Consider the following 59525-nt stretch of genomic DNA (forward strand, 5'->3'; position numbering starts at 1 on the left):
TGATGAAAATAAATCACTCACAGTTTTTGAATGGAAAATGTTCAGATAATCTTAAATACTGAAAGCACTCTTCTGTTTCTTTGTCATTTGTTTCTATGCTTCTCTTTATTATTTGCTATTTATATGGTTTGAAGTTATATTAGTTTAAAATTCTTAAAATAAAACTGTTTTAATGTTTTATTTATTTTATTTGTAATTATAAAACAAATAGACTACTTAATTACTTATGTAAACTAATGAATTAATGGGGGGGGGGGGGGGGGGTAGATAAAGAATCGTTCTGGAATCGGATCGTGACTCCCAGAATCGGAATCGGATCGGATCGTGAGGTGACTGAAGATTCCCACCTCTAATACAGAGCTGTGCTATTTCTGCAAAACAATCCAACAGTTTCGCATTTTCTCACACAAAAAATACAATTTCCACTGGTGTATGAATGCTGTAACCTACGGGCTCTCGGCTGAGCTTTCATGCAGTGACGGACACTACTGCTGGAATGGACTCCGCGTCCATTTTGTCACACATTATTTTTAAGTATAGATGAGGGATAGGCTATATGTGACATAATATACATGAGGTAGAATAAATTGCATGTGGTGTCTCCAAATAGGCCTACATCTTTTTGAATAGAAACACATTGGGTATTCATGCATGAATATGGCCACACACAGTAACGTTTCAGGAGTGACAACTGCATTTAAATACAGGAATCCTCTTAACCAGCTATCGTTCCGTGTGTACGGAACACGACTCACTCCTGAAATTGTGATGGATGACAGCATGGTAACCATAGTAAAGTTCTGGCATCTTGTATCCCAATTTTTTTACAAAAGTAACATTACAAAGACACGTAATGTTCCGCAATTTTAACTAAACAACCATTTAAGAGACGTCATGTTATGCTTGTAAAAAGGCTGCTTCACGGAGTGTGCTCTAAATGTGTTGCCATGTCCACTTATTATAAGTGTTTATGGGATTGTTGTTTGGGTTTGGTTCATAAAGCGATCAAGTTTATGGGGATATTAAAGTGGGTAGGTGTGGGGTGTGTTATTTTGGTCTTGTTTTCAATATAAAGCATTTGTATTCTCATCTCGGTTTATCATGAGCTTGTTCTTGTTCACTGTTCGCTAGCAAGATCTGGCAACAGGAATGAGTCAACCCAGACAGCAACAAAGTGTCGGCCCAGATCCGGCCCACATCTACACATGGATTCACACAGCCCAGATGTGGGCCGGATCTGGGCCGACACTATGTTGCTGTCTGGGAAGGCTCGTACCTCTTGCAGAGGTGGTCTTATTATTGGAAGATATGAAGGTCCTTGGCTCTACCATTGGAGTAGTAACATTTTAAGAGTAAGATATTTTTAAGTTAGGTTTACACAACAACAACAAAATATTATTTTATCAAATCTTCCCCGTTGAAAGTGCCTAAGTTAGCCTAGTGGGCACAATTTGATGACCAAGTATCCATCAACAAAAGTTTGTTTTGTGTATCTAATTACATCTTTGACCTTGTCTAGTTCAAGAAATGACAGGGGGAATATATCTATCCTAAAAAGACCAGATCACATCCTCGAAGCCCGTCCGGCCAATATAGCATAAACCAATCATTACAAATTTGTGAAAGCAACAGGGGGCAAAAAAAACCACCTCAGTTTTGGGCTAATATCAAAGATGGCACCTCAACCAAATCTTTCAGTATTCCCCTATCACATTTTTGGAAGGAGGGATATGAACATTTTATGTCACATTTTGATAGCATTAAAAAGTTAAAAGAGTTACAATGGTTTTGCAAAATGTTCTCAATTAATATTTGTGCATATGTATATGAACAAAATAGCAAGTGATCCACATGAATTATAATGATGCTGGAATCAAATGGCCACATTACAAGATACATTCTTGTCATTCTAATGTTGTAGGAGTATGGAGGTGCTTGAGAGGGAGTCTCATATAAATCTGTAATTGAATTCACATGAGATGGGTAGGGACTCTGTTGTCTAATGAGCTGATTGAATTAAGCACTAGAACCAGTAGTTCTACTGATCTCTAATTGAATAAGAGCACCAAAAGAGACAAAAATGGGTACTATTCTTCCATGTTCTAAATGCTGACACTCTCTCCAAACATTCCACCACAAACCCTTGAAGGTATTACATTGGTTTCTTTGCTTTGAAAGGTTTTAGCCTATAGTACTACAGGAGTAATTATGAATCTGCTATAATGCATAACAGTGTTGAACACATCTATTTACTATAGAACACTAAAATAAAAACTAGAATCTAGTACTTTTCTTAAATTCATGTTAAACTGAATAAAATCTTTATGTATGTATGTATGGATTGATGTATGTATGTACGGATAGAAATTGTAATTTATCATTTAGACATTTGTGGTTGGGTAATTTCCTCACAGACCAAGAACCATGACACAACTGAACCAAAATAGCGGATCAAAAAAGTATATGATGTAATTACATTGCATGATGCATGGAGATCTCAATTACTAGGACACAGACAAGACAAATGGATTCAAACATAGTGCTGACTGGGTCTGTCAGCAAGAATCGGTTAGTTAACTTTATCTTCAGACTGAAACAGGAGTGATGACATCATGATGTGTTTCAAGAGCCCCTGATTGCTCTCTTTAGATTGATCTTAGTCCGTTTCAAGAGTTTCCTCAATAAAATATCTATTCACATGAGCTGTGTATTAGGTTTCAGCTGGGTTAAAAGTGGAACATTTTGAAAATGAATAAGATTGACTATGGAATTAAGGATGAGTTTGACAGAGGCTTGCCTGATATTCCTCCCCAGCAACAAATAAGTGCCTCAACCTCAATTTTCTGCTTCCTAAAATAGATTTTTGAATCCACCTTTATCAAAAACACTTTTCCTTTATTGTTTTATTAAAATCACTTCATATTGTATCCTGTGTACCTTCGTCTTCATCATCTTCATCTTCATGACAGATCAACCAACCCAAAATGGAATCTGCAGCCAGGTTTTCTGCTGTGGCTCAGGAGAGCCACGATTTTTTTATGTTCACTGAGAACTTCTGCCGTCTTGCCGCCACCAGTTGACGACGAGACCCTGAAGTCACTGTTCTGGATTAGGGAATTACCATCACCGGCCCGTAGACCTCCCAGACACCTCTGAACTGAACTGGAGGGGCGCTATCATCCGGTGTCTGGAGAGTGTTTACCCCCAGTCCAGAACACAGCCGGATCCAGAGTCCATTCCACCACCATCGACGCGGAGGAAACGTGTGAGCTCCCCGCAGATGGAGAGCTACGCCGCACCGCGTCAACCAGTGCCCGAAGATGAGAGGTCAGCGCGGACTGGAAGAGGAGCTCCCCAGTGAGTCTGACCAGGGGTGTGAGCCCACGACAGCAGTGGCCGATGGTATACTGCTGGAAATTGAGACTGAGGACTGGTTGATGGACTTCAGCGCAGAGGTATCATCTCCCACCCCATTTCTGTTTTTTCATCACTGTTTCTGGACAGCACAATGATCTCTTTATCCGTTTCATCTGAACCTTCATCGCTGTTTCTAGACAGCACAGACACCTGCATGAACAATGTATTGTTACCGTCGACCCTGTCAAATCTCATCTGCCTCCGTCACCGCCCTGCTCAGCCAGTCCTCCAGCCCCACCTCTTCTGGAGTTTTGCAGCCCTTCGCCATCTCCTGTAATGTCAAGCAGTCACGTCGAGCCTCAGGATGTTTTGGCCCCGCCTCCAGCCTCAGATCACCTTGCTCCATCTCTGCTCGTCGACCTGTTGGCTTCACCTTGGCTCCTCCCACCTTCGACTCCACCATACACTCTCGGCCTTATGGCTCCACCGGGTTCCCCTCGTCCCACCGGATCCCTCTTGGTCAGTCGTCACTCCACCTTCACCATCCGCTACGCTCCGTTCCTCATCCCTACGGTTGCAGCGGGCTCCTCTTTCCCTTCGGGTACGCCTCGGTCCTCCATCACACCGGCATCGCCTCAGTCCTCGGGCAGTCTGGTTCCACCTCAGATGATCGTCGCCACGGCATCACCCAGGCCTCCTGTGCCAGCGATGTCGATTGGCTCTCCGTCTGCGCCCAAGGATCCATCGGCTCCACCTCTGTCGGTCGTCCCCCAGTTGACGTCAGCCTCCACGCCACCTTCGGTAGGGGGCGTTATGTCACACGCACTCAGTTTCGTTCATCTTAAGTTTCACTTTCATGGACTTTCAGTTTGTTTTCAGCAGTCACATGTTCCTTTGTCTTTGTTTGTCGCCACTCATCTGTTCCCATGGACACTAATCTTCCACCACAGCTGCACATCATTTAGTTTGGTATCTCTGTGTATTTAGTTCCTTTGTGTTCAGTCTTCAGTTGTCGGTCGATTGTTGTGTGTGTCTACCCCTGTTTCACACATGTGCTGTTAAACCTTCTGTCTGTTCCTGTATTTATTGTTTTATTAAAATCACTTCTGGATCCTGTATTGGATCCTGTGTACCTTTGTCTTCATCATCTTCATGACAACCCTAGCTTTAATTTAATGTAAAGATTTTAATTCTCAAACTCCTGAGAATGAATCTTTGCACTAAATTATCTATCCGGTCCATATCAAATAGCCAATATAGGCATCAGTATTATAGAGTGCAACAGCGAACACTCAACTTTACAAGTGGATTTCCCATTAATGTCCTTAATAAATATTTCACAAATTCGGCAATAAAGAAGTCTAAAGTTTAAACACCGAACCAAACCAAATCAGTTCCAAAACTAATCAAATTGAAACATCATATTTGAAGCAAAATGTATTTAAAAATACAATGTGTACTTGTGTGAGGATAGATTAAAAAACATTTGCATAATGAGAAAAAAACATTATTATATATTGACTATAAGTATAAACTAAAATATATTATTATACTTTATATTTTATAATAAAAAAATAGGGTTATAATTTAAGGAATAGGGTTCCTTCAAATCTAAAATGCTCAGTTTTACGAGTACAACCAGTGCAGTTTTTCCGGGTTGTTCTTCTAGACGTGGTTTGACTCTAAGCATATATTTGATAGAGTGTATATTTTGAGCACAGTGTTTCTCACAGCACTTCTACAGGTGGTTCAGCAGCACTGACCGCTGGGTCTGAGGTCACACTGGAGCAGGAACAGAGGACCTTCTCAGCCAGTAATTATCTGGAATGTCCTGACAGAGACAAGACTGAGGCTCTTTCATACTCTAATGAAAGTCATGCTCAGGTCTTAGAATGTAAAGGACACTAGTGTCATGTCTCCATTCGACTATTCGAGGATGTAGAGAGTAAGATAGTGAGGGTGACACATAGGGTCCAACCCATCTCTCGCTGTTAATAAGCACTTATGAAACATTCTCGCTTTATTAATATCCAAAAATGTCCAATTTATTTATACATTTAATGACTTATTTATTTATTAACTTTTCAATATATACATTTTTATATTAATATCTTCACGTTTATGCAGATTTCTATTCTATTTTTATTGTGTGCGTGTGCGTGTATATATATATATTTTAAGTTAACCATGAAAAAAATATTGGATTGTAAGAATTGTATGTATACTGCCGATATGTTTAGATGCACCGATACTAAATCTCTCAGCCGATACCGATAAAAGATTATTCAGTATGATATCTGCCAATACAGAGTTTGATTTTCTTACAGGGATAATTCACCCAAAAAATGAAGCTTTTGTCATAATTTACTCATACTCAACTTGCTCCAAACCTGTATGAATTTCTTTCTTCATTTGAACACAAAAGAATGTCAATGGTCCCAATTGACTTCCATCGTATTTTCCAAATGAAAGTTTGTTGTAGGGAAAACTCTGGCAACCCTGGCTTGAACTACAGGTGATATAGAGCCTGATTTAACGTCGCTATTTTTTAACTGTTAATGTGTTATTTTCGCATTGACTTCAACGGTACTAAAATCAACACAAGACATTTTCTTCACACACAGTTGAAGTTTCTTCTACCCCCTTTTGATTTTTGTGAAAAATCAGCTGATGGCCTATAGTGAAAATAAATGCTTTTTTATGTCTAGTTTATATTTTGTATTATTAAAACGAAAAAATGTTTTTGGTCAATGACTCGTAAATCCACATACGTCAGGTTTTTAGGTACTGGTTAAAGCTAAGTGTTGCAGACAAAAGACCCACTCATTCACTTTTTAACTTTACGCCTTAGACTCACGCGCCCTTCCCACTGATAGCTTATTGAATTACAGCTAATATTTCAATTGATATCACATGGATATCAGACGTTTTTTAGTCGCCCCTCAGGCTCTCAAATGCCTTCAGTTCAGTTTAGATGATAAGAATTAACTTTAGTCTTGATTCCCAGCTGTTCTGCTAAGTCTCAGGCCTTGACTGTACAGGGCCGTGACTGGCTTATAGTATATGGGAGAAGTTCAATAATGTAATTATCATATGAGCTGTAATTGAGCTATAGACTTTTATTGTAGAGTCTAAAGAAGGTTTACCAAAGAAAAAAAGTTTTCACGGTGGCACAACTAAACAGAGATACTTGTACAAGCAAAACTTGTTACCATGAACACATAAGACCAAGGATATATAGCAGTTCATTGGTCTAAAATATTATGTGCATCCCTTCCTTTGTATTTATAAAAGCTAACAAAGCTATATGGGTTTGTATTATGTGGAGGAAGGAATTTGAACGCTTATTGTTCAAATCAGGCTTCAAAACCACAGTATTGTTTCAGGAGCTTGTATTATGAATACTAACAGGTCTAAATTAATCTCTGCCTTATTTGAAGGAATGACAGAAATGGAATCTATCATGTTAGAATAGGATTTTCAGAGTTATACACTTTTATATTATACACTTTACACCCAGTTTGCAATTGAAAAACAAACTTTTTGCAAAACTCTAAACACAGTTTTGTGTGTAGAGTTTCAAGAAATGTTTCAGAAATTGTCTGTAAGCGATTTGAAAAAACTGTAACTAATTAGCAACCAGATTACTTACTTTTTTAAGTTAAACCAACAATTATTTTTTACAGCTTAACATTAACAAAGGCTAATAAATACTGTAAAGAAGGGTTTAGGTTAATCCATTAAGTGATGTCAACAAATGAGACCTTATTGTAAAGTGTTACCGTAAAATATATACGGTATAAAATATATATATATATATATAAAATTTATTTTTTATGGTAACACTTTACAATAAGGTCTCATTTGTTAACATTACTATATATATATACATATATAATGAAATGTTTAACCTTTGAAGCATCAAATAAATAATATTTGAAATATACTGCAAAATTGAGCACTTATATCATCTCACTCTTCCACTGCAATGTAGAAACCACAAAAAAAAAAAAAAAGACATCCTTCTCAACGCTTGGTTTAGATTTATGTTATGGGCTAGTCTGTTGACTGTAACTCATCATAGATGAGAGGGTGAAAGCTGCTGTAAAGTTTTGTTTCTGTAAACAATTACATATTATAGAAGACAACACAGAAGAACACAATCCATGCAGATTCTGCTATCACACAGAAATGAACTATATGGAGATAAAATGGAGTCAGAAAGTTAGAGAGAAAGATGCAGATGGAATAAATAATAGATCGAAGAAAATTCACTAGATAATGAAAAACATTTCTTCCCTGTTTTGGACTTGGCCTTTTGTTTAGTTATGTTTTATCACCCGTCTGTTTATTTCATTTTTTTTTTTTTTCTATTGTCCTGAGCCAGTTTTCTCACAGAACATTTACCCTGTCATTACAGGCTTTGTCAAATTGTTTCATAGTCACGTAAAATTATTTTGTTTCCTAATCCACATGTAAAAAATGATACCCGAGAGGTTGCCAGCCCAAAATAATGGCTGCAAATAACAAATCTATGGAGCACGATGTGCACATCAATATGGAGTTTCAAAAGACTATATGACAGCACCTTTGAACAAAGCATCAGATCATAATGAACTGCAGATGTACATGTGGATGTTCTATATTTCCAGATTTGTGGGTTTTTAAAGAGAGTACCAGAGCAACCTTATGCTATCTTATAGATCCTTTAGGTTTGATCTCAGTTTTGAAATTTCAAAAGAACATTCATGCTTTGTAATATGTTATGGCTATGCACTGAAATCCACATCACACTCACGTGCATGAGATCAGATATGCTTTTAGGTTGGGTTCCTCGTTTCAGTCTTTACTTGTATTGTTTTTTTGTTTTTTTTTTGATCTGCCATCACACAAATTGTAAACCTTTTAGATGATGCACCCAAGATTCAAATTCTTAGGTTAAGTCCAACAGGAATTCTGTGGCTCAAATGTTCCTGTGGGCCTTTAAAACCTCTAATCTTCCCCATCAGGCGCAGGGCCTTACAGAAGAAGCTCCAGTTGTTGGGTCAGTCCAGAAACACTTACAGATGTGAAGCATTTCGGGAAAACGTACAACTCCAGAAACACGTGTAAAAGCCACTGATGGAATGGAAGAAGATTTATGCTCCACAGTAGAGCTGCATCAGCATCTCAGCTAATCATTTCTCATACAGTAGAGACTCTGTGGATGTGTGGATGAGGTTTAAAGTAATGAAGACTATATTCTGTTGTGTTATTGTCAAAGAAAATAATATAAGTTTGATGGTTTACATCTTACAACAGTGAAGATATAAGAGACCGGGGCTAGTTTTCACACAGGAAAGTTCCTTATATCAATGTCTGAAACTATTGGGGCACGTTGTCACAATATGGGTCAACGTATTGAATAGATTTTTTTTTTTTTTTTAGCTATAATGTTGGAAATATATTGACTTTTCATACTTTTATTTGGATAAAATGTATCCACCCTGATAAATATCGACTAAACTAAATGTGTGGCAGAAAGCACATTAAAAATAATAATTAAATAAAAAATATTAACTGTAGAAAGTGTTTATATACATATTTTAAATGTAAATAGGGCTAGGCTATATCCATATACTGTATATTTCTTTAAAATAGTGCAGGATACACAAAGATGTTGAAATCATTAATTAAAGTAGACTATATTTTAAAATATAAATGTAGGCTACATATATAATAAATTACACAAATAATAATAACAAATATGTGACATGTTTTATTGCTGAAAACAGAATTAAAATATGACAATACAAGAAGAAAGGGGACTAAAGAAAATAGCACAACTACACAAAAATAAAATTAAGATTAAATTAAAGGGGCTATATGTAGCCTAATAATTTTCTGTATGAATTGCTTTTTGTATTGCTACTGTGTGAACAGCTTGAAACGAAAATTAAAAAACAAGACCCTCTCTGACTTCCTATGAAAGCCTGTATAGACTGATTTTTGTGTGAAATATCGCGCCGGGAAAATCAAAATGTGATGTTAAGCGCGCTCCCAAGAGCCTCTCTTTCGTTCAATGACACATGAAATTAATTGTTTATAGGCTACAGCGTTCATGATGATGACGAAAGAGCCATTCTGTGCTGCAATGTCAATGCAAAAATAAGGGATTTAGTTTAATTCAAACTATTGTCCCACATACAGCCAGATATCTAGTCTCAAATAGGCCTATAGGCAACTTCTTGTTATGTTCTATATTATAACTATAATTACCTCATCTGTCGAAATGCCAGTGAATTGTAGAGCTGGTGCAAACAGATCCACATTGCAATGATCAGCTGCTGTTTTCTCACCGCTGTCATTTTTGTTGTGTAGGCTATTTATGTTATTGAGGAAAACATGCAGCACATATTTACATATTCATCTAAACATTGCTCTCAGCAGCGCGGACGGCGTCCGGGTGTTCGTTAAAAAAAAATATATATATATATTGCTGCAAAGGTATTTCCAACATTTTTAACTATTAAGTAACTACTACTTTGCATGAGGATATGAATCGGGGCCTTGAATCACAGTCTCTTGTGTGTTATGCGAGCATGAGCAATAAGTCGTTGCGTAGAGTTAAATGTTTTCTGAATATAGCCCCTTTAAAGGGATAGTTCACCCAAAAATGAAAATTCTGTCAAAACTAATCCAAAAGAATTGAGCGGTAGCCTATAGTCCAAATGTTCTGAAGAGACTCGAACACGCTATGAACAGATTTAATTTAGGCTTTTATTCACATTTGAGCAGCGAACATAAACAGAAGCTCAACCGAACTTGATACACGAGAACAAAACTCATTGGTTCTTGATTTACAGTAGATTTATAGTAACAATGTTTTGTACAAAAAAAACAAAACAAAAAAACATTTACTTTGTCTTGAGGCACAAGCATTTAAGAATATTTAAAAAAAAAATCTGTAAAAATGTGTAGGCCTACATCTTCAATCATTATACCAAAGGTTATGTCATTTCTAGTAAACTCAGATACAAAACTAATGGAAACTTAATGTTAATCATAGCCTACATGTCATTCACGTTGTCAATACGCTTTCTTTTTTGTGTTAATTCCCATTTGTTTGGATATTTGTCGCCCCCCTCTGTTTATAGCGAGAACACCAATGCCAAGGATCAAGAGCTTCACGAACAACACAACTTCCAATACATTGATTCTCTCACAATTTCCATCAGTGGCATGGTGGCCTGTTTAACACTTATTTGTGAATGAGTGGACATATTAGCAGACATAGCAGAGGAGGTACAACTAACAAAAAATGTCTGTTACATGTGGAGTGGATGTGGTCCGTTCACCCAAGCCAGGTTCACTGATGCTCTGTTAAGACTGGCTCAACACTGGCTTCTGGTAAAGCTCAGCATCGGAACTCTTTTAAAGCTGAAAACACATCATTTAAAACCTCTGTTTAGAACCTTTGGCTTTCAGATGTGGTTCATTTGCCGAGAAGTCTGGTTGTTTCCCCCCTCATGCAGGTCTCCTGAACCCTGTGACCTCCAGAAAGGTATGAATAGAATAATCAATGTATAGAATACATAGATTATATGAGATTTCTCAGTTGCTTGTTTTGTTGTTGTTTTTTGGTGGTGGATTAGTCACTGCTTCAAGTCTTTTGAACTGTTACATGACTGGATGTAAATGAGAACCTTCTCTTTATAGCATCAGACCTAAAGTTGGCTGATGTGATTAGTATCTGACCAGTTGTTCTCATTTCTCACTTTGAACTGGTGGTGTTTACTTAAGTGAAGTGCATATAGTCTGAGCATTTTCCTAAACTGGATTGATATAAAAAAAAAAAATATTATCTAACATGACTGAATTGGCCTGAGTAGCCAACATTAAATTACTCAAATGTTGTTGTTTTTTCAGGGGGACAGATTATGTATAAATAGCTTTTTAGGGTAATAACTGTCATGTTTGCACTGCTTCTGAATTAGTCTGCCTGCCGACATGTATGAGTGAATGTTTTTATGAACTGTTTACAAAAAAAGTTTTATAAAACGGATAGTTCCGTTCCTTGATTCTGATTGGTTGAGCCGCGTTCGAAGCCATTGTAAATTACTCAACAAACATACACCTGTGACCGCATTACATTAGTATTACTGCGCAACTGCCGTTTGTGATTCTTTGTTGCTGCAGAGAATGGGCTTCTATACTCTTTGCTAATAAGGTGAGAAGTTTCACTCTCAGTACACTTCCGGCTTCTGAAATGGTTGCAGTTCCACTTTGATTCCATATGAGGGCGCTCACAGGACGAGTGCAGAATGAATGGAGGTCTATGGCATTATACCCATCAAAATCCACTTTTCTCAGGATATAATTTGTCTAGTAATTTGAATATTGTTTTCGAAAGGAGATGCAAAGAAAGTACACATTGCTGGGTGTTAGATTTTTTAGAGTCACTTATTTGCTTTAAAAAGTCTTTTTAAGTGTCAATGACGTCATACACATCGTACGACCAGAGATACTGCTTTACGGCAATCCTTCAGTCACTTTGGTGCTTTCGCGCTCTGCACTTTCTTTTCTCTCGAGGCATCGACAACACAGCTGACACAGGTAAACACACGTGCTAGAAGAGGTTTTGTTTTGTTTGTTTCTGATCCCGCTTCGGATGCCACGATGCCATCAAGCGATATCTCTGGTCGTAATCAGTCCTTCACTGACCAATCAGCGTTCATTAGCAGAATGCTAGCGTGTTATGGGCAACAACAACTCAACCTGTAAGAAATCGAAAGGACATAAGTACTCGTTCATTCAACTTTCGATCTATAACCCATGTTGAACTTGCAAAACCTACTATCGAATCTGAGATTTCTCAACGGCAATCAGGTGAAAGAGACAAATTTAGCCGTCTAGCCCCATAGACTCCCATTCATTCTGCACTCATGGGCGATCGCCCCCAGTGGAAGTCTGGTGGAACTACAACCAAAATTCGGTACAATAGGACTTAATAGGGAGTGGGCAGGCTCTCCGTAGACGGGCTCTGGTTGCTGCATGTGTTGCTTGGCAACCTCTTTGGAACTACATTGCTTGGCGGAGGAATAAATGTGTTATAACGTTATATTTTTTGTTGCTGGTGTTTATTTTATGAATAAAATGAATATTTTTATGGAGTAACCGTTTTATAAAAGCAATAAGCCCCTTGAAGCCATGTTTTACCGTGAATTTAGAACAGCTAAGGGGGTTTTAGGCACTCCGCGCCCCTTAGCTGTTCTAAATTCACTGTAAATCACGGCTTTGCAGGGTTTATTTCTTTCATATATATATATATATATATATATATATATTTTATCCTTTGGCTGTGCAAATACATCTACTAATGCTACTGGACACATCTTCAGTGATGTTCCTGGAATCATTGGGTGTTTAGGGTCATTCAACATCATATACCCTCATCCAGGCGACCCAGCTGTGGCTGATCAGACCCCAGCTTGTGTCCAGATGGCAAATCTAGCTACCCTGCCACCATGGATCTCCTCTCTTGAGCCATAGCCATCTTGAGGCTTTCTCTGCCGCTTCAGTGGCATTGCAGATGGCTCCTCTACTCCTCACTCCATCAATGCCTAACAGACTGAAGGCTCTAGACAGGGATCGGGCTACAAAGCACCTGCATCCTACCTCTATCGGGAGACACCTTGCTCTCCATCCGGCTTGTCGACACTCGCTGACCAGTCCCTCGTACTTGGCGAGCTTCCTCTCAAAGGCCTCTTCCAGGCGGTCTTCCCAAGGGACTGTAAGCTCCAACAGAACCACTTGTTTGGTGAACTCAGACAAGAGAACGACATCTGGTCTTAAGGTGGTGGTCACAACGTGGTTGGGGAACTTGAGTTGCCGCTCCAAGTCCACCAACAGCTGCCAGTCCCACGCAGTGGCCAGGATGCCTGCAGATGTTTTTGCAGCTGGTCTTGGCTGCTCTCCAGCTCTGACGAAGGCGATGGCTTGCTTGGAGAGTTTTCTTTAAAAACTCTTTAAAAGAGTTTTGGACCATGAAAATGTGTTCTGGAGATCATTTTTTTCCATCGATTTACCACTTTATAGAATTAAGCAGGGATAAATGCATTTCTTAAATGCATAATTTAAAGTACAGAGAGTTAGTAAAAAAACAAAACAAGTAAACATGTCAAATAACTGGTTCAAAAGTTTGGGGTCTGCAAGATTTATTTGGAAGGAAATTAATATTTTTATTTAGCAATGATGCATTAAATTGATCAAATGTTACAGTAAAAGATTTTACATTAAAATTCTATTTCAAATAAATACTTTTCTTTTGACTAAATAATCCCGAAACAAGTATCATGGTTTCTACAAAAATATGAACTGTTTTCAACATTGATAATAATAATAATAATGTTTCTCTAGCACCAAATCAGCATATTTGAATGATTATGGATAAAGGATCATGTGACACTGAAGACTGGAGTAATGATGCTGAAAATTCTGCTTTGCATTACAGGAATAAATGACATTTTAAAATATATTCAAATAGAGAACCATTATATGAAATTGTAATAATATTGGACAATATTACTGTTTTTACTGTATTTTTGATTAAATAAATGCAGACTTGGTGAGCGTTAATTCTTTCAAAAACATTTTTTTTTTTAAATCTACGGACACCAAACTAGTGTACATGCAGCAATTCATTAAAATATTAATAATTTATTGCATGTAGTCTGTATTTTATAATTTATTACTTATTGCGGTCTTTTAATGTGTTGTTATTGGTAAGTGAGTCTCTCTCCTGTGTACACAGAGTCAGTCGTTCCATTCTGCTTCACATCCGTTTGGTTGAAGGGAAAAAATCCAGAGTATGAGTAATTTTGTTTATTCAGGCTCTACGAAAGATGTCTTCACATTTTATGGCAGTTGTGTTACAAATAACACTATAATTCATATCTTAACTCTCTGTGAAAGTAGCAAAGGGAATCAGCTTTTATTGCAATTAACATTAGAAACTGTATTTATGCTGTTTTTAAAAAATACACTAATAGAAAAACAAGTTTATGTTGCTGGTGGTTATTTATCTCAAGTTTAAATAAAAAATACAGAGATGATATACATGGCGGGTGCCGGCTTCTGGAGCCAGAAAGATAAGTCACCTTTTGTTTTCTCCTAGTTTTTAAGTAAAGGGTTTGTTGCAAATGTTGACAAGATGTTACATTTTGTTAATGATTTGAGCAGAACACTATACCATGCTGCCATTAAGTTTGGTCCACTCAAAAATGTCCTGCTCACACACAATGTCCGAATTGATGAGCAAGTAGCGATCTCCCACGCAGAAGTGTTTCTGACAGGCAGCGCATTTGAAGCATTCCAGGTGATAGACTTTATCACGGACACGCATGGTCATTTCAAAGGCCCGGATCCTCTTTTCACAGGAAGCACAGAGCCCGTCCTGACCAAACAGTCTGCAGAGAAGAAAACATAATTGTTCACACACTTGAAAGGTAGTAGGTAGTCACGTACATGTATTACAGGGCCTGAATAGGGCGAGGGATTGTTTTACACACATTTTTCAACATTCACGAAAGTTCCGCCATCACCGTGATTTTGCCAAGACATGTTTCTGGAACAACATCTTTTGTTCATCCTGAAACAACATTCCTGTCCAAAAGCACAGTCCTATCCCTATCCCTACCCCTAAACCTAACCCAAGTTGGGAAATTATAGGTGAATATGAATGGTGATGCAGCCCCTAACTCTTGTTGTAAGCCAAAACTTGACATTAAAGGGATAGTTCACTCAAAATAAAAAATTCTGTCATTAATTACTCGCCCCATGTCGTACCAAACCATGTTCGTTCATCTTCGGAACACAAATGAATATCTTTTTGATGAAATTTGAGAGCTTTCTGTCGTTGACAGCTACACAACTACCGCTTTGACGCACGCTTCATGCATTCATAAAGAGATCATAAAACGTATGTTTCCCTACTATGGAAGTCAGTGGGGTCCATCAACTGTTTGGTTACCCATATTCTTCAAAATATCTTCTTTTGTGTTCAGCAGAAGAAAGAAACTCATACGGGTTTGTAACATCTTGAGGGTGAGTATAAATGATGACAGAATTTTCATTTTTTGGGTGAACTATCCCTTTAAGAACTAATGCTTCACAAGAATATTCATTTTATCACCAGGGAATACAGACATATGCGTGCAATTCATGTTTATTTATTTACTTATTACATTTAAATTATGATTTGCTGATAATGATGTCTTTCAATCACCATGGAATTTAACTGGACAATGTGTTTTTATAGAATACTGCTGTATTTGTTGTAAAGTGCACATCACTATTATTTTAAAATGAATGTGATAAACTTCTCCTCCTTACAACAACATCTCTTCTCTGATGACGTGTTTACTGGCGTGAGGGCGGGGCAGCCTGTCACACATATGAAATCAACCAACAGCAAACCACAACCATGCAATCGATTGTTTCTTGTTTGAGAAGCCTGATACATGTCACAATAGTAAAGAAAATATCGCAACTTCCGTTTCATGATGATTTCAAATGTTCATTGCACGTCTTACCTGAGGTAGTCTCTCCTACACAGCTTCCTGCCAAGTTTGTAGTAAAGCCTGCGGCCCACCTCCCCTAAGCGGCAGCCGCAGAGGTCACAGCTCAGGCAGTCTTCGTGCCAGTACTGCTCGATGGCCTTGAGGAAGAACCGGTCCCCGATGCTCTGCTGACAGCCGCCACAGGTCAGCAGAGACGGCGGCATCTGAAGCACCTCATCCACGGGTTCCCTGTGGATCAAACATGCGATGCACCATTATGAACACCAGATGTCACTAGTGTGTAGACTACTTTTTTTAAAACACTATAAAAACATACCGGTTAGTTATGGGTGTTCTATACAGATAAAAATGGCAAGCATATACTCTGCTTCTTTTTTCTTTTTTTCAATTTTAGATGTACCTACATTTGTTTTATAAATAAGCGTTTACCTAAGGTGTAACCACTGACACGTGATCCCAAGGGAGAAGAGTGTTTAGTGCAGCAGGCAAATGTGGCGCTTTGGGTCACTGCACACTTAAATTAGCCCATATTACCACTGGTTAACATTTGTGACTAAAAGTTTCAAATGAATTCCTGATGTATTTTATACAGAATTATCATGCATAAGCAAAAGTGCAGACTTTTTACAGAAAAATGTGCAAACATTTTTGCTAGTCAGCTGACAGAGGCGTTTGATGATGACGTCTGTGTCAAAGCTTTACTAAAGGAAGCAAGTAAAACACTTTATGATACAGATATGAGTGCCATATTTGGTAGCCTATGATATTTAAAGGATATAAATGTAGGCCTATTATTAAGATTTAAATCATTAAAATATGTAAACACACACACGGTTTCATGTTTTATGGGGACTTTCCATTGACAATGATTTTTATACTGTACAAACTGAATATGCTGTATATCACAGAAAACTGTTTTCCTAATGGGGACCAAAACATTTCCCCACAAGGACAAGGATTTTTGAATATTGCCATCTTTTTTGGGACATTCTGTCCCCATAATGTAGGGTTTACTAGGCCTCACACACAAAATTTTTTAAAAATTTTTTAATTAATTTAAATTTTATTAATTTATTTTGACCAAAGATTACACAAGATCTCATCTCAGCACTTTTGAAGAATGACACCATTTTAATTTTGTCACTTCATCTGAATATTTGTGAGATTTAGTAGGCTGAATCAGTTGAAGTTAATTGATCTAATTTTGTATATCTGGAAAATAGTGATCTATGACACTATTATGTTGAATATCAAAGTTTTTGTATCTGTTTGTTAATGAGGGATTTGTGGACACATTGATGTTTTTAGATTTGTGGAGTAAAAGTTTATTTTTATTTTTATTTTGAAGTAAAAAATATAAAATTTGACCCTTGGGGTAAGACGAGCCACCCAGATCTGTCACTGAAGGTCCCAAGTGGCGTGTTGTTAGTGTCATTATTTTTAAATGTAATAATCATTGTAATTATGATGAACTATGTACATTTCAGACATCTATGCTTTCATTAAAATATATTAGGTTAGTTGAGGGAAATCATTCAATTAGCATTTAAAAAGTGTTGCTTTTATGACACATTTATAGTGTTGATTTTATGACATATCTTCAATTAAAAGTGTACATATTCACATGACTAAGTCACAGAATAATTTGACCTTACAGATGAATATATTATACTGAGATTCTGCTTTGACACTGGTTATTAACTAAATTGCCAAAATTAAATCGTTAGTTATAGTTTATTTATTTTATTTTAATTAGAATAGTTAAATGTATATCAGAAGTAATTTATACATTCTGTTAAAGTTAGCCAGGGGGCTTCTTCTCTTACCCCAGGGCCTCTTTGAATAATTTTACATTTTACTAGCAAATGTGTCAATTTATTTCCAATAATAACACATTGGCTGATGCATCATCATCCTGCACATGTTAAACTTATATCTAAATGTTACAGGTTAAAAACATTGTTCTTAAGGGGGGCATCTTCCCCCATGTTACCCTAATGTAGTGCGCTTATTTTAGTTGTCTAATTGTTGTTTTATATATATATCATACAATCAAACTAATTAATGATATATGGAAACCTAAATAATAAGATTAATTTCGTACTTACTCATTCGCATCCAGTGTTTTCCGTTCAATTGTAGATGCCATATTAAATATGGTTCAGGAATAACTCAGTTCATTTAATATATGCGCGCTTTCCACTCAAATATGTCCCATGCACACTCGCAGTCTGCGGTGCTGAATGAACGCTTCAGAGATGCACCTGCTTGCTGCCTTCTGAGTGCACTAAAGATCGACAGCTACAGCATACATTATGTAGGCTACGTGCACCCCAATCTAGCTTCTTCTGCTGTACATCAGATTCCTGTCTCCAAGCATTCAATCCTCATGCTGTACGTTGTTTCAGAATAATCCGTGGTCACAAGCAGATGTCCCTCAAACGCGTTAATTCCTCCAGTGCAACTGCGTGATAAATATCGCGTTCACGTCAAGCGTGTCTCCTCTGCGCGGCAAGTCCTCAGCACTGTCCCATAAGACTGCTGTCTGTCTGTGGTCCCGTTATTGTAGTGGAGCAGGTATTTTTAAATGGCCCTGCCCCCTCAGTTTCTGCTTTCTTTTCCGACTTCCTGCTCACGACGGCACGACAATGAGAGGAAATAGCGCTCCAACATGCGCCAGTCAATTATAAACCCGCCGACTCGTGACTGGAGGGGTCACGAGCTCACACAGGCAGACTCCTCGTCAAATACAGGCTACCTGGGATCTGAACAATTAAGAGATTTGGGAACAGCTCAGCTGGAAACACATCTCTATATAATTAACTGCAGAGCGATAATGTTGACCAAATGCCAAGGACACAGCTGCAACATAATTAGCGATAATAAAGGGAGTCCGGGGCTAGTTGTCACAAGGTTGCATGTCATGTCAATAATTAAATGCAAGTCAGATGTAAACTACGTCGGTTGAAAAGATCAGAACTCAATTAAATTGAATTATTTTCTCCAAGCTATTATAATATTACCATAATTAGCACAAGCTCGAGACAAGTTATCATGTTTCAAATGTTAAAGACATTTAACTCTACATTTACTCACTCTACCTCTACATTTATTTATTTTTAAAAAACGTGTTTTTCACGTGTTTGCTGTTTAATTGTTTCTTGATTGTTCAAATGTTTACAATTGTAATTGATTTATTTTATTTTATTTAGCTGAAAAGCATATTTAAAAATTATTTATTTGCACTTTATTTTACATTTTCAATGCATGTATTCTGGTTTTATTTACATTTTACACAACGTCCCAACTTCATTGGAATTGGGGTTGTTCATTTTAACCATAAAATAGTGTCCCACTTTCCCTAACAAAGTGTCCCACTCAACCTGATTGCTTCCAGTTTGCTGAAGAGGGTGTCAGATGGTGTTTAAAGATGAACAGTTTGTTAATAAATACATAAAGTGGGAAGATTTCACTATTACAATCTATTTAAACAAAACATACAATTTTAATACATTCTAACTGATTTAGGTTGTTTAAAATGCAATTTACCAAAAAGTGTCCCACCTGACTTCACCCTAATTACAGTGTTACCTAAGAAAGTACTGGGTAATATAATGTAACTGCATGGGTTAAAGTTAGGTTTAGCAGTATGTTCAGGGTTATACAGTCATTGTAAGTAGGCTACATATGGGAAAGAGAACTGTAAAATAAAGTGCTACCAATAATTTAGCAAATCGTTAAAATATTTTTTGCAGGCAAGATATACGAGCCAATACAATAACTGACTTTCATTAATACATTTACACAATGTTAACCTTGATAAAGTCATAATCGCATGAAAACACATTCATCTGTAATTGCCATGAAGCTAACAGGCTCTGCAAATGAAGCGTTTACTCCTGATGTATCTCAGGCTCAGGCTCATCTCTGCTGGATGTCGTTGGGGTAAACTCCTCTTATCTCCTGCCAGAGCTGCTCGGGCAGTGTCAGCGGTGGGACTGGGCCACGAGATAAAACACCCCGCACAACACTGTTGGGACGCTGAGCGGGTCCCAGACAACATCAGTGATTAGTGGCAGCAGCTCAGCCAAAAGATGTGCCAGTTCAGCCCTGAAGAGAGGTCAGTGATCGCCCCTTTAGCTATGATTTTACTCTTCTGACTTACAACTTAAGCAAACTTCATTTCATCTTATCATATGTAATGGAACAATATTGTAGGAGACGATACTTATTTGAGTGTCCAAAATCTTTATTTATTTTTTTTTCATGAGTTTTTGTTCATTACACATTTAAAGTTCGATGTAAAAAAAAATGTGTTGTACATATAGGTTCCAATAAGTTTTTTTTTTTCTTCACAGTGAAAAACTATTTTAGGTTCCCCAAAGTTTCAATGATCAGTTCTTAAAAACTTTTTTTTTCTGATTCTGAACAACATTTAAAAGTCTAAGAAAACTTTTTCCACTATAAAGAAACGTATGTTCTGTGCTGCATAGATCCATATGCAAATAAATAACCTTATTTTAAGATTGTATACACACACACATATATAGCCTATTTTTTCTTACATATATCATATTATAATTATAGTTACTATACAATTTATAGGGAAACAGATTACCCAAGAATGCAGATGTTTCCATATTTGAAACATTTACTAAAATGACAGTTTTCATTTTTTTTTTTTTTTTTTATAACTGTTAAACATTGTGTGTTAGGCGTCCACAGTTTCCTGTGGATTGGACACAGCAAACCCAGAGGATGTAGAGGAAATGAGCACAGATGAAGCATGGCAGGGGTGTATGAGCCATGACTCGTTTCACTTGATCACCCTGCTGGACTCTGATTGGTTGGATAACTCCAGATGGCCCCCCTGATAGGGGAAGGGGTTTTGAGACAGCGCCTCGGAAACCACTGACTGTCAACTCATCTACTTGGCAGGAAAAGCTTTCTTAACTCAGGGTAGGTTTCCTTCAAAAATTGTTAGGGATGAAGTGAACATGTCAACATGGCTAATGGCATATGTTATCAGTTGTGCGGTATTGAAATAATGTTACGAATAGACACTGTGCAAGGCTGTAACCACATATTTAGGTTTGGGAGTAAATTAGGAATCGACCATAGAAATGTCAAAATGATTATGATTAGCAATCTGAATATTAGGGGACATTAACCCCCTAGTGGCCTCCCATTGGTATTTTGAACCTGGATTTATTTAAAGTTTTATTAAAAGACTGCCTTTTGGCATACTGAGAAGAAAACAGTCGAAATAAAAACAAATTCAGATGAATATCAACCATTTGATTTGATTCGTCCCTGTAACATTCAACCCAAAAGTTTGTTGTTGCACAAGAAAGATATTTCATCATGGATTATTCCTTTTTCAAGGAAATATCTCCTTTTATTACAAATAATCACACTGAGGGTTACCAGAATTCACTTAGTCATCTATTAAAATGCTGACATGAATTCCAAACCTCCTGTGACAGTGTTGAAATAATGTAGCTTAGTATTGATAATTGATGATAATTTAGGAACCAGCAACAGAATCTTCATAATGATTAACCAGAATTGAGAATATTAGAGATCAGCCTCCTATAGAGTCCTAGTACTTTGTGCCTGCAAGAGTTGACTGATTTATTTAAGTCCAGCCCTAATAGGAAATGCCATTGGACTGACTGATTCATGCCTTGTCTCAGTAACAAAAAACTCTTACTGTGTGTGTTTGACATGCTCTGTTTTAATTAGGGTCCAGGCTGCCTTTGGAATTCTGGGAACATGATCCATCACAGGCTGAGTAATCACATACGGCGTATTTCCTGTACGGAGAGAGCCTGGATGTGTTGTTGACTCTCTGATAGCGTATGTTCTGGAACAGCAATAGCCAGGCTACTGCTTCCTGTCCAATCTCAGCTTTGTAGGCTTGTTTTTGAGAAGCTTGTGTGTGAACGCTCTTATTTGGACATTGCTGTGACTACAAGTTGGTGATTAGTTCTACTTGTTGTAAACTTAGGATGATCGGTGACCAAAGGAGATGCCCATGTGTCATTGAAAGAGGTGACTTTAAATGTTTAAGTTGAGGACTGCTGCTGCTGTACTAAACACAACAGAAAGCGGAAATGAGTCACTCGTTGAAAGGGAGCTTCATTCTCCCATGAGATCTTCCTCTAATCAGTATTATTCCTGAAAGAAAACACCCTTTCAATAGAACAGCGCTATCAAAGAGCAGAGCAACCATGTTAACTGCTTCCTGTATTTGCCAAACAAAACCTCATGCCACTGCATTCACACTGATTTAGTTTACTACAGAAAGCAGAAGTTTTACAGAAAGAAACCGAAGATTGCTTACAAATTATTAAATAAATTGCACTGGGAAAAGGCAGATGAAAACATACATAGGTCTGCAATATGAATTTCTTGTAAAGAATGTAACACTTGTAACCATCCTTGTAAGGAATAAAAATGCTTCAAAAGCTTGAAAAGATATTTTGCATGAAGCAATAGCCTTATAATGCATTTATATGCTTAACCCAATACAAATAAATGAGAAAATGTGAATGATTAAATGTTAATGCCGTGAATCATTTTTCTTAAATCATCTACCTCCTGATTTTATTTTTTGCATGTTTGGTCTTTCTGTTTAGATGGTGGCTGAAAAGAAATTTCGAGTTTGAGTGACTGCATTTACCTGAATATATCTGGTGCCATCTGCTGACCGATCGTTTGATTTACAGTAAATAAACGTGTTCTAATGATTTAACAGAATTTGTTTTGGTCGTTTAAAGAGATAGTTAATTCCAAAAATGAAAATTCTGTCATCATTTAGCTACTCACCCTCAAGTTGTTCCAAACCTGTATGATTGCATTTCTTCTGCTGAACACGAAGATATTTAAAAAAAAAATGTCGGTAACCAAACAGTTATTGGTCCCCATTGACTTCCATAGTATTGTTTCCCCCATTCTATGGAAGTCAATGGGGTCCATCAACTGTCTGGTTACCAATATTTTTCAAGATATCTTCTTTTGGGTTCTGCAGAGAAAGAAATTCATACAGGTTTGGGGTTCAGGGTGAGTTATGAAGACATAATTTTCATTTTTGAACCATCCCTTTAAATGTGCTCTTCTAATGATGTAACGTAGAGCTTGTTTTGGTTATTTTAAGAGATTAAACCCAGTAACCGAGTAAAGAGTTGCGGAAGCCAAGAGGTGATGATTTAGCATGATGTTAGAAATACTTGTTATTTATCAGCGAAATAAAATAAAACACAGCCCCACAATAAAATACAACTATTTCACATTTTTAACAATCTGTTTTATTCTCCTTTGATTAATTTTTTTATAAAGTCAGCCAGTTCGTTTTCACACGCGTTCAGTGACAAATCCATTTGAGGAGGTCAGCGCGTGCCTGCTTTTGAACTGAATAAATTATTAGTATTTTCTATCATTTCGCGACCATTGCTTATACGTGCCATAACTCGTCTTTATTTTGTTGTTGTTGTATATTGATTACTCGCTGTAATCGTTATGTTAAGCTGCCAATAAACGTAAGTTGGCTACAGGCAAAATCGCGGTCGCCTCTAAACGGGGCCCTTCCTCATTATAAACCTTTTCCTCGCCTTTCAGTCGCTCTCAGTTGTCGGTGAGGCCGGCGGGGCGGATCCCATAGTAAATTAGAAGAGAAAATAAAAGCAACACAATCAACGCTTCGGCTTATTTGACTCCATACTATTGTTTTATTCCCTTGTGGACATATTGCGCATAAAGGTGAGAACATATATGGACTTAAATCATTGACGTGAACGACGTTATATACAGTCTGATGATCCGTTGGGCAGTTTCTGTGTGAAATGCGGACAATGGGTTGCTATGACAATGTGTTGGAATTTAACAGTCTACTTCTATGTTTACATTTAACGAGCTTGATTTATTATATAAAACACAAATATATAAGGTATTTAGATGGGATTTTATTAATCCTAACTGTTACTGCCCCTGTCATGACCAGCTGAAAAATCTCGTCTGTATATTTTCGTTGTCTAAAGGAATTATGAGGATGAATTGAATATATGATTACCTAAATGTATATGATTTTGTTACTGTCTAACACTTGGTATCACAATTTGGTCAGTCAGATCAAAATAGCGATATGTGATATGATCGAAAATTAAACGGTCGTCGATCACACATGTTATGTTTTGAATTATGATCCTCTCATTGCCATTCAAAACGGCTGTTTTCAGCATTTTCGTTTATTTTCCGCGTTGTTATTGGTTTGCTCAGAGTTTTAAACCTGTCCTTTATCCATGATTAGATGCCCTCGGCAACAAATGGCACCAGGACTGTGAAGTCTGCCAGCCCAGACTTGGGATCCGCTCCCGGAATAATGAACCAAATCACAGCCAGCAACCAGCTGACTGGAACCCAGTCCGAGGCTATGAAGCAGGTGCTGGTGGTTCTCGAAAAGAAAGTGCGCAATATGGAAAAGAAAAAGGTACCAGTTTCCCTTACAAGTCTGTGACATGTCAACCCAAGCATATACCCATAGGCTATATATTAATTATTGGATGCTTAATAAAACGCATAGCACCATTGGATGCATCGATGGTGTGAACTATTAAATGACAATAAATGGGTTTCGGTTTTCATATGTTGTATTTAAATGTCAATAATGTATTATGAACCGTTTAAACCATAGAGAACCTTCTCTAACGCGGTTAAGCAGGCCTATTGAACGTTTATGAAACCATTACGCTAACTTACTTGTATGTATTTAAAACCGTTCGTGTGAACCAATATCTTAAATGTAAAGGTAAGTTTATAAAATGTTGCCCCTTTCACTGTTCTTTGTATCGTCGAGCACAGATGCTAACCGGCTAGTGTTTGTAGTTTTAGCACATGCTAGCCACTCAAACGTTATTTCAGTTCTCTCGACAAACGTTATGTATATTATTACTTGTTTACATTGTCTAGACAATCCGTGATACAACGCAAAGTTATTTCCTGCAGGGTTTGTCAGTTGTTCTGATCACTGCGTTTCGCACGCACATGGAGATAAAGCTAACATGGCGTCCTAAAGCGTGCAAAAAAAAAAAAAAAGGGAAATTGTCGGCGCATGTGAAGTTGTTGATGTTTTGGATGGTCTCAGGCTTGTGTTGGCCTGGGTTTGTGAAGATTAGTGGGTCACAGACAGGAGTGTCCTCAGGACAGGCGGTAAGCGCATTTGGATCCTGCGGTGTTTCTGAGCTTCGCAGGAGAGACTTTTTTTAACGGTGAGACAGTGCAGCATATTGCTTTACTTGTTAGCTTATTGCTTATATAGAAAGGGATGTTTAGTTAATGAGGGAAAATGTAATTTACTTACCCTCATGTTGTTTCAAACCTGTTTAGTGGAACACAAAAGTAGATGTTAAAGTCCCCATGAAATCAAAATGTAAGATTTTTATTTATTTTTAATGTGAATGTTTGCCTTACTGTTACTATAAGCTAATGTGCTCCTAAACCCATAACAAAATTCGCTTTTAGAAGACCTAAGCATTCAAAACTTATGCCAATATGAATAGCCTAAATGGTTTTGACGACATCACTCTGCATCACTTTTTTTTTTGTCCAATCAAATGCTCTCTAGAATCTAAAGCGTCCCGCCCCCTACATTATAAATGGCTGCTGAAGCTGCGGCCGCAATCGGTCATTTGTTCACACAATTACTATTTTCTACATGGTGAATGGTACATAGTGCACTATAAAGGGGATAGGGGATACAATTTTTCCATTGGGGTGACTGAAGGCTGGTTTCATGTTAGTGTCACGCAAACAGCCGCAGCGCCACACAGTCTGCTCTGGTCCAGAGGCACGATAGCACAGAGCGGATCTTACGCGTGAGTCTGCTCAGACCACAAAACGTACCAAACCCATTTGAATTCTGCACAGAATGCTAGTATTTAAAGCGATATGGAGGAGAACAGTTCAAGATTAGAAGGAAACCGCAGCTTTACTGAACTCAACGGCTCTGGACGAGTTGTAATGTAAACAAAACGCTATTTGCTGTTTAAAAAAGGGGAGTAGCTGCTTAATGTCCTGCACTGTCCTCCTGTTTCAGCGGAAATGATGTCAACACATTGAATAATGCTGCGGGTTTCAAGGCACTTCAGTGGGCCTTTATGGAAAACAAAAATCATGACTGTCATCGTGCCTTAAAGTGAATTGTGACTGTCATTGCTTTTTAGTAATTTTATTAATTAACCTGCAGTTATGGGCACCTTTCATTAAATTCCAAAAATTGTGGTGTCGTGATTTGTCCGTTCTGATTCCGACATTGCGCATTTGTGGAAAGTGAACTTGCCCTCTCCCATGGACCTGGTGAAATGGGATAATCTCCTCGTAACTCAACCACATGCTGCAGCTTTGTGGAGTAAAGTCCCCTGTCTTGATCCATGTTAAATGGAAAATTTCATAATTGCAAAAAGTTTGGGGTTCCTAATTTTTGTATTATTTTTTATAAATTAATACTTTTAATCTGCAAGAATGCATTAAATTGATCAAAAACAGTAAAGAGTTTATTTTTATTCATCAAACAAACAAACTCCTGCACACTCCTGGCTTAATCTAAGCCCTGTCTGTGAAACCAGGCCAAAATATCTTTCAGACCCTAAACTTTGAACGGTAGTATAATACAAACCTCTATTCTCCTTCTGAATGACCTGATCAGATGGTTTATCTCGGTCGTGTTCTTGTGATGACCAATTCGGCATTTTATTACAGAACTTGTGTATTATATTGTGTTATTATATTTTCGTTTCACTTGTCATCTTGCAGAGCAAACTTGATGATTATCAGGCCAGGAACAGCAAAGGGGAACGTCTCAACCAGGACCAGCTGGTAAGTAAACAAGGCAAGCATGTTTTGTTTTCCCATCAGTTGGTTTTCAGATTTCCTCAAATCTGTTCTTTTTCATAATCAATTTAGGAAGCCCTGTCTAAGTACCAGGAGGTAATCCATAACCTTGAGTTTGCACGGGAGCTGCAGAAGAGCTTTTTGGCATTGGGTCAAGAAGTGAGTACATGAAAATTGAATTTGCTCTCTTCATATTCTGAGGTACCACAGTTTATTCACTGGAATGAGGGATGGGCACTGATACCGCTTTTTTCAGAACGAGTCAGTTATTGATACTTTATTTTTTAGTACTTGCTGATACCAAGTGCCGATACCTGTATTTTCATTGCATTTTTTTCAAAATATTGGCCAGAGAAACCAAAAGAATATGAATTAAATGAGTTGGCTTGGCAAATAGAAATTTCCTTGAGTTATTTTCATGCCTAATTATGCCTGTTAAAAGGTATTGTAGGAGATACTGTTACTTTCACTGTTAATATTATTGCTCAATCATATTTTATCTTTAATTTAATAGCACAGTGAATATTTCGATAATTTTTCCTTCAGATGTTTGCACACAGAAAACTTATTGAAATATTGACATGATTACTGTACTGCCTTCCTGTAATAATGTAAGGAGCCACTCATTATACGTAAATCATCTAACAGTTCATGTTGTTACATACATATATGATTTAGTTTTAATTCAAAACGCATGTGGCGCATGTGTGCAGAGTGAACGATCGGCAAATAAGAGCATGCAACAGAAGTTAAGTGACTCCAGAGCAAGTCATGTCGTCTAAACAGCACAGCGATCTGCCGACGTTTAAAGTTGTGTAGTGTGAACTAGGCATTAGTAATATGCTCTCCGTTTTACTTTCGCCGTATATCCGACTGAACTACAAACTTTCCAGCAATGTCTGTGAAAAAGGGATGCGATCGACAAGCTTGTGCCGCTGTGCGCTCAATCCACTCTGTGTGTTTCGCCTATCGGCTCGTGCACAGCAGCTGTAGTATGAATATTTAATTTGTTTAATATTCTGTTAATTAGATACATTTACTTCATAGACATCCTTCTCTGATATCCATTGTGCTCTGCTGTCAGTGTTTCTTTGTCTGGACACAAGCACTTTACTGTACACGCTACGTTGTATCAGTTGTTGATATCGGAGCATTTTAATGAGTAAGAGTACATATCAGGCCCAATACTGCTTAACTGGAATGGTTATATCAGGGGTATCCAAACTTAGTCCTGGAGGGCCACTGTCCTGCAAAGTTTAGCTCTGACTTGCCTCAACAGCCCTGCCTGGAAGTTTCTAGTAAGACCTTGATTAGCTGGATCAGGTGTGTTTAATTTAGGGTCGGAGCTAAATTCTGCAGGATGATGGCCCTCCAGGAGCAGGATTGAACACCCCTGGTTTATATGAATCAGTGAGAATGTCTCTCACGCTCCATTGCTTTGGATAGATCCAGAAGACTGTTAAGAAAGCGGCACGTCGTGAGCAGCTCCAGCGTGAAGATGTGGAACAGAAAAGGCTGAAACGGGTTCTGGAGCTGCAGTTCCTCCTTGATCGACTCGGGGATGAAAGCGTGCGACAAGAGCTTCTCCAAGGAGCCGGAGGACCTTCACTGCTAACTGAGAGTGACCTTACTTCCCTGGATGAGTTTTACAAGCTTGTGGGGCCCGAGCGTGACCAAAACATCAGGTGACTGTCATAGACTGTCAATTTAATCCTGAATCCACAAATGAAAACTATGCTGCAAACAAAGTCTTGGTGTTTCCTTGAATTGTTTTAGATGCATCGTGAAACACATTTTAGACTTTGCATTGGGGCATTGCATGGTTTAAAGTTTGCCAGCGTCTTTGTAATGGTAATTGTAATGTGTGTCCAGCAAGATTTTATAGTTTCTCTCAACTCTAGGCAACCCGGACAAACCTATCAGAATATTTGAGATATATTAAATGAAAACACCTTATTGTACTCCTCAGCTGCTGTAATGTGTTTAATAGGAAGAAATCTTAAAACATTCTTGTGGGGTTGGGTCCCGAGGACTGGATTTGACAAACACTGGCTTAAAGGGACAGATTGTCATCAATTGCTCATCCTCATGTCGTTGCAAACCCAAAAGACTTTCGTTTGTCTATGAAACTTGAAAGATTTCTATCCCTATGTTGAAAGTCCAGATTTCACCATAACTTTGAAGTTTGAAATCCATATGAATCGAGCAGTTTAATCCTAGTCTTATGAAGAGATATGATTGCTTTATGTGAACTGATTTCGTTTAGGTGTTTATTAACGTATAGATATAGATCAGCGCACATACGTGGGGTGTCAGACTCAATGCGGTTTGTTCTCGCACATCATGCAAGAACTGATGAAGTTTGTTTCTGTTTCAAGCAAGCTTGATTCATATGGATTACTTGACTTGAACTTTGAAAGTCCCCACACCACCAGCTTTAACACTTCAATGGAGGGACAGAATTCTGTCGGGTTTCATTAAAAACGTGTTTTGAAGATGGGCAATAGTCTTATGTGTTTGGAAAAATAACATGAGGGTGAGTAAATGGAGTGATCATTTTTGGGTGAATAATTGCTGTATTGGTTTGTTCACCCAAAAGTGAACATGGTCATTATTCTCACAAAATATTGGCTTTTTTCATTGGAGTTTCTTTTTTGATCATCTCTTGGATAAAGTATATTCATAACGGACTGCTTTTCTCACACAGGTTGTCTGACCAGTATCAAGAAGCATCGCAGCACTTATGGGAACTTTTGGAGGGGAAGGACAAGCCTGTAGCTGGCACAACATGTATGTCAAAAGGAGTCTGAGACCAGTTTTATTTGTTTCTAGCTATTTTACCTGAACAGAAACAGTCTGTTATACTGCTTGATGTGGCATGCAAACTGGTATTAAGCATATTTAAATTTTTGTACAGCATTTTGCACTGGTTTGGGGCAACAATAGTTTTACCATTTACTGCACTGTACAGTTATTTGCCTGTAGTGGCTAATGAATCAGAAGTCTTGCACATTCGCAGAAAATAGCTTACTTTCATTGCCATTTCATCACCATTGCACAATATGGTGAATAGCTTAACGCTTGTGACATGTAAATATTCGATCACCTACAGAAGCCCTGCCTTAGAAAGCTTCCCGCTTCTAGCACTTTCCGTCTGTGGTATTCAGTGGCAGATCATGTGGCTCATGGCATATAAATACATCCATTTGCTGTGCACCAGCTGGGCTGCTACTATGCAGTATGATGGTCCTCTGCATTAATTTAGGCTATTTAGTAACTCTGCTTTCAAATGTAGTCCCTTTTTCAGGCATAAGAAAATGTATCTTTAATCAGCAAGGATGCATTAAATTGATAAATTACTGTAATGCTTTTTATTCATCAAAGAATCCTAAAAAAAAAGTTATATTACTGTTTCCACAGAAATTAAGCTGTGTAAGAAAAGATTCTTGAGCAGCAAATCATCATATTAGAATGGTTTCTGAAGGATCATGTGACAATGAAGGCTGGAGTAATTTTAGCTCAGAATTAGTTACTTTTTTAAAATTAGAAAAGTTATTTTAACTCGTAATATTTCACTATTACTGTTTTTACTGTATTTTTAATCAAGTGTGCGGAGTCTTGGTGAGCATTGGACTTTGAAAAAATTTAAATCTTACTGACCCTAAACTTTGAACGGTAGAGTAAAGGTTTTTTTTTTTTTTTTTTCTCAGATAAAGCACTGAATGAGACGTTGGAGCGGGTTTTGCAGAGCGGCTACTTTGACAGAGCGCAGTCTCATCAGAACGGAGTTTGCGCGGAGGAAGAGGAGCAGACTGCTGCGGTGGAAGCGTCTGAAGCGGAGGAGCACCCTCCCGATGCGGGTAAATCTCATTTCATGTTGCTCAGTCGAGTGACTCATTCTGAAACTGCTGCAATCTAGAGTGATCTCTGAGAGATTGACCTTTATGTCTCCTAACAGAGGGTGAAGTGACGGAAGAGTATGCAGAACCCATTCCAATCGAGGCGACAGAGGTGAGAACTTGCTTAAATGCAGGCCTTGTGAAATGCAAGCTTTGAGGGGTCACATTTGAGAAATCACTTTACTGGCTCTTCTGACATAAATGCTTATTGTATTATGAAAATGTTAATGTAATTGAACTCAGATGTTCCTCCCCAGTCCAAAAAGCACATTTATTGAAACTGAAGGCCTTTTCACGTCAACACAAATGTTCAGAAATGCACTTTTCAGACCGATGCGAAAAACAGGCTGAATGAAAATGCAAATTTTCTCTGACAGTAGGTTGTGCTGATAGGAATACCACAATTACCCCATACACAAAACCGCACTGGCCAACTTTCCTTTTTTGACCTCTGCTTGTCACGTAGAAGAAAAGAAGTCCAAGAGCCAAAAACAGCTGTTCAGATTTTTGTATTTATTATATTGCTTATCAGACGACACCAAATACAAAAGTACAGAGAGAGTCTGTTTTGGATTCTTCCTCTGATATTCACTGTGACTTAGCATGAGTCTCATGACTTCTGAGTGCTACCAAGCCATAATTTTATGTAACGTCATCAGCGTCTCTGGGTATGTGTCCAAAAGCTCAAATCTTATTGGTTTCTTTGCAGTTAAGCGAAAAAGAGTTTAGAGGGCCTCTACTTAAAACGAGTGACACTGTAACACTCGTTCATTCAAATAAAAATGTTTATTGCACTATTTTTACTCTGAACATTCGTCTTGGTGTAAATGGTCCTCAAGCGTGACACTTGGGAAGGTAATGTGCATTGCCACAAAGCTGCTAAGATGAAGTCATATTTTGCACTAGTGTGATTCTAGTAAACTAAAACATTTTCATTACTTGAAATGAAATATAATTTAACAAAAATAACATTTTATAATATTTAATACATTCTGTTACAGATAGTTGGCAAGGCAACATTTTTCATATTAATTTAGTTTACTTTATATAGGAAAAACTGAAAAAGAAATGAATAACTTTTTAAACGTGAATCAAACTAATAAGAATGAGAGAAAAAATGCAACATTCTTAGAATAAAAATGGAAAATATATTAAAAAATATATAATATTAAACTAATATCTAAAAGATAATGAAATAACAGTGTTTTGCAAATTCATCTACATAGTCTCATGGAGTGTGCTAGAATAAACGAGTTTAGACAAACTAAATTACAGTCTTTCTCTGAGGGGTACAGTTAAAAAGGTTAAGTTCAATTTCTTCCTGATTACCAATCATTTTCTTGACCCTTTGTTTTCTCTCTCTAGTTTGTAAATAGGCAGTTTGTTTCGGAGAGCACATACAGTACTGGCGACAAGGAGCAAAGGGAGGAATGGAGTGCGGAAACCGAGGTAAGCTGCTCTAGAAATTACATTGACTTGTCCCTTGTTTAATATATTAGGTATGGATTTGTGTATAAGTGGTTCTCAACCTTAAGTCCAAAGCTCCACACTGTCCACAACAATATTTAAAGCCTCCCCTACACCTTCTTATTTATGTACAAATATTTTCCATTGATTAGTAACTAAAATAATAATTCTAATTAAAATAACAAAAAATTGGTTTTAAATACTAAACTAAAAATATTTTATTTGGTTAAAATAACCAAAATTGGGAAGTTTAAGAAACATGTATATAACATTGGTGACACAAACATCTGCAGTATATTAGGCTGCTGTCACTTTAAGACAAATGCACGGACCCAATATAATCATGTTATGCTTTTTCTTGTTTGTGACTATCGCGGATGTGCACATCGATGCTAAAACAATACAGCGTGCAGCCCTTCACTGGATTAGTGTGTAATTGGTCTCATTTCTTGGGTCTGTCACAGGTGAATAACTCCATGCCGCAGCCGGTTCAAACCACCCCTTCCCCTGTCGTCCCAGAACCCCACCCACTGACCACAGTAACTCCAACACCCCCTTCAGACCCTGTGGTTAGACAGCAGGTGGTTCAGGATCTCATGGCGCAGATGCAGGGTCCATACAACTTCATGCAGGTGGGTTCTTTTGCAGGTTGGTTCTTTTGCCATATGTTCGTATGCATACTAAACAGCCCTTTGTTTCCCAGGACTCCATGCTTGATTTTGACGGACAGTCTCTTGATCCGGCAATTGTATTGGCCCAACCTATGAAACCAGGCTCAAATATGGAGATGCCTCCGATGGTGTGTCAACCAGGTACGTTAATACTTGCACCACATGGTTGTACAGTTTGCATTAATGTCCAGATATACTTAAAGCAAAATCAAACTGAACTGTTGTCGTCTTTTTGAACAAAATCTGAAAAGGTAGTTTCCCCCAAGCTAACTTTGCCAGGAGTATATCAGGGCCTGTGTGGGTTAAGCGTTTCTAATCACCCTAACACACTGGGCTTTTGGTTTCTTACAGCTCTCCCAGAGTCTCGTCTCGCACAGCCTCCAGCTGTTGGCATTCAGCCTGAACCCACACAAGTGAGTGTAGCCAAGTTTTTCTGGATGAAAAGGAGTTTGCTGAACTCTCTGGAAATCCAAGATGAGATCAATTACTTTATATTTGTGTAAAGACAAGCTTGACAGTTTACTTTCTCTGCAGATCTCCATGGTTTCTCCACCAGAAACCTTTTCCACACCTCCCCCAATGTATCAGTCCTCTCACACACCGGATCCACGACCACAGACCGACTCCATGGATCCCAGTCAGGCAAGTTGTCAAACCTCCAATCGCTTCTTGAATTGAAGTGGCACTATGTGGCTACAATATGAGCTTTCTAATGTACCTACGGTTCTCTGCACAAAGTGTGCAGTAAGTTATTTTTGGCATCTAAACATGATTTGTCCTCTGTAGGCCTCCATGCCCCTGACAGAGCAGCTCCCTCCTGCCTCCCAGACCCAGGTGATCCAGCCTGGATCCAAACCCTTACACAGCAGCGGCATCAATGTCAACGCAGCCCCGTTCCAGTCCATGCAAACGGTAACATGCCTGAATGAAAGTGACTAGATGTAAAGAACACTGTAAACTGGTCTTATCAGTCAGACTTAAGCTCTGTGGGTTGGATACTCTTTGACCTGGTTTCACAGACAGGGCTTAGGTTAAGCCAGGACTAGGCCTTAGTTCAATTACAACTAAGGCCTAACATTTAAGTAGCTTTTATAAACATGCCTTAAAAAAAAAAAAAAACATTACTTATGTGCAGCTTGAGACAAAACAATGGCAGTGACCTATTTTAAGATATGTCAGTGCAAGTTGCTTTCAGTTAAAACAGCGCAAACATGCATTTTGGCTTATTCACACTTGTCTGTGAAACCAGGTAATAATCTTATATTACATGTTCACTAATACTCAATTGGTTCTTCCTGACAGGTGTTCAACCTTAATGCGCCTGTCCCACCAGTTAATGATACGGACTCAATGAAGCTGGCCAGCCAATACCAGAATAGCTACAACCAGGGCTTTAATGGCCAGACGCAGCACCCTGTGGAGCAGACCGACATGCCGCCAGAGCCGCTCCAGTCTGGTGAGGAAAATCTTCAGAATCCCTCAGATCAGTATAATCCTGTACATCGGCACTGCTCAACATGTGGCCCATGAAAGCAAGCGGCCCTGGAGCCCGTAATATGAACTTTTACTATTTCCTGAGGCCTGCATAATGTCATTGTGGCAACACTAAATGTAATAGTAGTATACAATATATAACATGTTTGATTCAGCTTTTATCCCTGTAAATAATAAATTAATAAAAGTAATTATTTTTATTAATACCCACCCCACCGCCATATTCATGATGTTTTTAGCTTATGCTGTATGTATGTGCACACGTGTATATTTGGGGGGTTTAACTCTTTATGGGCCTTAAAATTCTAACTTTTGAAAACGGTACTACTTTATTTTTAAGTCTCTGTCGCCCACCAATGTATATGTACACACATAAACATGTTTAAGCTGTTTTAGTTGTCTATAATACTAGTAATAATAATAGCAGTTATTTATTATTATATTTAATAACCCACCAATATACATGTACCCTCATAAACAGTTTAAGTTAGCTGTTTTGTTGTTTTAACAAAATACTTACTAATTGTTTACCTTAATATTCATGCACACGTTAATGTTTAAGCTTTTTATCCATGTCTATTATGATATAATTGTATGTTATACATGTAAACACTTACATAAATGTGTATGTTTTATCGTGTCTTAACAGTGGTCGGTGCCTTCCATTCTCAAGACCAGTCACTTCCAAACCCCTCTGGCCACCAGCCCATGTCCCAGCAGCCCGGTGTCCAGGTCCAGGGCAACGGCTTCAGCCGCCAGTCTCAGTCCTTCTACAACAGCAGAGGGATGTCTCGTGGCGGTCCTCGTAACACGCGTGGCATGATCAACGGCTACAGAGGGCCATCCAATGGTTTCAGAGGTACAGAACATCGTCGTGACTGCAGTTTCATTGGAAGATCATTCAAATCATCATGGATGAGTAATTAGAGGTTTCCTATTAATTTCAGGGGGATATGATGGTTATCGCCCACCCTTCTCAAATGCTGCAAACGCTGGATATGGACAAACCCAGTTCAGTTCGCCGCGCGACTATTCCAACGGCAGCTATCAGCGGGTAAGATGATGATGTATATTTGATGTTTTTGTACAGTGAGATTTATTCTCAACTCATCCTCAGAATGAACCCTTTTCGCAGACTGTCACATGTTTCTACAGTTATTAACATTATAAATATTACAAATATTTAAATATTACATATCTTTTTATAACGATATACTGTGTTTTCTTATCTATGCATAGTTAGAGAACTGGTTAACACTGACCAACGGAATCACTTTCTCAAATCAGTATTTTTATTTATTTTTTGTCTTTTTGATTGTCATAGAAACACGATTGTGGATTTTTCTTTTTTGCTATTGGGGCAAACACCAAAATGATATTTGTTGTAGTTTCCCTTCACCATTATAAGTTTACCCAGTTATGATGACTTTCACTTCTGAGATCCCTAGAGATGTGAAAAGGGTCCATACTGTTGATGTATGAGATTTCTTGTCAAAGTCTTGTTGTTAATCCTTGTGTCTGTCTCTCCACAGGATGGGTACCAACAGAACTATAATAAACGTGGCGCTGGCCAAGGGACTCGAGGGGTCGCTCGAGGAAACACTCAAGCCATGCGGTCTTAAGTCTTGTAAACTGACCTTATATTTGGACCACAGTGAACATTCAGATACTGAAGTGCATATGTCCTGCCCCTTGTTCCCCCCTCTCTGTCTCCTCCTTGGAATTGATCATACAATGCCAACTCTGACATGTTAAAATGGAGAAAATTATTCAGTAATTCAGAACGGAAGCTGAAAAGCTGCCGTCAAGATTTTAAAGCTACCCCATGTTTCTAACAGATACCTGTGAACTTGAAAGACTTAATTTATTTTCTTTCTTTTTTTTATGAAATAAAACTCAAATCCCTGCCACAGCTGGTCCAAGATTGGGAGTTCTCTTTCTGTCCCACTGTTTTGTTCACACTAATTCATTTTGGTTCTAAAAATTGTTCTTTTGGTACTTTTTTAAAGATGCTCCCCACACTCTCAGTTTGTAAAGTGATATTGCTTCAAGAGTTTCAATAAAGATGTTGCATTACCTGGTCTATGTGTTTTTTTTGTTTGGTTTTTTTTATCACAAATAGTCAAGTTTCACATTTGGCTAATGTCAGTATATTAGGCATTCTAATGAATTTTCATACTAATGCAGTTATTGGACAGCTGTCCAACCTGAGAGACCTTAGAAGAACTACCATTTGGTTACATCCTTCAAAAGACACAAATCTGAACAATTAACTTTTAATGTTAAAAGTACAAGTCTTGTACATACAAGAAATATTTTTTTTTTTTCCAGGAAACTTTGTATACCATTTTGAATGTCTCTTATTTTCTTTATAGCATTGAACTCTAATAACAAAATGTAAAATTTTCTTTCTGTAGCTGATTAATGGTCATAAACTCTGCAGAGAGGAAAATCCTGAGTGTTTAAGAAGTTTTGGACAGCTTATGTAGAACTTCTTGTTTATGACACATACGTTCAGTACATTAAAAACCATGAATGCAACAAAATGTGTACACGCTATGTGGACAACAAGGCACAAATCTATATAAACACAAATTAGTTTTATTTTTTTCCAGAAATTGTAGAAATTACCACAGAAAGACTACAACTCCCACAATGATAAATCACTTGCTTGACAATTCTGACAGCATAATGTAGCAACCTACTTTTTTTTCTTTTTCTTTTTTTTTTAAGTACGTTACATTTACGTTTTAAGCATAGACTATTTAAACAATCTCTTTAGGTAATGTCATCAACAAGCCTTAATTTAGTAAATCCAAATCGCGCTTTTCTGTCATTCTGAGCAGGCGCTTTCACGGACAGCTATATGTCTGTTTTGGGGTCCATGACTTCAGGGTCCTTCCGCCGAAGCTTCCCCACGTGAATACACGAGCATGATAGTCTACTGTAAATGAGGCGTAGTTTTATTTCCAGAAAGTTGTATTTAGTATCCAAACAGTTTGTTTTGCTTTATCGATACAACATTTAAGGTATGCCCTATGATATGAACAAACGTATAGAGCATTTTGTCTGTGCGCGTTGTGTACAATGTGTTTAATGTCTCTGCTCGAACTAACAGTTACAGTGTTTACTTCGTTTCACCATGTAAAACTGACTTTATTGTGTTCGTGGTGACAGGGTGCAGTTTCGAAACAATGGCGACTTTTCGAAAGAAGGTGGACAATCGCATTCGTGTCCAGATAGAAAACGGCGTCGCACAACACCATCGGTCGATGTTCGTTATAGTTGGCGATCGTGGAAAAGATCAGGTGAGACATGACTGTGTTTAATGATACTCTTACTGTACTAATGTGAGACGTTTGCAGAGCCTCGCTCATTTGTGCACTTTGCATCCAGGTTGTCATTCTCCACCACATGCTGTCTAAAGCCACAGTCAGAGCCCGGCCGTCAGTGTTATGGTGCTACAAGAAGGAGCTTGTCTTTAGCAGGTATGATGATTGCTCAAAAACAAAACACCTCATTCATTGTTGTGTTCAGAGGCCCAAACTAAGGAAAAATATGTTATTTATATAGCATAAAGTACTTAAAAGATTAAATTCTGATAGCTTGCAGTGTAAATCAATGAGATCTTTACAACAGTGTAGCAGACTACAAGCATAAAATGCATATAAATATCAGCTGTCACACTATAACTTCCAATAATGTCTTTTAAATGCTTAGTTTTATGATCAAAGCTTTTATTCTGTACAGTACCGGTCAAAAGTTTGGAAACATTACTATGTTAAATGTTTTTGAAGGAAGTCTCTTATGCTCATCAAGCCTGCATTTAATTGATCACAAATACAGAAGTAAATGTAATATTGTGAAATTGAAATAATGGTTTTAAATTTTAATATACTTTAAAATGTCATTTATTTCTGTGAAGCAAAGCTGAATTTTCATCATTCTTCAGTGTCACATGATCCTTAAAAATCATTCTAATATGCTGATTTATTAGCAATGTTGGAGACAGTTGTGCTGCTTAATATTTTATATAACTCCCTGTAATACTTTTTTCAGGATACAACATTTTATTTACAATATAAATCTTTTGTAACGACATACACTACCGTTTAAAAGTTTAGGGTCAGTACTTTTTTTTTCCTTCGTTTTTTAAAAGCAATCAGTACTTTTATTCAGGAAGGATGTGTTAAATTGATAAAAGGTGATAGTAAAGATTTATATTGTTATATACAATTTCTTTTTGGAATTTTATTCATCAATGAATAATGATCACAGGTTCCTAAAAAGTATATATAGTAAGCAGAACAACTGTTTCAAATCAAACCATCATATTAGAATTATTTCTGAAGGATCATGTGACACTGAAGACTGGAGTAATGATGCTGAAAATTCAGCTTTGCATCACAGGAATAAATTATATTTTAAAGTACATTTAAAAAAGAAAACCATTATTTTAATCATAATAATATTTCACAATATTACTGTTGTCAAATACATACAGGCTTTATGAGCATAACACACTTCTTTCAAAAACAGTGAAAATAGTATGTTTCCAAAATTTTGACTGGTACTGTATCTGTACATCTTAGCCCCCCAAACAATATTAACCCTTTTTCATCTGACTAGACTTTCTACTGGTTTAAAATTGTGTGCTATCAGAAACGCTGATAGAAATGCATCTGTTGCTTTACAGCAATCGAAAGAAGAGGATGCGACAGCTGCAGAAGAAGATCAAGACAGGCACACTGAATCTAAAAGAGGACGATCCATTTGAGCTCTTCGTCGCTGCAACCAACATCCGCTACTGCTACTACAACGAGACTCACAAGATCCTGGGAAACACTTACGGCATGTGTGTTCTACAGGTAATGTCAGTGGCAAACGTCTCAGACAGGACCTTCATATTACTGTGGAACCCAGTAAAGAACCTTTACTTGTGAAATAATAGTCATAATTATTTTTTGAAATGAACAGTTAGACAAAATAATTTTTTTGTGTAAATGTTTTTGTTTAGTATCGTATTTGATACACCAGGCTTTTAAGGCCCATATAGTATGATATAGGAGAATATGGAGATCATACTCAGTGAGGAAAGTATGCTGATATTTATATGGCGAACATTTAAAAAAAATTCTAAGCATAATAACATAAAGCATATAAAAAATATAAATATATGTCGTCACTCTATGGTTGTGTTCACACTTGGCATGTTTGGTTGGATTAAAACGAACCCTGGTGTGATTGCTCTGTTAGTGCGGTTCGTTTGAATAAGTGTGAACGCTGCCATCCGAACCCTGGTGCGCACCGAACAAACTCTGGTGCGGTTTGAATGAGATATGAATGCAACACGGACCAAAGACACGTAAACCAAGCAAAAACGGGACACAATGTCACAGAATGCTCAAGCATATCTGTTTTTTCTTGTGATGGTCTCGATGCTGCTGCCCATCACAGTTCAAGGGTCTCATTTATAAACGTGGCGTACGCCAAATGTGCGTACGCCACTTCCGACGCATAAGTTGTTATTTATAAATACAAACTTGACGGGGAAATTTGCGCACCTGCACGCAAACTCTGACCCATGCGTACGAACGTTTTGGAGATGGAGCAGTTTGGCGACACCGATGGTGAGCTGGAGTTAAGTGTCTTTGGTCACTTTTAGACAGAAAATCTAAAGAAAATTAAACATATACAGAAAGATGATACAAATATAATTTCACTCACCAAGCCTGTCACTTGAAGCAAATATCCATCCCTTCTTAAATGTCCGCGCCAGCGAGCGCGCTGGGCCGTTTAGTGAAACTGACGCAAATAACAGTTTAAATAAATAAAATAATGATTTAAACTGTTTTACTCCTGATATAAACATTTAGATTAAATATGCCATTCAAATTATGGAGTTAAACACTGAGAAGTTACAACATTTTTTATATTCAAATTCAATCAATAGAAATATTTGTTGTGGATGCGATGTTTTTGAACACTTTTCCTGTGGCGTGCTGTTTTAATGTTTTAACCACAGAGATAATTGCTTATCATGATAATACCAGATTGTCTGAGAAAATAGTTTCGTGCAAATAATTGTTTCCATTAAAAATATAAATCAATTAAAAATACAATTCGGCCAGTGGAAAAGATTGAGAAAAACTTTCTCTGAAATGTATTTGACACTATTTGATTTATGTATTCAAAAACAAGGCAAGGATAGGCAACTACTTGATTTTTATTAATGTAATGTGTCTTGTACTGTTAATAAACGTTATCACGTGGATGAATAATCATATGCAAATGATATGCAGATGAGGATCTGCATAGTAAAACTAGGCGTTGTAAGCTCCATATATGGTTATTTCGGGGTGGAGACGCATGTGCGCACAATCTTCCGCTGACTGGGATTTATAAAGTGAATTCTGCGCAGGTTCTGGCGTACGCACGGTTTTATAAGTCTGAATATTTTTTTGCGTACGCCTTTTTTGGCTTTCGGGCGCACGTACACTTTTAGTAAGGTTCCTACGCACAGTTTTATAAATGAGACCCCAGGACAGGCATCAGAACCGCATCTACTCGCAGCAGATCTTCGTTTGTGTGTGTGACGGAGGGATTCCTGATGCTGTTTTGACTCCTTTGCACATTTTTTTAAGCTCTTCATGAGTTCTCAGCTGGTCATAATAGCATCATATGTAGGTTACGCACATACAACAAACGCATTTAGCCCAGAGTACAGCATCGTTTTGTATGTTCGGTAAGTTCTGTCACGAAATATGCGTAATAAAACCAGACCAATCAGTTTGAGAACACATCCCTGTATTAAAAATGCTGGACCAGGACTAAATGGTTTTTTTTTTTGGTCCAGACCAAACGAACCAATCGGAACAGAACTTCAAGTGTGAACACACCCCATATTTTCCAATAATGTCTAACATATATCATATTTGATACTCAGATTTTAGCATGATTTTTAAAAACAAAAAGATAATCAAGTAAAAGTTACTTTAGTTCGGTAAGTGTTCATTTTGAAATATTACTTACAATATAAAAGTTATTTTTACCTTTACTTAAAAACAAAAAAATCAGATTACACAGCAAAAAGATGTGAACCACAACCTTAAAAGGAGGATGTTTTTTGCTGAAAAATGGCATGTAGTACATTGTGTACAAGAGGTTTTTCAACAAAGTTTTCATCTAAAGGTCTTAGAAATGTATGCATTAAATATGATACAGTTTAAGGTTAAGTTCCTCTGACTTTCTGTTCCAGGACTTTGAAGCGCTCACTCCCAACCTCTTGGCTCGGACTGTTGAGACTGTAGAAGGAGGAGGCATTGTGGTCATTCTTCTGAGGACTATGAAGTCGCTGAAGCAGCTTTACACAATGACGATGGTAGATGTCCTCTGAACTGCTTGTATGCCAATATGAAGCTGGTGATCTTCGTGGGAATATATATTTTTTAAATGTGTGTTTTCTTTCAGGATGTTCATTCTCGATACAGGACAGAGGCTCACCAGGATGTTGTTGGAAGGTTTAATGAAAGGTCGGTCCTGCAATTCTGAGGCATGACATTTCATTACAAAACACTCAAAGAATATTAACATATTAGATATTAGTAGTATTTTATTAATTACAATACCAATATTTCTGTCTTAATTTCTTGATTTTCAAACATTCAGCCATCAAGTTTTTATTTTGTTGGACAACTGGAGGGATCTCTTAAAGGGATAGTCCACCTAAAAATTAAAATGATCCCATAATTTACTCACCCTGAAGTCATCCTAGGTGTATATGACTTTCTTCTTTCAGCCAAACACACTCTTAAGTTATATTCAAAAATATCCTGGCTTTTCCAAGCTTTATAATGGGAGTGAATGGTACCTTAGATTTTGAAGCCCAAAAAAGCGCATCCATCCATCATAAATCCATCCGTATGGCTCTGGGGGGTAAATAAAGGCCTTCTGAAGCGAAGCGATGCGTTTTTGTAAGAAAAATATCCATATTTATAACTTTATAAACTATAATCACTGGCTTCCAGTAACGGCTGTACACAAGTCTATTTCCTCTGACCCGATGCATTTAAATATTATATTTTGAATATTAACAAAAAATGACAAATGCAATAAAAAAAACAGGTATCGGTACTCTGTATGTACCAAAAATGAAAGAATCGGTGTTAGACTCTGGAAAAAGTGGTATTGGTATATCCCTAGTACATAACCTGTTATTGTACTATCCTGAGAGAAAGAAAGGACTGCAGAAATGATGCCTGTCATATTTTTCCCCAGATTCATCCTGTCTCTCTCCTCCTGCAAGACATGTGTCGTGATTGATGACCAACTCAACATTCTGCCAGTCTCCACTCACATTAACAACATCAAACCTGTCCCTCCAAAAACACAGGTAAGCCTGGTTCATAACCAGATAGTGTTCTGTTTGCTAATTAGTTTATATGAATTTCCTGTAGCTCAAACAGTAGAGCGTTGGCGCTTGCAACGCCAAGGTCATGGGTTCGATTCCCGGGGTTTCACCAATGTAAATGTGTACCTTCAAATGCTATGCAAGTCTCTTTGGATAAAAGCGTCTTCCAAATGCATAAATATAATCGGTTTGATTTTGCCAACAGGATGAGGGACTTTCTCCTCTGGAACAAGAGCTGAAGGACCTGAAGGAGTCTTTACAGGACACGCAGCCTGTTGGCGTTCTAGTGGACGGCTGTAAAACTATGGACCAGGTAAAATCAAAAGAACTCCTAGAAATCTTGACGCTGATATGTTCAATGTGGCCTGATTTTTGCCTGTGTTTATGTCTTCAGGCCAAAGCAGTGCTGAAGTTCATTGAGGCTATTTCAGAGAAGACCTTGCGCAGCACCGTGGCTCTCACTGCTGCCCGCGGTCGAGGTAAATCTGCTGCGCTGGGATTGGCTATGGCCGCAGCGGTTGCATTTGGGTATGTAGAACAGTGTTATGATTATGAATAAGCTCGTTTTGTTGTTATGTTTGCCTCCTGACTGGATTGTATGCATATGAATAACTAATTGACTTTGTGTTCTCTTCTCAGCTATTCAAATATCTTTGTCACATCGCCCAGCCCAGACAATCTGCACACGCTGTTCGAGTTCGTATTTAAAGGTTTTGATGCCCTCCAGTATCAGGTAATCATCAATCGACATCAGTAGATATGATCTAGTCACAACCAGACCCAGACTGTATTAAAATAGTGTATTATTGTAAATAAGAGTAGTCAAGTCAAGTCAAGTCAACCTCATTTATATAGCGCTTTTAACTATGTAGATTGTTTCAAAGCAGCTTTACAGAGGTAAACGTATAATTTATGGTAACAGAGATTGTTTTGGCTTTATAGCGGTTCTTTAATAAAGTTATTTTTCAGCTAAAGTTATTATTAAACATTTACAGTTATACAATTCTGAGGCAAGACATGGGTATCTTTGTTGCAGTGCCTTGCAGCACTACTGTCATTTTTTAATAAACAGAGTAACAAGTTGAACAAGGTGAAATACAAGTTGTATTTTAGGGTCGCTAATATACTATTTTATTTTTTATTTTATTTTAGTCCTTAACTTTTGGCGCTATAGCAGTCACGCCGGTACTGGGCTACTCCGCAGCAGTACGACCCGAACCAGTCTAAAATAGTCCCAATATAAACACTTATTATAGGTGGACCGTAGTGATTCAGGATAAGGAAAATGGATTCAAGATGTACTCACTCATTTTATAATTTTTGTCCCCGAGTTCAATAAGCGCAACCCCCTTTTTCCTGAGCATTTGGTTGGCCAAGACTTTCCGTCCCTGCAACGAGCTTCTCATCTATTACAATCCTCTGTAATACACAGTAGATGGCATCATAAAGCCTGTTTTTTTCACAGATGATTGCTTTTAAAATATATTATTTGGGGTTTATCCATTTTGCCTGAATAGAAGGAAAAAAATATCAGGTGCAGTATCTTTAATGTAGCCCCTATTGGAATTATTGGTTTTCTTTATTATCATTCCTCCTGAATGGGAGTCTGTGGCAGCCCTATGAACCCTAAGTAGGAAAATGACCAACTTTGGGGTTTCTGGGACAACTCAATAGCGCCATCACCAGTTAAAAAATTCTCATTTTGAACTTTTGAACCCTTTGATCTAGAAGTACACCTGATTCCTCATCATGCTGATCACAGTCAATATCTTACATTGGTTCAGAGGCTGTATCTCGGCAAAACTGAGATCAATAAAGAAACTATTATAGAATCGAAACGAAACTTGGTGGGCTTCATCGGAACCATGATCAGAGGGTTGATGCCAAATTTAAGAACAGTGCCTGCCACCTACAGGTCATGAGATCTGAAAAATAACTTGAACCTTTTGTCAGAATCATGATCTTGATGTCTATGGATTCCTTATGTCATGTCGATTCCGTGGATATATGAATTTAAATTTTTATTTTTATTTTTTTTATTTGTATAACTTTTTAATATGTCTATATGTCTATAGTTGTTGAAGTAAAATAAATGTAAATGGTTGCCTTGGTTTTTACATTTTATTTTTATATTATATATTTTATTTTATTTGTCAACATTTATTTATTTTTTCAATTGACATTTTTTTTAATAGTTTGTGAACTATAATAACCCTGGCCTGGTCAGTCTAACGATTTAAACACTGATCATTACTTTAGTATTTGCTAAAATGTGTAATTATTAAAATAAATGATTATAGGTAAACTATGTATCTACTAGTAGGAGAATATAAATCAGACATTTATGCATACATCTGAGGGAACTACTTCAAACCAGATTTTTTGTTTGTTTTAATTTTAGGAACATATGGACTATGAAATAATCCAATCTTTGAACCCAGAGTTTAACAAAGCTGTGGTTCGTGTGAACATCTTCAGGGAACATCGACAGACCATTCAGGTATACCGACCTCCATCTCTGCATTTCCTTTCCATCATTTTCATTTTATTTCTTGCAAATATTTGTTAAATAGTGGAGTCTCAGGTGTTGACTTTGCTTAGAATGAATTTATTCCCCTTAAGTATGTTTTTAGAATATTTGGAAGTTAAGAAACAAGAAGTTCACATGGTGCATTTTGCATCATTCACAACTATAATAATCATTGATGTTTTAATGTGCAGTACATTCACCCTGCTGATGCGGTGAAGTTAGGCCAGGCCGAGCTGCTAGTCATCGACGAGGCTGCTGCTATCCCACTGCCTTTAGTGAAGAAGCTACTGGGGCCGTACCTTGTGTTTATGGCATCTACCATCAATGGGTCAGTATTTGAAGAGCTGCTACATTTTCATCTTTTTACAATGCTATATTATCAATGCAGTAATCGTCATGTCCACATGCAGCTATGAGGGCACGGGTCGCTCTCTGTCTCTGAAGCTGATTCAGCAGTTGAGACAGCAGAGTGCAGACAGCCAGCAGAACCTCTCGGCTGAGAACAGAAACACCAGCACAGCCAGACTGGCAGCAGGTATCCGCTAACGTCCTTTTGCTTTTGAAATGTAATGGAGTGAAACAGTGCCTGCCCGCTTTTTCATTGGTGTTGTGTTCTGGAAGCATCTTTTCCATTCATTTCTCCTATAGGGATTTTAAAAAGCCATGAACCAACGAGTAAACCACATACGAGGTGATTCATAATGTTACAAACTTTAATCTGAAGCAAAAAAGTATTTGAAAATCGGACAAAAATACAAAGGTACATAATATTTTTGGAGGCTTTATTGAGGGAAATAACTAGTCTGGCTATCACCAGACCAAGCTCAATCTTTTAAGATTGAACATTAGTCTGGGGAGTCTGTTCTGTATTTTCTACCGCACAAGAGGTGTGATCAACGGGCATAGTTCAAATGACTCTGTACGCCATTGGATAGTCCTTCAACCAATCAGACCAACGATCCGGGTGACATACTTTGCAGGGCGACACGAAAGCTCCAGGCAGGAAATGTGTAACCAAACGTGTTGATCAGTGGTTTGCAGAAGCAGCAATGGAATCGAGCAATTTTGCAGGTTATGCAAAAAAAAAGAACATGAAAGTTAGTGGTATTTACACCTACTCGAGCGATTTGTTTGCAAAAAAGAAGCCATTGAGCATCGTCAAGAGGTTAAAACGAATTGGACAGAGCCGTAACGGCTCTGGAATTAGATTGGATTAAACCCACCAATAGCGCGCCAGGTGGATAAGCCAGTTTGTGATTGGTTCACGCAAATTTGTAAAGGACAAATCAGGTCAGTCTTGGAAATAACTACAATCCCATGAAGCATTGCGAACAACATAACCAAATTAAAAACGATGGTGAAATATAAAACTACTACATTTAAAAATGTTGATTATATACACACGCAAATATTTAAGTATTTTGAGAGCATAGGAGACCGACTTGATTAGGTCATTCACAGTGCTTAATGGGAGCTAAAAAGAGCTAAAGTGGGCGGAGCTTTACCTTGACCGTTTCCTGTTGGTGGAATGACCTGCATAACTCAACTTGAGCTTTTCAGTTTTTAATAAACAGCTAAAGATGTATCTTTTTCGCCAACACCCATTAATACTAACACTTTCTAATTTCTAATCTTCTTTTTTCTATAAAAAACAAACAACTTTGCCATGTGTACTGTGCTGGACTAACTGGGACTTGTCACAGCACTTAAATATTGTTGCCCTTTCGTCGGTTGAACTGCTTCTATTGTTCTCCTCATTTGTTAGTTGCTTTTAAATGTAAATGTAAAGAGCTCTATTGGTACGTTTTTCTTGTCACGACTCTGATTGGTGGAATTTTCTCTACAGCATCATGGGTAATTTAGTTTTTCACTATGAATTCCAATGTTTAACATGCTTGTTTGAGAGAATGCGGGCTGGTGGCTTCAACAGAAGCAAATATCATCGATTAACAACCTCAGAGCTCACAGTATATTTGTCTTTTAAAGGGCGGGTGAAACACTCAGTTTCAGTCAATCTCGTGTTAATCTTGAGTACCTATGGAGTAGTATTGCATCCTTCATATCTCCAAAAAGTCTTTAGTTTTATTATATTTATAAAAGAAAGATAGTCTGCACCGAGTCTTTCCGGAAAAAACCGAGCGGCTGGAGGCGTGCCTTGTGGGCGGAGCGAAAGAATCATGACAACATTAACTATACGTGATCATGTTGTTTACTTGCTGTGCTTATGCGATAGCAAACAACACACCGCCTGCGGTTCCAACACACAACCGTGAACCTTTATCGTTGGGACTGCTCCATCCTTAAGCATTAGAAGATCTGCAAATCCGGCGTCGAACTGGGCAGCGCAGCCGATGACTTGCCTAAAGCCGAGCACAGCGCTTTGATGGGCGTACTCATAGATACTATATAGAGACGTCTATGGGCGTACTGCTTTCGCTCTCTCGCTCTGGTCTACGGGTGTGCGCGCGCCCCTTCCGGGAGAAGTGCCCTTAGGACCCGTATAAGGAAATTCCGCCCCATCTGACGTCACACACGCCCATACTCGAAAAAAACTTTCCGAAACTTGTGACAAACCGGAAGGAGTATTTTTGGCTCAGAAATACTCCATCAAACGTACAACTTAATTTTTGAAACTTTGTCCATGTTTAGCATGGGAATCCAACTCTTTAACAGTGTAAAAAACTCAGTATGCATGAAATAGCATTTCACCCCCCCCCCTTTAAGGATTATAAGTTACCATTAAAAAGCAATTTCCCGATGGAGAAAATGAATGGAGTTTTTACTTCTGGAACCCACTGTTGCACTCTATATCTCTTCACTTGCCACAAGAATTCAAGACATGGAAAAAAGAATAACTTTTTTCCCCCCCCTGACTGATGATGTGTTTAATGTGTAAATGCGCTCTGCAGCACGAAGCCTTCATGAGGTCACCCTCCACGAGTCTATCCGCTATGGCCAGGGGGACCATGTGGAGAAATGGCTGAATGAACTGCTGTGCTTGGACTGTCTGAGTGTGCCACGCATCATTTCCGGCTGCCCTTTACCCCAGACGTGCGACCTGTATCCTCTGAAAGTCAAACGAGACTTCTACATTCAGCACTGGATTTTTATGTTCATGCTAACATTACACTAGTATGGTAACCCATTACTGCCACACAAGAAAAACAAAACATGCTTTGGTAAAAATAATAAGTCAAAATTTTGAGGTAAGTCATTATGACATGAAAAATCTCAATTTGTTGTCATAATTATGACTTTTTATGACGTTCTCTTATGTGGGCTGCCTTGCCTGTCTTTCACATGATTTTATTTACCATCATCATCATCATCATCATAATCACCAGATTTGTAAAAACATGCCTGATTTCTCAAAATAACACAAAACAGTGTGTAAACATCTCTCATCTACCTTAGATTTACTCCTCTCTCTAGACGTTAGATTTCTTTAACCCCATATTTCAGTTATTATGTGAATCGAGACACGTTGTTTTGTTATCACAAAGCTTCTGAGACCTTCCTTCAGCGCCTCATGGCACTTTACGTAGCATCACATTACAAGGTAAATTAATATCTTGGTTATTAGAACAGTGGTTCTCAATCTTTTTGACTCAAACGCCTCTCATTGTTCCAACACAATTTTTAAAGGCTCCCTGATATTTTTTTTTTTGTAGTTTTCTTTTATTATTTAGTATTTGATTGTATTATAACATTATATAAGAATTACATTTCAGTTTACAATTTGATTCTTTTTTTATTTAAGCGTTTGACAATAAATTAAATACTATTTGGATACTAAAAATGTATTATTAATTTTAATAAATGAATAAATAACAATTTATTAAAGGGGTCATAACATAGATCCTTTATAATTTTATTGTGTTCCTTGATGTTAACTTATACTGTTAATAAAGTTTTGTTTTTGTTTTTACAAAAAAAACAACAACATATATTAGTGGAAAAATTCGTTTCAACTTTCACTCTGTCTGAAATGATCAGTTTTTAAGGCGCTGCTCCTTTAAGGCTTTTCAGTAAATGTCCACTGTTATGATTGGCTAAGGTCATTGCATAGGAAATGAGCAGGATATTTTAAGCTATGAAACTTGCAGGATGTTTTAATGGTATAAAGACCTTACATGTCAAAATATGAAGGCACATTTTTATGTCATGATCCCTTTAATATTTTTTTCGTCATCTTGGTTGAGAACCACTGAATTAGAGCATTACATAATGTCACAAACTCTAAACAGGAAAACAATTTTAAGTCGATCTCCTCTCCCTCCTCAGAATTCACCCAATGACCTTCAGTTGCTCTCGGACGCTCCTGCTCACCATCTCTTCTGCCTGCTGCCCCCTGTTCCTCCCACACAGAGTTCACTCCCAGAGGTCTTAGCAGTTGTGCAGGTACGGCCAAATATATTTAATTCCAGGACTGCTAAATCTAAGTTGAATTATGTTGTTAATGAAAGAACTGTTATTTCAGGTGTGTCTGGAAGGAGAGATCTCACGCCAGTCCATCCTCACCAGTTTGTCCAGAGGGAAGAAAGCTTCAGGTGATCTCATTCCCTGGACTGTTTCGGAACAGGTAACAAATCCCAATTTAAAATGAAGCTACACTACAGTTCACCAGTTTGGGGCCATTAAGGTATTTTCAATACTTAAATTCTTAATTTAGTATAATAAATACTTTTATTCAGCAAGGACGCATTGAATTGATCAAAAATGACAGTAAAGACATTTATTATGTTACAAAAGATTTCTGTTTAAAAAAAAAAATGCAAAAAAAGTATCATGGTTTCCACAAAAATATTAAGCTGCACAACTTTTTTCAACATTGATAATAATTGAAAATGTTTCTTGAGCAGCGAATCAGCATATTAGAATGATTTCTGAAGGATCATGTGACACTGAAGACTGGAGTAATGATGCTGAAAATTCACAAGAATAAGTTACATTATTCATATTGTAAAAATACTTCAGAATTTTTCTGTTTTTACTGTATTTTGATCAAATAAATGCAGCCTTGGTGAGCATAAGAGACTTCTTTTTAAAACATTTAACATAAAAAATTCCTACTGACCCCAAACTTATGAAAAATAGTGTATATAGATTATTTATGCCATACTGTCAAATAAATGTTTCAGAGGATAATTCTGATGCTCTTGTGTTTTTAGTTTCAAGACCCTGATTTCGGAGGCCTCTCTGGAGGCAGGATTGTCCGTATCGCAGTGAATCCTGATTATCAGGGGGTAAATGGCTTTCTTTTCCCCTCAGTCTCTGTTATTGAACAGCTTGCGTATAGAAGTTGCTTGATTATTGCCTTGTTTGAGCAGTCATGTGATTGTGCCGTCTGTAGATGGGTTACGGCAGCCGTGCTCTGCAGCTTCTGGAACAGTATTATGAGGGCCAGTTTCCTCTGTTGGAGGAGCAAGAACAGACACCGGCCAGCGCTATTACATCTTTGAGCAGTGAGGTAATGCTCTGTTTGCATCGTCACTCAGAAATCTTCATGAAGTCTGTGTGGCACTTCATGTTTTAGTGGACATTAGGCCATATTTGACTAGATTTGTTCTGTATTTTACCTTTTACATTAAACATTTTGAAGCAATTTCAGAAAATACGACACTTTTCAAAAGTTTGGTTAAAATAACTGTTTTCTGTTTGTATATATTTTCAAATTTGAATTTATTCCTGATGACAAAGCTGAATTTTCAGCCTCATTACTGTCACATGATCCTTCAGAAATCATTCTAATATGCTGATTTGCTGCTCAAGAAAAATTTCTGATTATTATCATTGTTGAAAACTAAAAAGAATTTACTTAATTTGAAATGCTTATTGGCATGGATATTACTAGGATATTGGGTGTTTATTAGTACTTATAAAGCACATATTAATGTCTTATTCTGCATGATCATATTCTACATCCTTTAATCCTACCCAATACCTAAACTTAACTACCTTACTAACTATTAATAAGAAGTAATTAGGTGTTTATTGAGGCAAAAGTTGTAGTTAATAGTGATAATTGAACCCTAAACTAGTGTGACCAAATTTAGAATGGTTTGTTACATTAGAAATGTATTTACTGTAATTTGTAGAAACATTTTTGTGTCCTAGCTAGAATTAATTTTCTTTCTTTTTTATCTTACTGTTTATCACTCAGCTCTGATTTATTCTGTGCAGAATTGATTACAATTTATATGCTCTTTTTTTTTGTACATTTTTGTACAAAATCAGAACTAAATGAGTCCTCTGTGGCAGTGATATGTACAATAAGATTTATAATTCAAGATTTCCTTTATGTAATTCAGTAGTTATAAATGTCACTTCACTGATAAAGTAGCATATTATCTGAACCCAAAGCTGTGATAAATAAGAATAATGTAAGGTTACGCTTTATTTTAAGGTGACGTAGTTACATTGCACTTACTCAGATAATATTAATGAACTACATGTACTTATTATAGAGTTAGGGCTTGGTTTAGGGTTAGGTACTTGTAATTATGCATCATTTACTGTTATTACTATAGTAAGTACATGTAGCAACTTCACCTTAAAATAAAGCCTCACCTAATGCAAGTATGTGTATATTTTTCCTTCATGTCCATGTGTATATTTTTCCTTCATGTCCATGTGTATATTTTTCCTTCATGTCCATGTGTATATTTTTCCTTCATGTCCATGTGTATATTTTTCCTTCATGTCCATGTGTATATTTTTCCTTCATGTCCATGTGTATATTTTTCCTTCTTGTCCATGTTCAGGCTGTCAGTCTTCTGGAAGAAGTGGTGTCTCCCAGGAAAGACCTGCCGCCGCTGCTGTTGAAGCTGAACGAGAGGAGAGCCGAGAGCCTGGACTACCTGGGAGTCTCTTACGGTCTCACTCCTCAACTACTCAAGTGAGACGCTTTATACAAGCAGATTTTACAGTGCTATTTGCACTGTTATACTATTACAAAACATGTTCTTAACTCCTCAATCTCTCTGCTTTCTTTCTCATCCAGATTTTGGAAAAAGGGTGGATTTGTTCCTGTTTATTTAAGACAGACTCCGGTAAGCATGCCGCATTTTGTTTCGTTTTTGTATTGTCAGGGCTGTTTTTCTTTTTGTAACTTGCATTCTCATGCTCTGTGGCCTGTAGAACGACCTGACGGGAGAGCACTCCTGCATTATGCTGAAGGAGCTCAACGCTGAGGAGTCAACAGAGCAGAACCAGTGGCTCTCTGCTTTCTGGAAAGGTGAGAATGCACAATCTCTCAGAATAATGCTGCATTTGACCAATCAGAATCAATTATTCCATAAAGCTGTGTAATAATATATATAATTCTCACTATTCCTGATTTCAAAGACTAACGTTTCTTGTGTTGGACAGATTTCCGGCGGAGGTTCCTCTCCCTGCTGTCCTTCCAGTTCAGCACATTTAACCCGACCCTGGCCCTCAACATCCTGCAGAACAAGAGCGCTAAGGATGACAGCCCACCAGGTACAGGCCCGCATCTGCCACCTCATCAGACTAAATGCTGTATGTGTGTGTGTGTTGGTTAAAGATAACCTTTCATGCGTCTGTGTCTTTTCAGCTCTCAGCAGTGCTGAGCTCGCTGCCACATTCACTCCATACGACCTGAAGCGTTTGGAGATGTATTCAAGAAACATGGTGGACTATCACCTCATCATGGACATGATCCCTGTTATTGCACGCATGTATTTCCTCAAACAGTTGGGAAACATCGGGCTTTCTGTTGCCCAGTCTGTAAGTCAGCTATGTGTGCTTTAAGTCCAAGTATAAGAATTTAAGTCAAAATGCATCTTTAAGAATAGCCTGTGATTTTACTAGGTATTAAAGATACAAATATATTTTGATTTATGCATTTTTTAAAAATAATAATAATAATAATAGTAGTATAATATTTGATATATATATTTATATATGCATATGCATGTGCTTGGAGTCAGCTGTTTTATTTGTGATAACGCACTAAAATATGTCAAATTATGACCATTTTTGGCCAGGCTGTCCAACAAAATATTAATAACTGATTATGTTATAGTCAGTGTGTACTACTTTCTGTTTCTGTGCAGTTTTATTTTTGGCATATTAAAATAAAACCTGTAGCTGTAGTTTTCCAAATAATTTATACATGGTTGATGGTTTAATTGAACTTTTAGGGTCATCAAAAACAAATGTTCCTTCCAGACATCACTTTTGTATAGAGCCCCTAAAGCAGGGTTTCTCAAACTCGGTCCTGGAGGGCCACTGTCCTGCACAGTTTAGCTCCAACCCTGATCAAACACACCTAGCTGTGTGTTTCTAGTGATCCTGAAAACATTGATTAGCTTGAATTGATTCTATGTCAAGAAACTTTGCTTTCGCTCACAAAGAACAAACAAGTTTTGCGAGTGAACGCAAAGTTTATCTGGGAACGTAAGACTTTTGTGAGCGAACGCAAAAGCATTGAAATATATTTTTTCCTCCAATTTCATATTTTTTTCAATCACCATGTCCTTTTAGTGGCTTCATACTTTTGGCCACTACTGTATGTAAATTATGTAAATAACACAGTTATGTAAATAATGTTTGTGTGCTTTCTTCAGGCTCTACTGTTGGGAATTGGGCTTCAACACAAGAGTGTAGATGAGCTGGAGAAGGCGATTGATCTGCCCGCTTCTCAGCTTATGGGCCTGTTCAACCGGGTCATCCGTAAAATAGTGCAGGTGAGACCAAACAAGCCCTCTCTCCTTGTCTCTCGTACACATGTAAGCCCGACTAAAGGTCCAATGGCGGTTTTCCAATAATACGGGTGAAGGTTTCTGCATGTTACTGTCTTAACCTTTTCCGCAATACAACAAGATTAAATGAAATACATTTTCTCATATGTATTACCTCGTTATTTCATCTGACTCCATAAATGAAAAAAGGTTTTAATGATATCTGAGCATCATTAAAAGTGATGCTTTTACTTAGATTAGTCATTAATATGACAAAACAATTGCAGAGTCAGTCAGAGTAAAATCAGATGTAACAATTTATTATGTCAGGTAAATGTATCATGCCAATTTCACAATCATTTCAAAGATAATAAATACAAAACATCAAATGCTCTGGAATTAGGAGAAAAGATGCAAACCTGACATTAGAAAATACATGACGCTGAGAGTCTCAGCCACTCTCAGCATCACGGGCTGATCTGAGTTACAGAATCGCCACGAGCCTCTTGTTGCATTTCGTTATATAGACAGACCAAGGCAGAAACCTCTTTTCAAATGTAAACATGAGTTCACAGTGGGAATTTGCATTAATCACCGTCCCAGACTTACTGGGGACAGAGGTTGATTTACATGGAAACATTTGGTAACAATGGGAATTTGCATTGAGTTTACACCTTTGAGAGCAGGATGCCGTTTGCCTGGAAGACACACCCTCCTCTGTGTGCGAGTTATCTCGAAACTCTTAAATACCTTATTGCCTTTTGGTTTACTTCTTTGGGAATGAGACCTTTGTACCAGTCGCACTGAGACATTTCAAATGATACCAAACTGTATGATAATAATTCACATTTAAACCATATAGATTTTTGGGTGAATTTCAGGTGATCTCAGCATGAGAGAGAGGGAGTGGGGGAAGAGGGAAAGAGATGTATTCTGAGGTGAGACTTGCGTCTCAAATGGTGATGCTAACTTCACAAGAGAGAGTTCAAATGTTAATTTCCCGAAAGGTCCTTTGTCTTCTCTGGGAGTGGTCGTTCCTCAACCAGACTGCCCGGCATTTTCTAATTTCTCAAGTCTTACACACACACACACTGACTGAAACAGCTGCATAGATCTACTCTTCTGTAATGTTTCAGTGTGTAGTTATTGTTTGATTCTATATTTGCTGCAGTTCTTCAACACTCTTCAGGAGAAAGCAGTTGAAGCAGAGATGGTGGCCACCAAAGACATAAGCATGGAACCAACTGCGCAGACGCTAAATGAAGATCTGGTATGAGACTCTAGATTATTATTTTATGATCTAAAAAATAAGAGTCAGTAAGATTATTTAAAATGTATTTGACTCTCTTATGCTTGCAAATGCTTATTTTTTGCTGGGTAAAACAAAATATTTTACACATTTAAAATACCTTTTCTATGTTAATTTATTTTAAAATTTATACATGTGACGCAAAGCTGAATTTTCAGCATCATTACTCCAGTCTTCAGTCACATGATCCTTCAGAAATCATTTTAATATGATGATTTGATGCTCAAGAAACATTTCTTATTATTTTCTTTTGAAAACAGTGCTCAGGATTCTTTGAGGAATAGCGAGTTCAAAAGAACAGTATTTATTGTTAACAAGTTATCATATTAAAATATTATTTTGTCCCTTAGAATGATGCAGCCAAAGAATTCCAGGAGAAACACAAAACTGACATGGAGAAGATTAAAGACATGAATCTTTCAGAGTAAGTAAGATGTCCAAACTATATTTATTTAAACTGGTCTTTTTATTTAGGGTTCTTACACAGTGTGGAATTTGATTTGAGTCATTTCCACATCTGGATAAATATGGAAAGAAGAAAACTGAGTTTAAACTTAGACTTTTGTGCCTATTCAGTTTTCTAAACTATAAAATTAAGAATTTCTAAAAAATAAATGTATCATACAAGCAGTGTTTTCATGTGATCCTTTAGTGATTGTCAAACACATTTTCATTACACATCTGAATTTTTTTATGAAGGTACATGATCCGAGGAGATGACGAGGAATGGGACCAAGTGTTGAAAAAAGCCGAACACACAGCTATTGTGAGCATAAAAAGGTAAGAAAAGATATTTGGAGCTCGGGTTAAGGAGATTTTGTCTGGGATCATGAACTGCTATGAACTTTATCTTTGTTTTTTGTTTTCCTCAGTGACAAAAAAAGAAAACTGGAAGGCGGCTTGAACCAGAAAGAACAATGGCAAGGCAAGAAGATGAAGAAAAATAAGGACAAAAGGGGCAAATTTGGAAAGAAAACATAAAAGAAATGGACTTTAAAACGAAACCTTGAAATGTATGTGTGCTTGTCCTCCTTTAAGTTTCTCTGGTCAATAGATTAATGCAAGTCTTGAGTCCAAATGAGAAAATATATCTGGATAAAGGATTTTAGAATCAAGACCAATTTGTTTTCTTTTTTTTAATCCATTTTTATTTTTATTTTCATTTTCAGTGAACCAACAAAATAAAGTTGTACATTGGTGTTTTTTCTTATCGTATTTCAGATGGTAATATTTCCATGGTTGACCTCAAGTTGATTTCAGCAGCCTGACACTATACATTACATTTTTTTAAGTTAATAATAATCTTAATGTGCATAACTTGCATTCAAAAGATACTAAGTTGTTATGCGTCTTGAAAAAGGCGTTTCTTATATTTACTGTCTATGGTTGAAACAAGCGTGCCGCACAAGCCCTGAAAAGTGAAGCCAAAACGTCTCGATCGCCCCCCGGTGACTGGTCCTAGTATAGGTCATAAACCCCGCCTCCCCGTGTTATTCAACAGGCCTTGAGACCAACTAAACAATTTAATTACACTTCAAATATATTTTTTTCCGAAGGTGGTTTCTGTAATTTAAGGCCTTGATCAAAACTTGAACATATAGCTGATGGAAGTATCTCAGATGTTGACTTCATGTGGAGTGATGATGAGGAAGATGGAGATGTAAGAAACATATCCGTATTTAAAACTTTATAAAGTAAAATGACTAGCTTCCGGCCAAACGAAACATAGGATTTGACATAAATCGAAAGCGTAACTTGAAAATGAATTATTTTTTCTTACACGAACGCATCGCTTCGCTTCAATAGGCCTTTATTAACCCCCAAGAGCCATGGAGCACTTTTATCATGGATGGATGCACTTTTATGGACTTTCAAAACAGAAACAACCATTCACTGCCATTATAAAGCTTGGAAGCCAGGACATTTTTTAATATAACTACAGTTGTATTCGTCTGAAAGAAGAACGATGTCATATACACCTAGAATGACGAGGGTGAGTAAATCATGGGCCAATTTAAATTTTTGGGTGAACTATCCCTTTATGGGTATAGTACACCCAAAAATTATATTTGTCATCACTTACTCATCCTCATGTTGTTCCAAATCTGTATGAGTTTCTTTATTCTGCTGAACACAAAAGAAGATATTTTGAAGAATGTCGGTAACTAGACAGTTGACAGTATAGCCATTGATTTCCATATTTTTTCCTACTATAGCCTATATTTCCTAATAACTACATATTATATTATTGTGATATAATATTATCATTATTATTAATTATTTTGAAAATTATAATAACATTTATCAGTAATTTCTCAATATAGATATTACAACACCGTATAATTAATTACAGCAAAAGCAGATCAAATTACGAAATACAGTACAAATACAGTAAAGTGCTATTTGGTAGTTTACAGTACTGATCTTGTGTACTGTAAAGTGAATTACAGTACAGTTACTGGAAATCGAAATACATGCATCATGCATGGCAACCGTGCTGCCAGTAATGTACTGTAGAAATACAAGCAAATCGCTAACAGAGAAATTGTTTCAAAGATGCACACAGGAAATTACTCTAACGTGAATGCGTTGATTGATTCCTAGGTTTATTTTGTTATGAATAAACAAATGTGCGATCTATAAAGCAAAAACCTTACAATTAAAGTTGAAATGTTGTAATGTTCAAGTTTTTGATCTAAAAAAGAAAGATTTGCAAAGAAAATGACTCTAACATGACCATATTGATTGATTCTAAGATATTTAGTTTATTACAAACAATGTGCAATCTGTAAAACAAAAACCTCAAAATTAAAGTTGAAATGGTATAGGCCTACTGTTGAAAAGTTTTTGACCTTGAGAAAAAGCTTTAAGTATATACTAACAATTTTTATGTTTATTATTTAATTTTATGTTGGTACATTTTTGTGAAGTACACCTGTTTTGACGTAACGTCCATTGAAATGGACAAAAAAAATTACAATTAAAGCAAAACATTTTTTTTAATTTTTTTATTTGGTCTCATGAAGCCTCATGAGCTGGGAAAATGTACTTTTATATTTTTCAGAAACCTAAAACATAATTCAGGTCTGAACGGGTTAAAAACGCGGCGCTCCCATTGAAAACAATTGAAAAAACACGCCAGCCGCGAGTAAAAACGCTTTGGTGGACACACGGCCTTACTGTAGTTTTTATCACGCTGATGTAAATTCAAGTGTTTGTTTTTAAAAGAAGTTTGTTTTTAGTTAGTTTTTTTTTATTATTATTAATAATGCACTAACAATTTATTATTTGGAAGAAACACATAGAAATAACATTATTTGTCAATATTTCAATAATTCCACTCATAGACAATATTTTGGGCGATTTACCCGTTTAAGCTGAACAATGACTGAACACTGGTTAACTGAGGCGCTTTTCAACAGAGGTGTTCTGAACGGCGATGTTTATCATGTGTAATGAAAGTAGCCTACTTTGCAATGATTTTCCAATACATTACATTCCCTTATTTGTAATACACTTGCTTATAGATAAAACAAATAATGATACATCCACTGATCCTTCAAACGGATCTGTTTTCTTCTGTTTTCCCTAATTCACACAAACACAAGTTGTCATTCAACCAAAAAAGTAATAAAGCGATTATGTACATTATCTAACAAACGCTGTTGAACATTGTTGAGATAACCCCTTAATTTTACCATGACGGCAGAATATGTTTGTTTTTAGTTAGTTATATATTTGATATAAAAACGGTGGTGTGACGTCATGTTTGACAGCTGTGATTGACAGATTCTCTGAGCGAAGTAGTTACTGAAGCACCAACAGACTTTTTTTCTGCACTTGCACTCCCAGACTTGCACTCTCAGACACCAGCGCTTCCTCTGCAAGTGACGTCACTTGCAATCGACGCATAGTGTGGTTTGTGTCGGAGAACAGCTCCCAATGTCGTTCAAAAATCGTTTCTGTAAGTAGCCTATATACATATAAATAAATATATATCGTCGCTGTCTGGCGGAAACCTCGTATGTCCAAAGTTTGTCAATTTAATTTTTTTTTCACAAATCGATGCTATTGGTCAGTCCCCACGTGGTTCTGTTATTTTCACAAATTATTAACTTATTATCTAAAGTGTTGAAAATAGCTAGAGAGCAAATCTCTTAACTCCATTGGATACTTCAACTGTCTGAGAATCCTCATAACTCTTCTTCACTCCGCAGCATTTTGTCTCCTCAGGAT

General features: G+C 37.3%; 3 protein-coding genes and 1 long non-coding RNA gene across 4 annotated transcripts; 3 read left to right on the forward strand and 1 right to left on the reverse strand.

Annotated features, from left to right (window-relative positions):
- Positions 1-14205: 14205 nt before the first annotated feature.
- On the reverse strand, positions 14206-19844 carry lmo2 (LIM domain only 2 (rhombotin-like 1)). Its single transcript, XM_084408809.1, has 3 exons — positions 18026-19844; positions 15930-16145; positions 14206-14804 (listed from the first exon to the last, which is right to left on the reverse strand). Exons 1-3 carry the CDS (start codon positions 18064-18066, stop codon positions 14582-14584), a joined length of 480 nt encoding a protein of 159 aa, XP_084264935.1. The 5' UTR covers positions 18067-19844; the 3' UTR covers positions 14206-14581.
- A 42-nt stretch (positions 19845-19886) lies between these two features.
- On the forward strand, positions 19887-22534 carry LOC311290371. Its single transcript, XR_014627367.1, has 3 exons — positions 19887-20037; positions 20633-20876; positions 21663-22534. It is a non-coding gene; the product is annotated as an uncharacterized lncRNA (long non-coding RNA).
- A 1001-nt stretch (positions 22535-23535) lies between these two features.
- Positions 23536-36416, forward strand: caprin1b (cell cycle associated protein 1b). The gene is made up of 18 exons (XM_084408812.1): positions 23536-23678; positions 24226-24405; positions 26727-26789; positions 26877-26963; positions 28251-28489; positions 29512-29594; positions 30515-30664; positions 30763-30815; positions 32069-32152; positions 32635-32802; positions 32874-32982; positions 33193-33254; positions 33376-33483; positions 33628-33753; positions 34144-34297; positions 34985-35194; positions 35283-35389; positions 35868-36416. The coding sequence occupies exons 2-18, from the start codon at positions 24226-24228 to the stop codon at positions 35955-35957; spliced, it is 2073 nt and encodes a 690-aa protein (XP_084264938.1). The 5' UTR covers positions 23536-23678; the 3' UTR covers positions 35958-36416.
- A 773-nt stretch (positions 36417-37189) lies between these two features.
- On the forward strand, positions 37190-56499 carry nat10 (N-acetyltransferase 10). The gene is made up of 29 exons (XM_084409031.1): positions 37190-37364; positions 37513-37643; positions 37732-37823; positions 39032-39203; positions 41594-41716; positions 41806-41867; positions 42613-42727; positions 42951-43058; positions 43140-43273; positions 43385-43478; positions 45147-45245; positions 45467-45603; positions 45686-45810; positions 48185-48335; positions 48738-48834; positions 49560-49676; positions 49756-49857; positions 50447-50521; positions 50629-50745; positions 52040-52173; positions 52279-52327; positions 52416-52512; positions 52647-52757; positions 52852-53024; positions 53867-53986; positions 55152-55250; positions 55640-55713; positions 55989-56069; positions 56162-56499. The coding sequence occupies exons 2-29, from the start codon at positions 37530-37532 to the stop codon at positions 56268-56270; spliced, it is 3081 nt and encodes a 1026-aa protein (XP_084265157.1). The 5' UTR covers positions 37190-37364; positions 37513-37529; the 3' UTR covers positions 56271-56499.
- The last annotated feature ends 3026 nt before the right edge of the window (positions 56500-59525 follow it).

The sequence above is a fragment of the Rutilus rutilus genome (assembly GCF_951802725.1).
Source record: "Rutilus rutilus genome assembly, chromosome: 5".
NCBI classification, from domain to species: Eukaryota; Metazoa; Chordata; class Actinopteri; order Cypriniformes; family Leuciscidae; genus Rutilus; species Rutilus rutilus.

Excerpts from the sequence above, each read along its gene's own strand:
- lmo2 (XM_084408809.1), bottom strand. The coding sequence starts at position 18,066 with ATGGCATCTACAATTGAACGGAAAACACTGGATGCGAATGA. Across the intron at positions 16,146-18,025 it reads AAAACACTGGATGCGAATGA|GGAACCCGTGGATGAGGTGC; the intron begins GTAAGTACGAAA and ends TTTGATCCACAG. Across the intron at positions 14,805-15,929 it reads TGTAGGAGAGACTACCTCAG|ACTGTTTGGTCAGGACGGGC; the intron begins GTAAGACGTGCA and ends TCTTCTCTGCAG.
- caprin1b (XM_084408812.1), top strand. The coding sequence starts at position 24,226 with ATGCCCTCGGCAACAAATGGCACCAGGACTGTGAAGTCTGCCAGCCCA. Across the intron at positions 30,665-30,762 it reads GGAGCACCCTCCCGATGCGG|AGGGTGAAGTGACGGAAGAG; the intron begins GTAAATCTCATT and ends GTCTCCTAACAG. Across the intron at positions 32,153-32,634 it reads AATGGAGTGCGGAAACCGAG|GTGAATAACTCCATGCCGCA; the intron begins GTAAGCTGCTCT and ends GGTCTGTCACAG.
- nat10 (XM_084409031.1), top strand. The coding sequence starts at position 37,530 with ATGGCGACTTTTCGAAAGAAGGTGGACAATCGCATTCGTGTCCAGATA. Across the intron at positions 43,059-43,139 it reads GCTGTAAAACTATGGACCAG|GCCAAAGCAGTGCTGAAGTT; the intron begins GTAAAATCAAAA and ends TTATGTCTTCAG. Across the intron at positions 49,858-50,446 it reads CCTGGACTGTTTCGGAACAG|TTTCAAGACCCTGATTTCGG; the intron begins GTAACAAATCCC and ends TTGTGTTTTTAG.